The 72089-nt window shown below is 42.0% G+C and overlaps 1 protein-coding gene across 1 annotated transcript; it reads left to right on the top strand.

The window, feature by feature from the left end:
- The first annotated feature begins 43968 nt into the window (after window positions 1-43968).
- LOC139420695 (serine/threonine-protein kinase H1-like) lies at window positions 43969-65293 on the top strand. Its single transcript, XM_071170917.1, has 5 exons — window positions 43969-44252; window positions 44517-44616; window positions 44806-45141; window positions 45298-45567; window positions 64501-65293. The coding sequence occupies exons 1-5, from the start codon at window positions 43969-43971 to the stop codon at window positions 64951-64953; spliced, it is 1443 nt and encodes a 480-aa protein (XP_071027018.1). The 3' UTR covers window positions 64954-65293.
- Window positions 65294-72089: the final 6796 nt, after the last annotated feature.

Raw genomic sequence — 72089 nt, 5'->3', positions numbered from 1 at the left:
TTCACGAGGCTAATCATGCTGTGACTGATCTTAAGTTCTGTGCCATTGACCGTGTTTGCTCAAGCCGCAGATGCCGCAACACGAATGAGCGCCTTCTCCAGTGCGAAGCCCAATGGATATTCTACTTCAAAACTTTACACTCCCAAGGGCTTAATGAGGAATTGGACCTTGTACGTTTTTTTGTACTGTTGTGTACACTCACCATGCACCGGCCTTTCATTATAGCCTGAGCGCAAACCCTCATATTGGCTTTCTACATTAATCACAATCCACATAATAATTCACATTTCCTGTTGCTGCAGGATTATTATCCTGCTGTAGCAAACTGGCTCAAATTAAGATCCTACATATGTATGTAGGGAATAGGGTGTACTTTCAGACACAGACTTTTTAATTTGTTGCAGAGGATGAGGACCGCTCCCTGGAGAACAACCTGATTATTGGCCGGCAGCTGTCACAAGGAGACAGTGGTGGGGGGTGGAGATCTCATTAAAGAATCATTGAGTAATTTAGGAGGCTAATGTTTACCATGACAACAGCTTTAGACCTTCCTGCCTCCAGCGGTGTGTTTAAACAGCTCAGAAAATTAATATTTCTCGCCACCTGACGAGACTAACAGTAAATGGATGAGAGAACATCACAAACAATAAAAAGGCAGGCACTTAGTATGCTCTCTCTCTCTCTCTCTCTCTCTCTCTCTCTCTCATAACAGACTTGAATAGAATGGTGGGGGACTGTTTTCGACAATTAAATGGGCCACCGTGTTAATCTTACTACAGCTTAGCTTGATGATGTGTAGACAAGAGGCTGCATGTGGTGTGTAGGGCCGTTTAGGCTGGTTTGAAACCTATTGTCATGACACACCGGGCACATCATCAAGGTGATGGACAGACCATAGGTGATAATGCACATTATTTATTGTTGAGAATAAATCTCTCATTTGTATAAGCAATCCACTGATAGCAGAAAACCTGTCCTTGTTGAGAGAAATTAATAATATACCGCTCTACATTTCCTGCCTGTCTAAAACATTTTACTGAATGTATCCATTAAATTTCCTCACCCTTTTGAATCAATTTATTTTGTCGTGGTGGGTGCTCTGGCTCAATTATTTAACCAGCCGCACCTCCTGAACAGCAATAATGATATACAGTTGAAGTCGGAAGTTTACATACACTTAGGTTGGAGTCATTAAAACTCATTGTTCAACCACTCCACAAATGTCTTGTTAAGAAACTATAGTTCTGGCAAGTCGGTTAGGACACCTACTTTGTGCATGACACACATTCATCTGTACAAACAATCGTAGGCAAGTGTAAACCCCATGGGACCACAAAGCCGTCATACTGCTCAGGAAGAAGACTCGGATGGGGGGTGTCCTCGGTCCTCCGGGGGTGTCCTCGGATGGGGCCATAGTGTCTCTTGACTCATCCTGTCTCAGCCTCCAGTATTTATGCTGCAGTAGTTTGTGTCGGGGGGCTAGGGTCAGTTTGTTATGTCTGGAGTACTTCTCCTGTCCAATTCGGTGTCCTGTGTGAATTTAAGTGTGCTCTCTCTAATTCTCTCTTTCTTTCTTTCTCTCTCTCGGAGGACCTGAGCCCTAGGACCAAGCCTCAGGACTACCTGACATGATGACTCCTTGCTGTCTCCAGTCCACCTGGCCGTGCTGCTGCTCCAGTTTCAGCTGTTCTGCCTTATTATTATTTGACCATGCTGGTCATTTATGAACATTTGAACATCTTGGCCATGTTCTGTTATAATCTCCACCCGGCACTGCCAGAAGAGGACTGACCACCCCACATAGCCTGGTTCCTCTCTAGGTTTCTTCTTAGGTTTTGGCCTTTCTAGGGAGTTTTTCCTAGCCACCGTGCTTCTACACCTGCATTGCTTGCTGTTTGGTGTTTTAGGCTGGGTTTCTGTACAGCACTTTGAGATATCAGCTGATGTACGAAGGGCTATATAAATATATTTGATTTGATTTGATTTCGTTCTGTCTCCTAGAAATGAACGTACTTTGGTGCAAAAAGAGCAAATCAATCCCAGAACAACAGCAAATGACCTTGTGAAGATGCTGGAGGAAACCGGTACAAAAATATCTATATCCACCGTAAAACGAGTCCTATATCAACATAACCTGAAAGACCGCTCATCAAGGGAGAAGAAACTGCTCCAAAACCACCATAAAAAAGCCAGACTACGGTTTGCAACTGCACATGGGGACAAAGATCATACTTTTTGGAAAAGATTCCTCTGGTCTGATGAAACAAAAATAGAACTGTTTGGCCATAATGACCATCATTATGTTTGGAGGAAAAAGGGGGAGGCTTGCAAGCCGAAGAACACTATCCCAACTGTGAAGCACGAGGGTGGCAGCATCATGTTGTGGGGGTGCTTTGCTGCAGGAGGGACTGGTGTACTTCACAAAATAGATGGCATCATGAGGCAGGGAAATTATGTGGATATATTGAATCAACATCTCAAGACATCCGTCAGGAAGTTAAAGCTTGGTTGCAAATGGATCTTCCAAATGGACAATGACCCCAAGCATACTTCCAAAGTTGTGGCAAAATGGCTTAAGGACAACAAAGTCAAGGTATTGGAATGGCCATCAAAAAGCTCTGACCTCAATCCTAAAGAACATTTTGTGGGCAGAACTGAAATTGCATGTAGGCCAAGGAGGCCTACAAACCTGACTCAGTTACACCAGCTCTGTCAGGAGGAATGGGCCAAAATTCACCCATCTTATTGTGGGAAGCTTGTGGAAGGCTACCCGAAACGTTTGACCCAAGTTAAACAATTTAAAGGCAATGCTACCGAATACCATTTGAGTGTATGTAAACTTCAGACCCACTGGGAATGTGATGAAAGAAATCAAATCTGAAATAAATCATTCTCTCTACTATTATTCTGACATTTCACATTCTCAGAGAACATTAAGAAACAATGTTCTTCTGTTGGAATTTGAGTACTTCAACATAACGTATTCTGCTACAGGTGGATCTGTGAAGACCTCTAATTCACACCTCTAGACTTTTTCAACCTTTTGTTGTGTTACAAAGTGTGATTAAAATGGATTTAATTGTAATGAATTGTCAATGATCTACACAAAATACTCTAATGTCAAAGTGGAAGAAAAATTTGAACATATGTCAAAAATAAATAAGTCATAAAACAATAATATATCGTGATTAAATCTTGATTAGAATTACCTTTGGCAGCGATTACAGCTGTGAGTCTTTCTGGGTAAGTCTCTAAGATCTTTGCACACCTGGATTGTTCAATATTTGCAGATTATTCTTTTTAAAATTATTCAAGCTCTGTCAAGTTGGTTGTTGATCATTGCTAGACAGCCATTTTCAAGTTTTGCCATAGATTTTCATGTCGATTTAAGTCAAAACTGTAATTAGGCAACTCAGGAACATTCATTATTGTCTTGGTAAGCAACTCCAGTGTATATTTTGCCTTGTGTTTTCGAGTATTGTACTGCTGAAAGAGGAATTTGTCTCCCAGTGTAACGGTTTTCTTCCGCTGAAGGAGAGGAGGACCAAAATGCAGCGTGGCTAGTGTTCAACATCTTTAATATAGACGATAAACGATAGCACTACAAAATACAAAACAACAAATGTGAAAACCGAAACAGTCCTATCTGGTGCAATGACACAAAGACAGAAGACAACCACCCACAAAGTACCCACAGAATATGGCTGCCTAAATATGGTTCCCAATCAGAGACTACGATAGACAGCTGCCTCTAATTGAGAACCAATCTAGGCAACCATAGACATACAAAACTACCTACACAGGAAACCGCCCCATAAACATACAAAACCCCTAGACCAGACAAACACATAAATCCCCCATGTCACACCCTGACCTGGCGGCTCTGGCGCGGGACGTCGACCCCACTCCACCATAGTCTTTGTCCGCATTAGTATCTTCCTAGGAACGGCAACCCTCGCCGCCGACCTAGGATTGGCAACCCTACTAAAGGGCCCTACTGGACTAAACAAACTGCTCCGGACTGAGGGGCAGCTCCGGACTGAGGGGCGGCTCTGGCGGATCCTGGCTGACTGGCGGCTCTGGCGGATCCTGGCTGACTGGCGGCTCTGGCGGATCCTGGCTGACTGGCGGCTCCTTGCAGACTTGATTTTCCCATGATGTCAAGCAAAGAGGCTCTGAGTTTGAAGGTAGGCCTTGAAATACATCCACAGGAACACCTCCAATTGACTCAAATGATGTCAATTAGCCTATCAGAAGATTATAAAGCCATTACATAATTTTCTGGAATTTTCCAAGCTGTTTAAGGCACAGTCAACTGGAATTGTGATACAGTGAATTACAAATTAAATAATCTGTCTGTAAACAGTTGTTGGAAATGTATTGTGTCATGCACAAAGTAGGTGTCCTAACCGACTTGCCAAAACTATAGTTTGTTAACAAGAAATTTGTGGAGTGGTTGAAAAACGGGTTTTAATGACTCCAACCTATATCCCATAGAAACTCATTGAATAACAAATTAATTAATGGCAAAAAAGACAGTAGAAAAAAATGTATCATAAGGAATAAGGTTTTGAAGTGTCTGTCCTATATGTAGGATATAAAAGAAAGCTCTGGAAATATTGTATATACAGTGCCTTTGGAAAGTATTCAGACCCCTTGACCTTTTCCATGTTTTGTTAGGTTACAGGCTTATTCTAAAATATTTTAAATGTTTTTTTTCCCCTCATCAATCCACATACAATACCCCATAATGAAAAGGGAAAAACATGTTTTTCGAAATGTTTGCTAATTTATCATTAAAAAAACTGATATATGAAGTATTCAAACCCTTTACTCAGTACTTTGTTGAAGCACCTTTGGCCGAATTACAGCCTCGAGTCTTCTGGGTATGACGCTACAAGCTTGGTACACATGTATTTGAGGAGTTTCTCCCATTCTTCTCTGCAGATCCTCTCAAGCTCTAGCAGGTTGAATGGGGAGCATTGCTGCACAGCTATTTTCTGGTCTCTCCAAAGATGTTCGATCAGGTTTAAGTCCGGGCTCTGGCTGGGCCACTCAAAGACATTCAGAGACATGTCCCGAAGCCACTCCTGCGTTGTCTTGGCAGTGTGCTAAGCGTCGTTGTCAGGTGTGTGCCTTTCCAAATCATGTCCAATAAATTTAATTTACCACAAGTGGACTCCAATAAAGTTGTAGCAACATCTCAAGGATGATCAATGGAAACAGCATGCACCTGAGCTCAATTTCAAGTCTCATAGCAGGGTCTGAATATGGTATTTCTGTTTTTTATTTGTAATACATTTTCAAAAAAAATAACTCAACCTTTTTTCCTTTTGTCATTATGGGGTATTTTGTGTAGATTGCTAACGATTTTTTTAAAATGTAATCCATTTTAGAATAAGGCTGTAATGTAACAAAATGTGGATATGTCAAGGAGTCTGAATACTTTCCGAAGGCACTGTATATATTTGTTTTTTCACATATTTAACCCCTTATTTTTTGGGGCACAAAACTACCTCCATACTTCGATTCATTTGTATGGGTTACCTTCAAACGAGTCCCGTGGTCATAATAGTATGTGGGCCAAACTATTCGGATGTTACCGAAGTTTTCGTGAAAACACAAATTTTCGGGATGCCTTGTGGTGTGACAAACACCGCTGTAGTTCGGCCACCTTCCATCGGAGATGCGGAAGGCCGCCATAGTCGGATGCAGTGGATAGACATGCAGCCCATGCTGATACAGTATCTCTAGCTTAAATTGACGGATTTTGATGGGGATTTCTTTATTATGTTACTTAGATTGACGCAACGGTGAGTCAAAGGACTCTTAAGGAATAAACACTATTATTGCACAGACCATACAACTTATTATGTGACTTGTTAAGCAAATTTCTACTCCTGAACTAATTTAGGCTTGCCATAACAAAGGGGTTGCATAGTTATTGACTCAATACATATTTTTTAAACATAATTCCACTTTGAAATTATGAGATATTGTGTGTTGGCCTGTGGTACAAAATCAACAATGAATCCATTTTAAATTCAGGCTGTAACACAATTAAATGTGAATAGTTTTGAAGGAACTGTAGGTCATTGTCTCATATCCTTATAAAATAAATACATTTTTATTTTTAAAAATGCCTTCCTCACCATCTTAAATAAGCATGCCCCATTCAAGAAATTAAGACCAGGAACAGATATAGCCCTTGGTTCTCTCCAGACCTGACTGCCCTTAACCAACACAAAAACATCCTATGGCGTTTTGCATTAGCATCGAACAGCCCCCGTGATATGCAACTTTTCAGGGAAGCTAGAAACCAATATACACAGACAGTTAGAAAAGCCAAGGCTAGCTTTTTCAAGCAGACATTTGCTTCCTGCAACACAAACTCAAAAAAGTTCTGGGACACTGTAAAGTCCATGGAGAATAAGAACACCTCCTCCCAGCTGCCCACTGCACTGAGGATAGGAAACACTGTCACCACCAATAAATCCACTATAATCGAGAATTTCAATAAGCATTTTTCTACGGCTGGCCATGCTTTCCACCTGGCTACCCCTACCCCAGTCAACAGCACTGCACCCACCCACAGCAACTCCCCCAAGTCTTCCCCATTTCTCCTTCTCCCAAATACAGTCAGCTGATGTTCTGAAAGAGCTGTAAAATCTGGACTCCTACAAATCAGCCGGGCTAGACAATCTGGACCCTTTCTTTCTAAAATGATCTGCCGAAATTGTTGCAACCCCTATTACTAGCCTGTTCAACCTCTCTTTCGTGTCATCTGAGATTCCCAAAGACTGGAAAGCAGCTGCGGTCATCCCCCTCTTCAAAGGGGGGGGGATACTCTTGACCCAAACTGCTACAGACCGATATCTATCCTACCCTGCCTTTCTAAGGTCTTCGAAAGCCAAGTCAACAAACAGATTACCGACCATTTCGAATCCCACCATACCTTCTTCGCTATGCAATCTGGTTTCAGAGCTGGTCATGGGTGGACCTCAGCCACGCTCAAGGTCCTAAACGATATCTTAACCGCCATCGATAAGAAACAATACTGTGCATTCATTGACCTGGCCAAGGCTTTCGACTCTGTCAATCACCACATCCTCATCGGCAGACTCGATAGCCTTGGTTTCTCAAATGATTGCCTCGCCTGGTTCACCAACTACTTCTCTGATAGAGTTCAGTGTGCAAATCGGAGGGCCTGTTGTCCGGGCCTCTGGCAGTCTCTATGGGGGTGCAACAGGGTTCAATTCTTGGACAGACTCTCTTCTCTGTATACATCAATGATGTCGCTCTTGCTGCTGGTGAGTCTCTGATCCACCTCTACGCAGACGACACCATTCTGTATACTTCTGGCCCTTCTTTGGACACTGTGTTAACAACCCTCCAGACGAGATTCAATGCCATACAACTCTCCTTCCGTGGCCTCCAATTGCTCTTAAATACAAGTAAAACTAAATGCATGCTCTTCAACCGGTCACTGCCTGAACCTGCCCGCCCGTCCAACATCACTACTCTGGACGGTTCTGACTTAGAATACGTGGACAACTACAAATACCTAGGTTTCTGGTTAGACTGTAAACTCTCCAGCCAGACCCACATCAAATATCTCCAATCAAAAGTTAAATCTAGAATTTGCTTCCTATCGCACAACAAAGGATCCTTCACTCATGCTGCCAAACATACCCTTGTAAAACTGACCATCCTACCGATCCTCGACTTCGGCGATGTCATTTACAAAATGAGAATTGTTCTCAACTTGCCTACTTGGTGAAATAAAATAAATAAAAATAAAGACATGTACAGAAATTAATAGAGACCAGAGATCCTATAAATCCCTAGTTCTATATTTAATTCTATGAGACACACATTCAAACACCTTACTGTAAAAATATACTCACATGCATCGAAATGTCACCATTATCTTCCATGAAAACATGAACCGTAATGCCTAACTAAAGGATAAACACTTTCTATAGATCATAATGAATGGTTGAATAGCATATCATACATTAGGAACATACATACCTGCAATGTCTGTCGACAATGATAACCCACTTCTCTATAATTATTTGAGGTGCAGATGACAGTGGGAGGACTGGTGCAGCCATTAATTATTAATTGATTATTGCTGTTGGATCAAACTAAACCAGGAAGTAGACACTGTATGTGTCTCAAATGGCACCCTATTCACTATATAGTGCACTGGGCCCTGGTCAAAAGTAGTGCACTACATAGGGAATATGGTGCCACTTGGGACACAAGTAACCTCAGTGGTATAATACGATAAACCTACTTCTCCCACTTAGCCCGAGGTCAGAGAAATGTCTTCAGTTCCCTGGGATAAAAATGTCCTATTTTTTGCTGTCCGGGGCATTGCCTGAGTAGATGTAGGACACCTTCAATGCTAATCCAAGGCTCCAGTTGTCTTATCTCCCCATGTAAACCATTAATAAATTGATGGTAATCAGTATGGAGAATTAGTGTGTGCCTCCCTTTTCACATAATGAATTACCTAAGCTCAGGCACTTGGGGAGGTAACTTAATTAAATATGTACACTCTTAGTTTTAAATAGTTGTCTTACCCCAAGTGGTATTGTAAGTGTGTGTTTATGTACAAAACTGTCGGGGGGATAATAGGGGTGCTGTAGGAAGCAAAAGACTGCAGGTGAACTGGGTCCTCTATGGGGTAGTCTGTAAATATTTTTTTTCTCTTCAGCAAGGTGGATTCTATTGGCCTTTAGTGTCAACAATCCCACACTGGTTTTATATATTTCAACTGTGTAGGCCCCTGACATCTAGGTTGGTCATGTTCATGGCTCAGCTGACCCAAAGCCCAGCTGCCTTTAAAATGTATGTACAGTACCAGTCAAAAGTTTGGACACACCTACTCATTCAAGGATTTTTATTTTATTTGTACTATTGTCTAAATTGTAGAATAATAGTGAAGGCATCAAAACAATGAAATAACAAATATGGAATCATGTTCTTAAACAAATCAAAATATATTTTATATTTTCAATTCTAAAAAGTAGCACATTCTGCCTTGATGACAGCTTTGCACACACTTGACATTCTCTCAACCAGCTTCATGAGGAATGCTTTTCCAACTGCCGTGATGTGACTATCATTAATCTGATGACTGTTATTTATTTTATCAACTAACTATGTTTAATTTTTACTCGATTAAACAAATAATGTAACAATTAACTCACTAGGAATTTGGGGCACCAAGGGAAAAGTTGTTTAACGAGTTACTATCTCCAGACTTAAACTCGAAAGATATATTGATATCTCTTACATCAATAACAGTCAATTATTAATTATTACCTCATCAGTCTCATTCCGAATGTCGCATAATCCGCAACCCTAGCCCTTCGAATATTCAGTCCTACACAAATTGATTTAATAATGTATTTACTAATTAACTAAATAATAACACAGAATACACAAACACACTTACAGTTGAAGTCAGAAGTTTACATACACCTTTGCCAAATACATTTAAACTCAGTTTTTCACAATTCCTGACATTTAATCCAAGAAAAATTCCCTGTTTTAGGTCAGTTAGGATCACCACTTTATTTTAAGAATGTGAAATGTCAGAATAATAGTAGAACAGAGAATGATTTATTTCAGCTTTTATTTCTTTCATCACATTCCCAGTGGGGCAGAAGTTCACATACACTCAATTAGTATTTGGTAGCATTGCCTTTAAATTGTTTAACTTGGGCCAAATGTTTTGGGTAGCCTACCACAAGGTTCCCACAATAAATTGGGTGAATTTTGGCCCATTCCTCCTGACAGAGCTGGTGTAACTGAGTCAGGTTTGTAGGCATCCTTTGTCGGCCTCCTTGCTCGCACACGCTTTTTCAGTTTTCAATAGGGTTGAGGTCAGGGTTTTGTGATGGCCACTCCAATACCTTGACTTTGTTGTCCTTAAGCCATTTTGCCACAACTTTGGAAGCATGCTTGGGGTCATTGTCCATTTGGAAGACCCATTTGCGACCAAGCTTTAACTTCCTGACTGACGTCTTGAGATGTTGCTTCAATATATCTACCTAATTTTCCTCCTCATTGTAGTATCTGTGATATACATCTGTTTATATTAGTTACTATGTTGTTACTAAGCAGTAATGTATTACGGCAGTGTTACGTTAATACACCTAATATGAAATGCACATGCACACTATTGTGCCGGGGGCTGTAGAGCACGAGGGGTTTTTGACTAAACGAAACCTAACCTACTCCCCGTCTCCTGCCTGGTCATTTCTCCACAACACAAATATTACAGTGGCGACGAGGTGATTAAACTTCTTAAACGGACATTGCTTGAAGGGAAGAATGTTGTGTGAGTAATGAAACTCAAAATAATTATGTAATTCGTCAGTTATTTTTTATTTTCTTTCGCCAGTATGAAAGGCCAAGCACTGCTAGTAGGTACAGTGTTCAGGAGCTGCCAAGTAGCAAATTATTGGAGTCCAGAATAGCGACACTGCCCTCTGGTGGTAAAAAAAAAACAACAGTCATTGAACCCATTGAAATTAGGCGATCTCAGTGGAGAATTATTGTTTAAAAAAATGTAAAAAGGAAGAAACGTAACGTAACATTATTGAAACGTAACATTATTGTACATTATTACAAATGAGTGCAGTGAATGAAGTAATTGCAGAAACTTCTGAAATGAAGAAATTGAAGAATTAGATAAAAAATTCAGACAAATTAAGGAATACAAGGAATAAGGAAACTGAACAATTAACTGTGAAAATGGCAATCATTGGTCGAGTACCAGAGTTTGAGGCTACAAAAGAAGATTTTGATTCCTATTTAGAGCGTTTTGAGCGTTGGCTGGCAGCAAATGAAATCAAAGATGAAAAGAAAGCAGACATATTTCTCAGTGTTTTGGGTCCAACTGAGTATGGATTACTGAAATGTCTCATTGAACCAATAAAAGCAGTGGAGTTGGCCTATGCAAAACTGACTGAAACTCTTTCAAGGCATTTCAAGCCTAAGCAAAATCTCATTGCGGAATGTTTCAGATTTTACCAACGTCACCAGAGTCAAGGGGAAACCGTGGCTGACTACATCCTTGCTTTGAAAAGGCTGGCAAGTACATGTGAGTTTGCACAATTTCTTGATGATGCTCTTCGAGACAAGTTTGTATGTGGTCTCACAGGTGAAGCATATCACAGAAGGTTTCTGTCAGAGAAGGACCTGACCTTTAAGAAAGCCTGTGATATCGCACTTGGACTCGAGCTTGCCCACAGGGATACTATTGAGCTATCGGGACATGCAGAACGTCAGAAAGGTGTTCACAAGGTCAGTGATGCAAGTCGTGGAAAAGGCTCACAAAAGTCACACTTTTCTCAGTCCCGTCCTCAAGGATACACAAGAACAAAGCAGCCCACATCACAAAGGTCTATGCCAAGTTGCTACAGATGTGGGGGAGATAATCATCAGCACAGTGAATGTCGATTCCAAAATGAAAAGTGCCACAATTGTGGAAAGGTTGGACATCTACAGAGTGTGTAAAGCTCCAAAACGCATGGCAAGAGCACACAACGTGTCAGACGCAGCACAAGAAGAGGAAGGTACAACTGAAACAGTATTGGAACTGTTCACAGTGTACACAGCTCAACAACAAAAATATGTAATCTATCTCAGCATGGAGTTAGCGGGAGAATCAGTGAAAATGCAGCTGGACACCAGAACGTCTGTATCGCTTTTTCCAGAAAGACTCTACAAAGATTTTTGTTTTAAGTGCCATCTTCAGCCAGCGTCCATCCGCCTTTCTTCATACACTGGTGACACTATTCCTGTGTTAGGGCAGATCCAGGTACCAGTCCGGTATGAGGGGAAGGAGTGGACGCTACCGCTTGTCATTGTCAAAGGAGAAAAATCAGCCTTGCTAGGCAGAAACTGGCTACAAAAGATCAAGTTGAACTGGGGAGAAATCTTCAGTCTGAGAAATGACAAACCAGTGAGTCAGGCTACACTCACTAACATGCTGGAGAAGAACAAAGAACTTTTCAAAGATGGCTACGGCGAAATACAAGACTTCACAGCAAAAGTCAGAGTGCAAGAAGGAACCAAGCCTATCTTTCACAAACCACGTCCAGTTCCCTATGCTCTTAAGGAAGCATTAGAGAAGGAACTGGACTGCCTACAGAAGAATAACTTCATCACGAAAGTAGCGAGGAGCAACTGGGCCGCTCCGCTCGTTGTAGTGCCAAAGAAAGACAAGACCGTCAGAATGTGCGGAGACTACAAGGTCACAGTAAATCGCTGCATACTCCCAGAGTAATACCCACTACCAAACGCTGAAGATCTGTTTGCCACTCTAGCTGGTGGGAAGGTTTTCAGTAACCTGTCATTCGCTTATCAGCAACTGAAGCTGGATCCGGAGTCAGAACAGTATCTGACCATCAATTCACACAAGGGGCTATTCAGATTCAATCGCTTGGCCTATGGAATCACGACAGCTCCAGCGATATTCCAACACACAATGGATCAGATCTTGGACGGTATAGACAATGTTGTGTGCTTCATGGACAACATCCTCGTGTCAACATCAACCATTGGAGAGCACCTTATAGTGCTGGACAAAGTGATGTCAAGACTGGAGAAATACGGAGTGAGAATGAAACGAAGCATTCAAGTCTTGCAAACAGCGTATGCTAAAGAGCAAGTGGCTTGCCCACTACGACACAGAGATGAAGCTGAGACTCGCGTGTGATGCATCCACCTTACCATCCGGCATCAAACGGAGCAGCGTAGAGAGCCATGCAAACCATTAAGAAGGCCTGGACTAGACTCGAAGTTCAGTCTGTGCCCATCCACCAACGGCTTCCCCGGTTCCTGTTTACTTACCGTAACACACCACACACAGTAACGGAATGTACACCAGCTGAACTATTTCTGAAATGCCAACCACGTACCCACCTGACATTGTTGAAACCAGACTTGTCAAGCACTGTGGCAAAGCACCAGCTACAGCAGAAGAAAGCTCATGACAGACACTCAAAGACTGTCAGAGAATTCAAAGAGGGAGAGAGGGTGATAGTACGTGATTTCAGACACCCCAAGCACCTGTGGAACTCAGGTGTGATCTTGCAACGCAGAGAACCTTTGACTTACCAAGTCCAAATTAGTCATCACCATGTCAACGTTCATGTGGATCATCTGCTACGGTCCAACGCCCCAGCAGAGACATGCCGAGAGAACAAGAACAATAACGACCCCCAGGACTATTCTCATGACTGTGGACGTACGGGAGAGACAGAGCCTGACCTTCCACCCAAACCTGGCCCACCACCGGAAGCCCAGGAGGAGCGGAGCTATCCTATTCGACAGCAAAGAGCACCTCAAAAGCTTGACCTGTGAGTTGAGCTGGTTAAGGAGGTAACAGACAGTAAAACAAACAAACACTTTAATATGTCCTAGATAAAAGGAAAGAAACAGGACATTATCTGGGTTAGTTATTAGGACACAAACTCCATCTTCGGGGCAGAATAATCCCCTGGATTTGTGCTGGGTTCTGAAAAGTCTGCTTCAACCCAGTAGTTGAAAAATGTTTAAGAATGCATTGTTCAGATATTGCATTAGTAGTTCCCTAACTTATTTACCTTGTTCTCTGGGAGTTAAACACTATGGGGGAGGAGTGTAGTATCTGTGATCTACATCTGTTTATATTAGTTACTATGCTGTTACTAAGCAGTGATGTATTACGGCAGTGTTACGTTAATACACCTAATAGGAAATGCACATGCGCACTATTGTGCCGGGGGCTGTAGAGCACGAGCACGGTTTTTGACTAAACGAAACCTAATTGTACTCCCCGTCTCCTGCCTGGTCATTTCTCCACAACACAAATATTACACTCATGATGCCATCTATTTTGTGAAGTGCACCAGTCCCTCCTGCAGCAAAGCACCCCCACAACATGATGCACCCCCGTATTTCACGGTTGGGTTGGTGTTCTTCGGCTTGCAAGCCTCCCCCATCTCCCTCCAAACATAATGATGGTCATTATGGCCAAACAGTTCTATTTTTGTTTCATCAGACCAGAGGATATTTCTCCTAAAATTACAATCTTTGTCCCCATGTGCAGTTGCAAACTGTAGTCTGGCTTTTTTTATGGCGGATTTGGGGCAGTGGCTTCTTCCTTTCTGAGCGGCCCTTCAGGCCGATATAGGACTTGTTTTACTGTGGATATAGATACTGTCCCTTTGTACCTGTTTCCTCCAGCATCTTCACAAGGTCCTTTGCTGTTGTTCTGGGATTGATCTGCACTTTTCAACACCAAAGTACGTATATCTCTAGGAGACAGAATGCATCTCCTTCCTGTGCGGTATGATGGCTGCGTGGTCCCATGGTGTTTAAACTTGTGTACTATTGTTTGTACAGATGAACGTGGTACCTTCAGGCGTTTGGAAATTGCTCCCAAGGATGAACCAGAGTTGTGGAGGTCTACAATTATTTTCTGAGGTCTTGGCTGATTTCTTTTGATTTTCCCATGTCAAGCAAAGAGGCACTGAGTTTGAAGGTAGGCCTTGAAATACATCCACAGGTACACCTCCAATTGACTCAAATTATGTAAATTAGCCTATCAGAAGCTTCTAAAGCCATGACATAATGTTCTGGAATTTTCCAAGCTGTTTAAAGGCACAGTCAACTTAGTGTATGTAAACTTCTGACCCACTGGAATTGTGATACAGTGAATTCTAAGTGAAATAATCTGTCTGTAAACAATTGTTGGAAAAATTACTTGTGTCATACACAAATTAGATGTCCTAATCGACTTGCCAAAACCATAGTTTGTTAGCAAGAAATTTGTGGAGTGGTTGAAAAACGAGTTTTAATGACTCGAACCTAAGTGTATGTAAACTTCCGACTTCAACTGAACATGAGATAAAAGTCCCTAGTGGACTGACAAGATATGATGGCTTGTTACACATATGGAGAGGGAGGGTAGGTAAAGAGAGGGATACATTTGGAAGCTACGCTCAAGGAAATATTAATACTTAGCATCCTAACGACCGCTCATTCGGATTAGAAATGCAATTTGTATATTTACCCATAGCTGTCCTTGATCATCGTTACATCTCTATTTAAGTTGATGACTCATTTGGTGAAGAGTTCAGCTCCCGACCACTTTGCACGCCAGTAGTAACCCGGCAATGTACGGGTCTCACCATTTTCAGCCGTATAGCAACCGGTCCACGCTGTCTGGTCTTGTAGTTTTAACCATTTGTAACGTTCAGCTTGCGCTGTACATTGGCTGGTCTGATATGTTAATTCTTAGCGAGTCCTTTTAAGCAATCTGGCCAAATGGGGCGTTCTGTCATGCTGACATGAACTCTGAGCTCACTTGGGTGTGGCTACTGACTGTGCATATGTTATATGAAAAACAATGATCTCATTATTAAACTAAAATAAAAAAATTATCTTTTCAAAATACTCTCATACTTAATCATTTATTTTATACAACATCTAGATGTGAACTTGACAGATAAAATGTTTCCTTCCTAAGTTACCGTTACACCATCCTTAATGACATCACAAAATAATTAACAATATGACAGGATTAATCTTTAGATCCCCTGGACCATTCTTAACATTCCTATCTTATGAATATTGTTCCAAAGTTCATTCTCTTGGAGAAAAAGGTTTTGGCGGCAAAATATATTTATTTCCCAATATTAGAGAACCAGAGGGAGAGTTTCTGCAAACTATTTATGACAGGCTGTTAAGTCATAAAACCGGCCAAACTCCCCCCTCTCCTCTCCTGTGGGGGAGAGGGCAGGTCTGGCTATCTGAAAGCCATTGCCAGCTGATCTGGCACCTTTGATCCAAGTGCCCCTCTGGTGGGTTCAACCTTGGAAGGATTCTGCAAGTTGAAACCCACCATTAAAAATGACCATGGGATGTCCTGGTTGTGGATCATCGTTGGGGTCCCCCTCTGGTGGTTTACCCTGGTAGGATTTCTGAAAGCTGCAGACGATCACAAGAATGGCCAGGAGATGTCCGGGTTGGGGATCACCGTTGCAGTCCCCCTCTGGTGGTTTACCCTGGTAGGATTTCTGCAAGCTGCAGACCACCACAAGAATGACCAGGGGATGTCCTGGTTGGGGATTGCTGTTTCGGACCAGTTGTACGGTTGTCCAGGCTGGTAGAGCTAGGCAGTAACGTAGGCAGATGTTAACAACGCACAACACTCACAAAATACATAATTATATTTTTTACCCAAATGAGTGGCTTTGTGGCACTAACTAATGGTTGTATGGGGAACTTATTTATGGCTCTAAGTGTCAAAGAAAATGAAATAAAATGAATAAAAGCTTAAACAAAAGATATACAAAATAAATTACCACACCTTTATCCTCTTATTGGATTACGTCCACGGTCTTGGCTAAATGACCCTATCATTGCATTGTGTCTAATGTCATGTCTAGGGCATTCCTACGTAGCGTTGTGTTGCTTGGGGCACTATCCTAAGTTGATAACTACATGATAAGTCTTCAGCTTCGGATAGTCTACAGGGATGACCTATGGACCGCTAGGGAGAAACTGGTGAGGACTGTAGCTGTAGAGTCAAAGGCCTCAGGGTACTTTACCAAGGCTGGTATATTGTTCGGACCCCTAAGTGATCCTGGATAGGGTCTCGAGTGAGAGCAGGAGTAATTTGTTTGTTAACGTCCTTGCTAAAGGTGTTAATTCTGGCGGACCTATTGTCCGACAATCTAGTCATAGTGACTTAACTTTTCCCTTTTCTCAAATTGTCCTTGCTTTAGTACTTCTCATAGTAGAATGCCTACAGAGCATCGGTCTACGTTTTGATCGTTGTTGAACCCTTTGTTACCCTTTATGTAGGTTGGGTGCAGGAACGTAGCGATCAAGCTTTTTTCCATCTACGTAACATTGCAAAAATCAGAAACTTTCTGTCCAAAAATGATGCAGAAAAATTAATCCATGCTTTTGTCACTTCTAGGTTAGACTACTGCAATGCTCTACTTTCCGGCTACCCGGATAAAGCACTAAATAAACTTCAGTTAGTGCTAAATACGGCTGCTAGAATCCTGACTAGAACCAAAAAATGGATCATATTACTCCAGTGCTAGCCTCTCTACATTGGCTTCCTGTCAAAGCAAGGGCTGATTTCAAGGTTTTACTGCTAACCTACAAAGCATTACATGGGCTTGCTCCTACCTATCTCTCTGATTTGGTCCTGCCGTACATACCTACACGTACGCTACGGTCACAAGACGCAGGCCTCCTAATTGTCCCTAGAATTTCTAAGCAAACAGCTGGAGGCAGGGCTTTCTCCTATAGAGCTCCACTTTTATGGAACGGTCTGCCTACCCATGTCAGAGACGCAAACTCGGTCTCAACCTTTAAGTCTCTACTGAAGACTCATCTCTTCAGTGGGTCATATGATTGAGTGTAGTCTGGCCCAGGAGTGGGAGGGTGAACGGAAAGGCTCTGGAGCAACGAACCGCCCTTGCTGTCTCTGCCTGGCCGGTTCCCCTCTTTCCACTGGGATTCTCTGCCTCTAACCCTATTACAGGGGCTGAGTCACTGGCTTACTGGGGCTCTCTCATGCCGTCCCTGGAGGGGGTGCGTCACCTGAGTGGGTTGAGTCACTGATGTGGTCATCCTGTCTGGGTTGTATAATCTCCACCCGGCACAGCCAGAAGAGGACTGGCCACCCCACATAGCCTGGTTCCTCTCTAGGTTTCTTCCTAGGTTTTGGCCTTTCTAGGGAGTTTTTCCTAGCCACCGTGCTTCTACACCTGCATTGCTTGCTGTTTGGGGTTTTAGGCTGGGTTTCTGTACAGCACTTTGAGATATCAGCTGATGTACGAAGGGCTATATAAATACATTTGATTTGATTTGATTTGATCGGGCCGATGTGTGAGTCGTTTCGACGGCGACGTACTTTACAGTTATTTCAACCTCGGTGGGTATTGGTCTCGTGGTTTCGTGGTAGAATCAGTTGTTGAGAGTTGTCTCTCAACACTCCAATGGAGTGAGTGCTCCTGGTCAAATTTCAAAACCGAGATGTCAGGGTAGTCAGCGCTGTGCACTTTTGATGCCTCAAAAGCTGTGTTCGCAAGCTCTCTGAGTTCTGAGATTGGCAAACCAACATGGGCTGTAAGGCCCAAGTAGGTAATGAAGTTGGGATACATGTTTGACAGAAACATTTGTTTGAATGGTAACAGCTCTTCCATTCCTGTTTCAATGAGTAAAAGTAAGCTGAACAAAGCCTATGAGAGTAAGCTTGTGGGTGTTCATGCCGAGCTTGTTTGACACTGTTAGTCAGTGAACTGTTGTGTTTACAAGTCGCAGAACCACTGAATTCTATTTTCAAAGCCATGGCAAGTATAGCGTAGTCGTTTTGCTGCATAGCAGAGTCAACCTGGGCGCTTAGAGTACTTATTTTAGGCACGTGAGTGTCGCACTTGCTCCATACTTATCTGTACTTATCTGTCATGGTTGGCCGTACTTGAGTACGAAGCGAGAGATTCAGTGATGAGATTTAGTCCGCTTGCTTAGAAATCAATATTTCCATCTTCATCACCTGAATTCTCTCATCATTCATTTGGTAAGTGACTTCAATGAGTTCCGCTGATTTGTCATCCAACTTGGTCAGTGTGTTCATTAATTGATCGTCTTTGGTCTGCAGCATTTGGACAAGAACATTATTACTTTGAGTAACATTCATCAAAACGGCATGCATGTTATCAAGTTGCGCGCTCCTGTTTGTAGATAACTCGTCAGATTTATCTAGTTTCGCGTGAACTTCGTCGTATTTAGTATTGGCTAAATCAAGTTGATTTTGTTGAAGAGTTTGTGCTCGTTCATTGTCATACGTTTTTGCAATTACTATTAATTGTTCAGTTTTCAAAAGCAGTTCCTCGGCTAGCAGAATGTCTTCCTTTTCTGATTTTGTCATTAGATGCCCAGTTCCACTGCGGTACTGGACCGATGCCAATCTCTGATGGCGATACATCAGGGCTAAACTGGAGAGAACCTTTACAAGGCCTGCACCCGATAGTTGATTTTGGAGATTGTTTGTCACAATTTCTGTTTTTTTTCTGCTAATGGCATAGTTAGTGTTTATATCGGTGCTGGGGTCAGTGATCAACCTTTTATGAGTGAGGGTTCACTAATTGCGGGGGAATGGAGACCACCCCCTCTGATAGCTTGAGCATTATTTATTTGATTTTCTTTTTTTAAAGTTTGGGTTGTGAGTCGTTGGAAGCTGCAAAAACGATTGAAATCTATTTATAGAAGTTAATGAACCATCAATACTGGATCAGTAATGTGGGAGTTGGACGAGAATGAATTTGCAAAAGCAAACTTAATTGATTAATCAATGTTAATGATTAATCATACCTGTATGGGCTATCTGGACAGTAAACTTGAATTCACCTGAAAGCGTCGCTGTATCTAGGTTCATGTGGAAAAGTTTAAAATGTCTCATTGGTTGAAACAAATCCATTTGGACCTTATCCAAAACATCAACCTAAAAAAGGTTTATTAGGCAATTGAACTACCTTATTAAATTGAACGAGACAACGATATCCAATCAGTTGAGATTGGCTGGATATCAGAAGAGTAACCACTTGTTACAAATGTGAGACGACGTTGGGCCTCAATGGAATATATATTTTTTTTCTCCAAAACAATTTAACATATTGCCGATTCTTTCCCATCACCACTTAGTCTCCCTGAAAGCTGAACTCACAAGGGATTCCAGCAGAGGCGGGACTTCTGTCGCCCAAGGTACAGCATGTCGCCCTGAAAGCTGAACTCACAAGGGATTCCAGCAGAGGCGGGACTTCTGTCGCCCAAGGTACAGCATGTCGCCCTGAAAGCTGAACTCACAAGGGATTCCAGCAGAGGCGGGACTTCTGTCGCCCAAGGTACAGCATGTCGCCCTGAAAGCTGAACTCACAAGGGATTCCAGCAGAGGCGGGACTTCTGTCGCCCAAGGTACAGCATGTCGCCCTGAAAGCTGAAATCACATGGGATTCCCGCGAAGGCGGGACATCCGTCAATACTGGATTAGTACTGTGGGAGTTGGAATCAATGAGCTTGCAAAAGCAAATTTAACTGATTAATCAATGTTAATGATTAATCATGCCTGTATGGGATACCTGGGAATTTAAACCTGAAGCGTCGCTGTATCTAGGTTCACGTGGAAAAGTTCAAAATGTCTCATTGGTTGAAACAAATCAATTCGGACCTAATCCAAATTATCAACCTGAAAAGGTTTGTTTGGCAACTTCCTTATTCAGTTGAATGAGACAACGATATCCAATCAGTTGAGATTGGCTGGATATCAGACAGTGTACCCATAGTTACAACATGTAAAAACACGTTTTGCTCTCACATAGAAATGTTCTGTTATCTCAAGTTGTAAATTCCTGGTGGAGACTCTCTCCCCCTTCTCATGCAGTATGGAGAGAGAGCGTTTTACAGTAGAACAAATGAACTCCTGCCAAATTCTACTACATTCACGAATTTGAGAATGGAACAATATCCATATTTTGTACAATGTGTAAACAGTCGGTGGAGAAGCCAGCTACGACCCGGTCCGTTTTGTTTCATGTTTGTGACCTCATGAAAGACAATACAGCCCCATATGTAACTATATCTCTGAATGTGTACATTTCTCAATTATGGGGTTTAAATCTAATTCTTATATAAAATGAATGAGTAAAGATGAAACTATTTGTGAAATGATGTAATGTGATGTTAAACCTTTAATGTGAGAGAATTGTATTCCCTTTAAAGTAGAATTAAGTCATTGGCCCACCCCTGTGAGCACAGATATGATCAGGCGTCATAGAACCGCCTTTTCTACTGTTACGAATAAAAGCCTCTCCTGAGAAAATCCTCTTCAGACCACACGTACCTCGGTGTAAACTGAGGTGGCACACATTTGAGTACCAAGACTAAGCAAACCCACAGCGTGAGCTGTGATTGCGAATAGTTATTGAATTCCTAACCATACCACATGGAACATTGGCTACACAGCTGAAAATGGTTCAACTCTGAGACTATCGATCCCTACAGAATAATAGATACTAATTACTAGTCTGCAGCTAGAAATCACGTACCTGGGATGCGAAGACCGACAATCGCCGAAACATCTATCTACGAGAACATTTCTGAATGGTACTCTAAAGTATTCATTCTAACCACAAAATACTTTGATCTTTGGGGAAACAGAGAGAGAGACTCAGATGAACTCTCCAACAGACGGATTGACGAGTCCAACAGAGATCACGATGACACATGGGCGTAAATATATATTGATTGCAATTATTCCCAAATGAGTGCGCGTTCAAGTGCAAAGGATTAGCATTTCAAGTAATATAATTAGCAACTGTGTGTAGTGATCCCTTTTGTCTTTCCCGCTCTCTCTCAGTCCATGCCCACTTCCCTTTGTCCATCAAGCTGTCATATCGGCTTAGCCCACTAGGGAATCTTCCCTATCATTTTGTTAGAAAAAGATTTACTGTTTGTTTGTTTATGCATTTCTGTGATTATTTATTTAGTTAGTAAATAAATGATTAAGCCAATTGGTGTATGGATGATTCATAGTAAAGGCTGGGTTCGTGCAGATAACCAACAATTTACGATGTTTGGAATGAGACTGACGTGAGGTAAATAATAATTCATTAATAAGAAGACAAATTGATCAGATATTAAAAATTATAACATTGTAATCTGAAGACTTTCCTTGGTGCCCTGACTTCCTAGTTAATTACATTTACATGATTAGTATAATCACGTAACAATAATTAGAGAATTGATTTGATAAAATAACAGTCTTCACTTTTAATGATGCCAAAGACACAACACTGCGGCAACAAAGAAATACACTGTGATGTACTTACGCTACTGAAATGCGAGAGATGGAGAGATAATTATTCACTTCGGTCAAGCTAATAGATCTACTCAAATCTCTATAATCAGCTGGCCCATATGTCCTCGCTCAAGAAATTAATAATGACCGAGTCTACTTGACAGAAATAGTACTACGTTTTGGCTCAGCAAGTCTATTTCTCAGAATACCTCAATCGTCTGGCCCATATGTCCTGGCTTATAGCATTCAGTAATTTACCCTACACACTGACTCCGTCAGAGAAACAACACCGGAGGCAACCTCTAGTATCTTGTTCAAATGGAAACACACACACACACCCAAACCAAATCTTGCTACGGCTCTAATCTGATTTTTTTCAGATGTCCAGGAGGAACAAGAGAACAATGATTTAGAAGTGAAGGAGGTATCTGAAGAAGAAGATGGGGAAGAATACAACCCAGAGCACGACGCATCATCTTCAGATGAAGAAGAAATCCCCCAAGCTGAATGAGAGACATTTTTGTCATTGAACAGCAAAACATCATGGTCCTTGTCACCATATGACAACCAGGGCAGGATGGCATCACACGATGTCATAAGGATGACCCCAGGGCCCACAAGACATGCAGTTGCTCATGCCCAGGACATCGCCTCAACATTCTACATATTCATCACACACTCCATCGAAAAAATCATCCTGCAGTTGACAAATTTGGAGGGTTTCCGTAAATATGGAGACAACTGGAAAATGATGGATGAGATTGACCTGCGTGCCTACATTGGGCTGATAATCTTAGCAGGTGTGTATTGGTCCCGAGGCGAGGCTACATAGAGTCTCTGGGATGCAGAGAGTGGAAGGGCGATTTTCCGTGACACGATGCCACCGAAAGTGTTTCACAAGTTTTCAAGAATGCCACGATTTGATAACCGTGAGTCAAGACCTGCAAGATGTGTGAGAGACGGCGGCCATAAGAGAGGTCTGGGAGAAGTGGGTGGAGCCTTACCTCTTACAAGCCTGGGCCTGAAGTAACAGTGGATGAGCAACTGGTACATTTTTATTTTCAAATCTGTAATGTAAGTGATTTTCACTGTTTATTTTATTATGTATTGCTGTAATATTATTGATTTATGTGATTGTTTTCTGTGACACTAATTACTGATAGTAATCTATTTTGTCAAAAGGTTGCTGTCCTTTCCGGCAGTATATGCCCAGCAAGCCAGCAAAGTATGGCATCAAGATATGGGTGGCCTTTGACGCACAATCCAGCTACGCTTGGAAGCTGCAAGTCTACACAGGGAAGCTGACCAGTGGAGGCCCGGAGAAGAACCAGGGGACGCGGGTTGTGCTTGATGTGACAGATGGACTGTGGGGACAATGTCACATATGACAATTTCTTCACCTCTTATGAACTCGGCCAGCAGCTCCTGAAGAGGAAGATCACCATGGTTGGCACAGTTAGAAATAACAAGCCTGAGCTCTCTGCACTCCTCGCAACAAGTGAGAGAGAGGCCTTCTCATCAAAGTTTGCCTTCACCCCCACCACCACTCTAGTTTCTTACCTCCCAAAGAGGAAAAATAATGTGGTCCTCCTGAGCACACTGCACAAAACGGCTGAGATCAGTGATCGTGAGGACAGGAAGCCAGTCATCATCCTGAACTACAACCACAACAAAGGAGGCGTGGACAACCTGGACAAGGTGATTGGAACTTACAGCTACAGGACTATGACTGCCCGTTGGCCCCTGGTCATCTTTGAAAACATAATTGAAGTGTCCTCATACAATGCCTTCGTGATATGGAACAAGATCAACCCTACCTGGATGCCTGATCAGCGGAACAAGAGGAGGGTGAATCTTGCTCTGATCCACCTGAGGCTGCAGCTGAGGCAGGAAAGAGGAGATGCCAATTCTGCCCCCCAAAGAAGGACTGTAAAACAAATACTATGTGCTGCACATAGTTGAGAACTTGTTCTACCTGGTTAAATAAAGGTGAAATGTGAGGAATATATCTGCAAAGTCCATGTACACACACTTGCATATAGTCCTACATGTGCTAATTAGAGTTGATTGATTTATGTTCTTCATGTTTTTTGTTTTGTATCTATTATTTTATTTTATTCTTATTTATTGTTGTTGTTTATACACCTTGTGGGTGGGGGCAAAAAATAAATAAATGGGAGGATACTAGTATTGTGTAGTTATATTCCTCATTGTACAGTATATAAGAATATATCACTATGTTGCCAAAAAAGTTCAAGATTTTTATTGTTTCCCTTCAATAAAATGCATTCAAAACTATTTTATGCACATTTCTGCTACTTTCATAGGCTATACAAGTGCTATCTCTTGCAAAAAAAAATGTGTTTACACCTATGCAGTACCTTTAGCAATAATAATATTAATAAACCTCTACTTTAGTAAAGAAAAACAATTATGACAGGTGTGTTGTAATAAAAACGAGTGGTGTCCACTGATTAAATGCAGTCTTTCTGCATTGTGAAGAGGGAAAACCCAGATATTCACAAAGTTTGTGATGAACGACAGGTTGTTTCTTCATGCAAAATAGATTTGGGGTTTAAAATTCTATTCAGCTGCTTTATTTTAGGGGTTTAGTGAAGGTAGGTCATTTTTTACCCTTAGGACAAGGGGAGTATACAGAATGTTAAGACTACACAAGTGTTAAACTCTAAAGATATATAGATATCTCTTACATCAATAACAGTCAATTATTAATTATTACCTCATCAGTCTCATTTTGAACATCGCATAATCCTATAATCCCCACAGACAACCGTTGGTACATCTGAAGTATCTGTCTAATAAACACTCCACCACCAGAGAAGCTCTACAAAGGACATTGTGACCTCTGGTGGATAAACCAGAGCCTTAGATACATCTGCAACTTCACCATAGGAGTCATCAAGGACAGCTACGCGTAAATATATTTATTGCATTTCTAATCCGAATAAGCAGTGGTTAGGGTGCTAAGTATTCATATTTTCATGAGCGTAGCTTCCAAATGTATCCACTTGTTGTCTCTCTTTGTCTCTCCCTCTCTATATCTACCCCTCCCTCTCCATATGTGTAACAAGCGTCATATCTTGTCAGTCCACTAGGGACTTTTATCTCATGTAAATCTGCATGTGTATTCTGTGTTATTATTTAGTTAGTTAGTAAATAAATTATTAAATCAATTTGTGTAGTACTGGAAATTCAGAAGGGCTAGGGTTTTTGTGGATCGAAGGATAATGCGATGTTCAGAATGAGACTGATGAGGTAATAATTGATAATTGACTGTTATTGATGTAAGAGATATCAATATATCTTTAGAATTTAAGTCAAGAGATAGTAACTCGTTAAACAACTTTTCCAATGGTGCCCAAAATTCCTAATGAGTTCATTGTTACATGATTAATTTAATTGAGTTACAATTAAACGTAGTTAGTTGATCAAATAAATAACAGTCATCAGATTAATGATAGACACGTCACAACACAACAGTCTTGAAGGAGTTCCCACATATGCTGAGCACTTGTTGGCTGCTTTTCCTTCACTCCGCGGTCCAACTCATCCCAAACCATCTCAATTGGGTTGAGGTTGGGGGATTGCGGAGGCCAGGTCATCTGATGCCACACTCCATCACTTTCCACTTGGTAAAATAGCCCTTACACAGCCTGGAGGTGTGTTTTGGGTCACTGTATTGTTGAAAAACAAATGATAGTCCCACTATTCGCAAACCAGATGGGATGGCGTATCCCTGCAGAATGCTGTGGTAGCCATGCTGATTAAGTGTGCCTTGAATTCTAAATAAATCACTGAAAGTGTAACCAGCAAAGCACCTCCACACATCACACCTCCTCCTCCATGCGTCACGGAGGGAAACACACATGCAGAGAACATCCGTTCACCTACTCTGTGTCATACAAAGACACAGTGGTTGGAAACAAAAATCTCAAATTTGGACTCATCAGACCAAAGGTCTAATGTCCATTGCTTGTGCTTCTTGGCCCAAGCAAATCCCTTCTTCTTATTGGTGTCCATTAGCGGTCCATTAGTGGTTTCTTTGCAGTATCCACTGAACAGTTGATGTTGAGATGTGTCTGTTACTTGAACTCTGTGAAGTATTTATTTGGGCTGCAATCTGAGGTGCAGTTAACTCTAATGAACTTATCCTCTGCAGCAGAGGTAACTCTGGGTCTTCCTTTCTTGTGGCGGTCCTCATGAGAGCCAGTTTTATCATAGTGCTTGATGTTTTTTTGCGACTGTACTTGACCAAACGCTCAAAGTTCTTGTTATGGATTTACTGACCATGTCTTAAAGTAATGATGGACTGTCGTTTCTCTTTGCTTATTTGAGCTGTTCTTGACATAATATGGATTTGGTCTTTTACCAAATAGGGCTATCTTCTGTACACCAACCTTACCTTGTCACAACACAACTGATTGTTTCAAACACATTAAGAAGGAAAGAAATTCCACAAATGAAGTTTTAACAAGGCACACCTGTTAATTGAAATGCATTCCAGGTGACTACCACATGAAGCTGGTTGAGAGAATGTCAAGAGTGTGCAAAGTTGTCATCAAGGCAAAGGGTGGCCACTTTGAAGATTCTTAAATATAAAATGTGTTTCTATTGGTTTCACCCTTTTTTGGTTACTACATGATACTACTATATGTGTTATTGCATAGTTTTGATGTCTTCACTATTATTCTATAATGTAGAAAATAGTAAAAATAGAGAAAACCCTTGAAATGTGGGTCCAAACTTTTGAATGGTACTGCATGTGTATAGGAAATAGTTTGAGGATGCGACATTGTGGCATTTCCCATGTAGGCTAACCTCTGTCTGTTCCTGCAGTGCCTGACTCTGTCTAACTCCTCCTATGTAGACTAGAGACCCCAGCCACATTCTCTCTCTCTTTCCCTCTCTCTCCTCTCCCTCTCCATCTCTGCCCCCTCTCTCTCCTACATACAGTATCTCTCCCTGCTATCTGTCACAGCGCTGAAGCTCTCTTCTCTTCCACTTCTATTAGTGTAATCACACTCTATTGAGCCGCACTTGTCATTCTGATACGAAACTAATCAAGACTAATGCATTCATTTAACTGATGATAATAATGTTATTAAAATGCAAATTCTTAATTTCTGTTAATTGCTCTACATCAAATTTAATCAATCACAACAACTTTTATCATGGCATCAAATCTTCTACACTCCTACTATATCAAAGATTCCTGTTTTTCCCATTTCTTATTAAATTAATGTTACGGTCCGGTTGAGATGATCTGTTAGGTGAGTCACTCACATTCCTTCTTCTTAATCTTGTTTTTCATACACACCACTGATTGTGAAAGAATTGGGAACCGTATCTTAATTGGAAATTACAAGTACAATTGATCAGTTGGATGAGGAACACAGTCTGAAGTTTACATACACCTTAGCCAAATACATTTAAACTCAGTTTTCCACAATTCCTGACATTTAATCCATTTAAACATTCCCTGTTTTAGGTCAGTTAGGATCACCACTTTATTTATAGAATGTGAAATGTCAGAATAATAGTAGAGAGAATGATTTATTTCAGATTTGATTTCTTTCATCACATTCCCAGTGGGTCAGAAGTTTACATACACTCATTTAGTATTTGGTAGCATTGCCTTTAAATTGTTTAACTTGGGTCAAACCTTTCGTGTAGCCTTCCACAAGCTTCCCACAATAAGTTGGGTGAATTTTGGCCCATTCCTCCTGACAGAGCTGGTGTAGGCCTCCTTGCTTGCGCACACTTGTTCAGTTCTACCCACAAATTTTCTATAGGATTGAGGTCAGAGCTTTGTGATGGCCACTCCAATATCTTGACTTTGTTGTCCTTAAGCCATTTTGTCACAACTTTGGAAGAATGCTTGGGGTCATTGTCCATTTGGAAGACTATTTGCGACCAAGACTGATGTCTTGAGATTTTGCTTCAATATATCCACATAATTTTAATTCCTCAAGATGCCATTTACTTTATGAAGTGCATCAGTGCATTCTGCATCAAAACACTCCTACAACATGATGCTGTCACCCTCGTGCTTCATGGTTGGGATGTTGTTCTTCGGCTTGCAAGCCTCCCCTTTTTCCTCCAAACATAACAATGGTCATTATGGCCAAACAGTTTCATTAGACCAGAGAACATTTCTCCAAAAAGTATGATCTTTGTCCCCATGTGCAGAGACTTCTTCCTTGCTGAGCGGCCTTTCAGGTTATGTCAATATAGGACTCGTTTTACCGTGGATATAAATAGTTTTGTGCCTGTTTCCTCCAGCATCTTCACAAGGTCCTTTGTTGTTCTGGGATTGATTTGCACTTCTCGCACCAAAGTACGTTCATCTCTAGGAGACAGAATGCGTCTCCTTCCTGAGTGGCATGACAGCTGTGTGGTCCCATGGTAGTATTACTTGCATACTATTGTTTGTACAGATGAACGTGGAACCTTCAGTATTTGGAAATTGCTCCCAAGGATCAACCAGACTTGTGAAGGTCTACAAATTTTTCTTGTAGACCTTGGCTGATTTCTTTTGATTTTCCTATGATGTCAGGCAAAGAGGCACTGAGTTTGAAGGTAGGCTATGAAATACATCCAGCGGTACACCTCCAATTGACTCAAATTATGTCAATTAGCCTATCAGAAGCTTCTAAAGCCATGACATCATTTTCTGGAATTGTCCAAGCTGTTTAAAGGCACAGTCAACTTAGTGTATGTAAACTTCTGACCCACTGGAATTGTGATACAGTGAATTACAAGTGAAATAATCTGTCTGTAAACAATTGTTGGAAAAATTACATGTGTCATGCACAAAACTATAGTTTGTTAACAAGAAATTTGTGGAGTGGTTGAAAAACAAGTTTTAATTACTCCAACCTAAGTGTATGTAATCTTCCGACTTCAACTGTATGTGAGTGTTAGCTATCTACAGTATCCATACTGTACAAGATCTTAATTTGCTTGGCAATTTCTCGCATGGAATAGCCTTAATTTCTCAGAACAAGAATAGACTGACGAGTTTCAGAAGAAAGTTCTTTGTTTCTGGTCAAAATATGCCTTTTCACCTTTCATTCAGAACCTAAAATCTTTCAGACACCTTTTCATAGTAATTTTGCTTACTGGGATCTCTTGTGGCCAAAAGCATGTTTTGCACATACAATACAATACTGTCTTCATATGGTCCCTGTTGATAGTAGTAACCCTTGATAGTTCAGCACTGCAGCATCCATCCATTTATTCACACCCACAGGGTAGATTGATGTTGACCTAAAGAGATAAACTCCCACAATATTCTCTGTTGTAGCCTGCAGGGATGAGTTGGCTTGCCCTGTTGGGCACGCCCCAAATAGCACCCTATTCCCTATATAGAGCACTACTTTTGACCAGGGACCATAGGCCTCTGGGTGCCATAGGGTGCAATTTGGGACACAGCCATTGTCTCTGACTCTAACCCGAGGCCATGGCAAGAGATGATCCTCTATCTATGCCATGATTCCCCCTATGGTCCTGTCATTGTGAAAGGTTAGCATTCACACTTTGACACATGGAACCACAGATCAAATTACTTTTGCTGTGGCTTTAGAAAGGTCTTGGCATCTGTTGGTGCAGTGCAAAGGGGATATCATTGTGTGCGTGTGGGAGGGTTTGTGTGTGTGTGTGTGTGTGTGTGTGTGCGTGTGTGTGTGTGTGCCCGCGCGTGTGTTTCTATAGACTCAGACAAGTCTGGAAGACATTTTTTAAATCTCTCTGTCATGTCACTCTCCTGTCGTGTACCACGAATATCAATGTCAGCTGTGATGTCAGAAAAAAATACTATAGTAATCATTTCATTAACTTGACAAACTCAATCATGGAATGATTAAACAACTGCCAATTAATTATCTATAAATTAGTAAATTATTGAACGGAAGAGTCTAACAAGATGTGTGGCTGGCTTTCTGCTTGACAGTGTGGATACATGCACAGTAAAACTCAGTAACGGTATCTTAGTCAGACTGAATAACACAGTGAGATAGTAGAGAGAATGAATAGTAGAGAGAAGATGAGCAACTCCAGGCTATATGGTGATGGTATTCTAATGCTTCCATGAACACTAGACTAACAGAGACAGAGCCATCCACCACCGCAGTGTCCATAGTCATGTCTCAGTGCCATCGTATCATCATATTCCCCCTGGACTGATCATCCTTGACCCTGACTGCATCCCAACTGGTACCCTATTGTCACGCCCTGACCTTATAGCTTTTTATATGTCTCTATTTTGGTTTGGTCAGGGTGTGATTTGGGTGGGCATTCTATGTTCCTTTTTCTATGATTTTGTATTTCTTTGTTTTGGCCGGGTATGGTTCTCAATCAGAGACAGCTGTCCATCGTTGTCTCTGATGGGGAACCATACTTAGGTAGCTTTTTCCCACAGGGTTTTTGTGGGTAGTTATTTTCTGTTTAGTGTTTGCACCTTACAGGACTGTTTCGGTTTTATTTATTATCTTGTTCCTGGCTGGAAGGGATCGCCTCCCATGGGAACAGGTGGAGGCAGCAGGAGAAGGGAACCAGCGATATGATGTGTGTATCCCGTGTTTGTGTGTTCGTGTGTCCCGCGTTTGTGTGTGCGTGTGTCCGGGATCCTAATCCCTTCCTGGAAGCATGACTCTCCAAGATTGTATTGCCTTGAGCATCAGGAGAAACTGACGATCTTGCTATGGTCATTTCCATGTAAAAGAACCCATGAGCACTAATAAGTGAAGATCATAAGAACATGTCAAATGAAAGCCAAGAGCCTCATTTATTTATTTTAATTGAGGCATATATTTAATTTTTCTCCCATTTTCTATCCAAAACAATGTGGAATAAGCAAAGTCTTTGATTTCTTCTTAAAGTCTTAAAGGTATTAGAAATACATCAAAACACAATCATGTTGAAGTAGACCCCTGCCATCTAATATCAACACATATTTAGTTTAGAACAATTTATTCTGCTTTCTGTAAGTTTAAGAAAATATTGCCTTGTGCCTTGAAATTCCGTTACTAAAAACCCACGTATCTTCAAGATATCTTCTAATTTCTCTCCCTTATGAGGGAGAAGTTCACAGAAGTAACAAGTAAAGGTAGACACATCAATTAGTTGTAGTGTTTTTACTGATATCAATTTTGCTTATGAATTATATATTGTTTAAAACTTGAAATGTTGTTACCAAGTCGATAACAGAATTTCAGAGAATCTGTCACAGGAATTTCTGCAATTGAATTGGCTACAATGGGAAATCCTAGTAGCTGCAAACCACAGTTGGGTCACCTGCTACTAAACTCCCTTCCACTGGCAGACGATGTTCAGCTGATGGTCAAAGCAAGAGTGTGAAAAGTCTGGACAACCCTTCCATGTCTCTCTCCCTCTCTCTTTCCAATTAATGTCACCTCTTCCAGCTCTTACTGACACTTACCCATGAGCCCCCTCTTTTTCCATTTACTGTAACAAGCTAACAAGCATCCTCACCCACTGAGCAGCGACCGAGACCAGACGCCCACAGACATCATTTTTTGGTCCGATCCAGACCGGCCTTGATTTCTACGTCCACAGACATATGGACCGGCCTTCACTTGGCCCAAACATAGACATCCATGATTGGTTCGGACCAAATCTGAACCAGTCAGACGTCTATGTTTCACAAATTTGAACACCACAGTGCAGTATAGCACATTACAATACAGTAGAGCACAGTGGAGTACAGTACAGAAAAGTATAATTCAGTAAAGTACAGTGGAATAGAGTTCAGTACAGAAAAGTATAGTTCAGTAAAGTACAGTGGAATAGAGTTCAGTACAGAAAAGTATAGTTCAGTAAAGTACAGTGGAATATAGAGTTCAGTACAGAAAAGTATAGTTCAGTAAAGTACAGTGGAATAGAGTTCAGTACAGCGCACAGTAGAGTACGCTAGAGTTGCGTACACTATAATGTACTGTAATGAACTATACTCTACTTTACTGTACTCAACTTTACTATACTTGACTGTACTCTACTGTACTCCACTGAGCTCTACTGTGCTATACTTTGATGTCCAAACTTCAAACAAATATGTTCACCATGGATCCCTTGATCTGTACTACAGAAAAAGTATATAATTATGGATGTGAACGCCATTCTCTTCATGGGGATGTGTCCTAAATAGGTACACAAAGGTAGAAATATGCAATATCCTCCTTTGCATATTTGGGAATTATTCTAAACACTGGCTATTATTTTAATGAGCTTCACCACAAAATAAGCCCAAATTTGGTTGGTCAGGACCGGACACAAATCCATAATTATGGCGAAACTGGCTCTCATGAGGACCGCCACAGAGAAGGAAGACCCAGAGTTACCTCTACTACAGAGGATAAGATCATTACAGTTAACTGCACCTCGGATTGCAGCCCGAATAAATGCTTCACAGAGTTCAAGTAACAGACACATCTCAACATCAACTGTTCAGAGGAGACTGCGTGAATCAGGCCTTCATTGTCGAATTGCTGCAAAGAAACCACTACTAAAGGACACCAATAATAAGAAGAGACTTGCTTGGGCCAAGAAACACGAGCAATGGACATTAGACCGGTGGAAATCTGTCATTTGGTCTGATGAGTCCAAATGTGAGATTTTTGGTTCCAGCCACTGTGTCTTTGTGAGTAGGTGAATGGATGATCTCTGCATATGTCGTTCCCACCGTGAATGATGGAGGAGGAGGTGTGATGGTGTGGGGGTGCTTTGCTGGTGACACTGTCAGTGGTCTATTTAGAATTCAAAGGACATTCTGCAGCGATACGCCATCCCATCTGGTTTGCGCTTAGTGGGACTATCATAATTGTCTCCATCAGGACAGTGACCCAAAACTCACCTCCAGGCTGTGTAAGGGCTATTTGACCAAGAAGGAGAGTGATGGAGTGCTGCATCAGGTGACCTGGCCTCCACAATCACCCAACCTCAACCCAATTGAGATGGTTTGGATGAGTTGGACTGCAGAGTGAAGGAAAAGCAGCCAACAAGTGCTCAGCATATGTGGGAACTCCTTCATGTAAAAGCACCTGTGTGTAGCTTGTGTAGAGAGTCAGGCACAGACAGCAGATATGAGTAATCAATGTACTTTACTCAAAAAGACAAATTTACAAAGTAACAATCACGAGCCCACAAAGACGGACCAAATTACAGTAAACATTCACTCACAAACACAACATTCACTCACAAACACAACAAGTAATTGGTTGAAGCCAGGTGTGATAAGACAAAGACAGAACAAATGGAAAATGAAAAATGGATCGGTGGTGGCTAGAAAGCCGGTGACGTCGACCGCCGAACGCTGCCCGAACAAGGAGAGGAACCGACTTCGGCGGAAGTGTTCCTTGAACTCACTTCAAGACTGTTGGAAAAGCATTCCTCATGAAGCTGGTTGAGAGAGTGCCAAGAGTGTGCAAAGCTGTCATCAAGGTAAAGGGTGGCTACTTTGAAGAATCTAAAATATATTTAGATTTGTTTAACACTTTTTTGGTTACTACATGATTCCATGTGTTATTTCATTGTTTTGATGTCTTCACTATTATTCTACAATGGGGAAAATAGTAAAAATAAAGAAAAACGCTTGAATGAGTAGGTGTGTCCGAACTTTTGACTGGTACTGAAAATGCCAGTATATTTCAAACGGCACAAGTAAAAGTTAAAATCAAATCAAATCACATTTGCCGAATTCAGGAGTCTTATGGCTTGGTGGTAGAAGCTGTTTAGAAGCCTCTTGGACCTAGACTTTGTGCTCCGGTACCGCTTTCCGTGCGGTAGCAGAGAGAACAGTCTATGACTAGGGTGGCAATTTTTAGGGTCTTCCTCTGACACCGCCTGGTATAGAAGTCCTGGATGGCAGGAAGCTTGGCCCCAGTGATGTACTGGGCCGAACGCACTGCCCTCTGTAGTGCCTTGTGGTCGGAGGCCGAGCAGTTGCTATACCAGGCAGTGATGCTCTCGATGGTGCAGCTGTAGAACCTTTTGATGATCTGAGGACCCATGCGAAATATTTTCAGTCTCCTGAAGGGGAATAGATTTTGTTGTGCCCTCTTCACAACTGTCTTGGTGTGCTTGGACCATGTTAGTTTGTTGGTGATGTGGACACCAAGGAACTTGAAGCTCCCAACCTGCTCCACTACAGCCCTGTCGATGAGAATGAGGGCATGCTCGGTCCTCTTTTTCCTGTAGTCCACAATCATCTCATTTGTCTTGATCACGTTGAGGGAGAGGTTGTTGTCCTGGCACCACACGGCCAGGTCTCTGACCTCCTCCCTATAGGCTGTCTCGTCGTTGTCGGTGATCAGCCCAAACCACTTTTGTGTCATCGGCAAACTTAATGATGGTGTTGGAGTCATGCCTGGCAGTGCAGTCATGAGTGAACAGGGAGTACAGGAGGGGACTGAGCACGCACCACTGATGGGCCTCCATGTTGAGGATCAGTGTGGCGGATGTGTTGTTACCTACCCTTACCACCTGGGGGCAGCCCGTCAGGAAGTCCAGGATCCAGTTGCAGAGGGAGGTGTTTGGTCCCAGGGTCCTTAGCTTATTCATGAGCTTTGAGGGCACTATGGTATTGAACGCTGAGCTGTAGTCAATGAATAGCATTCTCACATAGGTGTTCATTTTGTCCAGGTGGGAAAGGGCAGTGTGGAGTGTAATAGAGATTGCATCCTCTGTGGATCTGTTAGGGCGGTATGCAAATTGGAGTAGGTCTAGGGTTTCTGTGATAATGGTGTTGATGTGAGCCATGACCAGCCTTTCAAAGCACGTCATGGCTACAGACCTGAGTGTTACGGGTCGATAGTAATTTAGGCAGGTTACCTTAGTGTTCTTGGGCACAGGGACTATGGTGGTCTGCTTAAAACATGTTGGTATTACAGACTCGGACAGGGAGAGGTTGAAAATGTCAGTGAAGACACTTGCCAGTTGGTCAGCGCATGCTCACAGTACACGTCCTGTTAATCCAACTGTGGATTGTGAATGTTGACCTGTTTACAGGTCTCACTCACATCGGCTGCGGAGAACGTGACCACACAGTCTTCCAGATCAGTTAGTTTTCTCATGCATGTTTCAGTGTTATTTGCCTCGAAGGGAGCGTAGAAGTAGTTTAGCTCGTCTGGTAGACTCCTGTAACTGGGCAGCTCTCGGCTGTGCTTCCCTTTTTGTACTCTGTAATGGTTTGCAAGCACTGCCACATCCAACAAGCATCAGAGCCGGTGTAGTACGATTAGATTTTTGTCCTGTATTGACACTTTGCCTGTTTGATGGTTCGTTGGAGGGCACAGCAGGATTTCTTGTAAGCTTCCGGGTCCCGCACCTTGAAAGCAGCAGCTCTACCCTTTAGCTCAGTGCGGATGTTGCCTGTAATCCATGGCTTCTGGTTGGGGAATATACGTACTGTCACTGTGGGGACTACGTCATCGATGCACTTATTGATGAAGCCAATGACTGATGTGATGTAATCTTTAATGTCATCGGAGGAATCCCGGAACATTTTCCAGTCTGTGCTAGCAAAACAGTCATGTAGCTTAGCATCGGCTTCATCTGACCACTTTTTTATTGATCGAGTCACTGGTGCTTCCTGCTTTAATTTTTGTTGGTAAGCAGGAAACAGGAGGATAGAATTATGGTCAGATTTGCAAAATGGAGGGCGAGGGAGAGCTTTGTATGCGTCTCTGTGTGTGGAGTAAAGGTGGTCCAGAGTTCTTTTACCTCTGGTTGCACATTTAACATGCTGATAGAAATTTGGCAAGACGGATTTAAGTTTCCCTGCATTAAAGTCCCCGGCTACTAGGAGCGCCGCCTCTGGGTGAGCTTTTTCCTGTTTGCTTATGGCAGGATACAGCTCATTCAGTGCGGTCTTAGTGCCAGCATCAGTCTGTGGTGGTATGTAGACAGCTACAAAGAATACAGATGAAAACTCTAGGTAAATAGTGTGGTCTACAGCTTATCATGAGATACTCTACCTCAGGTGAGAAAAACCTTGAGACTTCTTTAGATAAGATATTACAGTTTTGAATGTCCCGTTGGTAGGTTAATCTTCCGCGTAGGTCATCGATTTTATTTTCCAAATATTGCACATTTGCTAGCAGAATGGAAGGAAGTGGGGGTTTATTCGATCGCCTATGAATTCTCAGAAGGCAGCCCGCCCTCTGGCCCCTTTTTCTCCGCCTACCTCGTCACGCAAATGACGGGGATCTGGGCCTGTTCCTTGGAAAGCAGTATATCATTCACGTCGGACTCGTTAAAGAAAAAAAGGATTCTGCCAGTCCGTGGTGAGTAATCGCAGTTCTGATGTCCAAAAGTTATTTTCGGTCATAAGAGACGGTAGCAGCAACATTATGTATAAAATAAATAAATAAATAAATTACAAAGAAACAAACAAAAAAGCACAATTGGTTAGGAATACGTACAATGTCAGCCTTGTTCTCTGGCGCCATCTTGTCAGGTTGTTCACCTGTTGTGATTAAAGAGCTAAATTTAAAAAAACACCTGACATCAAGTTCTCTTTTCATGACTTGTCCCATAAATATGGCCTCCATGATCATTTTATCTGTCATTTAGAGATGATTCAGGGCACAGCAACTTAATGAGTAATTCAACAGGCTCCAATTTCAAATTAAACATGGTATTTTTAAGAAGTGGAATGTCCAGATCCTTCAGAAAAAAAACATAGTTTAAATAAGTTTGTCACTGGCTTGATGGATGTGTGATACAGACATTAGACTAGCAGGAGTTCAATCACCAGGCACTCTATCACTTACCGTATTCAAATTGAATATTCTCAGCAGACTATTTTGTGGCATAAAATTGGAAGATAGAGCTCGATTAATGCCAGCCTCCTTCCTTGATTTACTTTGCAACGTCTTGATAATGTTTAGATTATGTGGAGCATGGCTCTACAGTATATGTTGTTGGGCTATGGGAATAAATGTGGACAAATTCGTGTCTTTTTTAAACAACTAGATATCTTGTGTTTTCAGTGTGAGCACTATAATTGTGCAGGTAACATATAAGAATAGAACTTATTTGCAGAGAGAATAGCAAGGAAATGTGACCAACTATGTTTTTCAGCAGCTGTGCATGTTTTGCACTGTTGTAATGGTAGAGTTTAGTCTGATATTTCCATCTGAGCCCACACACTAAAGGTCAGGTTCTAAACAGAGCAGTTTAATGGCAGAATAAGAAAGGGGAACATCAAATTATTCACATAGATGGATCTTTTGAGGGTCAAATGTTTTCTGAGGTGATTCATTTTGGGACGCCTTTCAGAGTCAACCATTATCCAACATTGTTTTAACAGGAATATAGTAATGATCTCTTCACATATATTTCAAATTCATAATCTGAGTAATTATCCAATCTAATTACTGACCTTACACCATCACTTGCTATTAACTCTAGCCTGATGTAAAAGCAATTAAGAAACCATGTTCATTATGCGAATCTATAGACTGACAGATGGACTGGACATAGCCTAACCTGAACATGGCGAACCAATGACCGAATCCGTCACCAGAATCCAATTTTGCCAACTTGCACAGTGTCCATGATTTGTTCAATCAAGACATCACAACCAATTTATCTGCTGTCCTTTCTACTCCGCTTTGGCTGGGACAGTAGTAGCAGTAGGCAGTGTGTGTGTGTGTGTGCATGGGTGCGTGTGTGTGTGTGCGTGTGGGGGCACTAGTCTAAAGAAAATTGGAGTATCCGTCAGCCGTCCCGTAGGATCCTGCCTTTAGAAGACACAATATGCATCCCAAATGACACCCTATTCCCTTTATAGTGCACTAGTTTTGACCAGGACACATAGTACACTATATACAATAGGGCTCTGGTCAAAAGTATTGCGCTATATAGGGAATAGGGTGCCATTTGGGATGCAAACACAGCATCCTCCTCCTCCACTCTGCCTCTGACAAACCCAGCGCTCGCCTCACTAGTCAATGTAATTAGTTTTGTTTCTCTGCTATTGTGTTCATCCCAAATGGCACCATATTCCCTATATAGCGCAATACTTTTGACCAGAGCCCTATTTGCTTTGGTGAAATGTAGTGCACTATGAAGGGAATAGGGTGCCATTTGGGACGCATCCATTGTGTTTCTCCACAGCACCTTCTTTATTGTTCCCTGCATAGCTTCTGGAATGGCGATGGAAGTGTACCATTACACCATTACACCATTCCCCAGGATTGTATTAAAGGTTTTTGATCAAGTTTCACTAGTGTGAAAAATAAATGTTATCCAAAACATTGATCTCTTCCTCTCTTCCTTCTTTTCTCTGAACGGCTCATAATAGGCAAACATGCTCTGTGTATACGTCCCGGCTCTCTTGCCGCTAACTTCTTTGCTGCAAAACATCAATTACAGAGTGGTGTTCCAGTGATTAATCAAGGACAGGTTTAATTAATCAGCGAGATAATACAACTAAACTGCAAATGGTTAGTTATTGATGAAGGGGGTTATGAGGGGCTTGACTCGCCACGGATGATAGAACAAATCTAAGAGATTGATAAACACAATTTTATTTTATCTGCCCAACTGTGGACCTCTCGGAAAATACCTCTTATCTAATGTGAACAGGAGGCTGCTGTGTTTAGGGAGTAGAAAAAGACTGAAAATGTGTGTGTGTGTGTGTGTGTGTGTGTGTGTGTGTGTGTGTGTGTGTGTGTGTGTGTGTGTGTGTGTGTGTGTGTGTGTGTGTGTGTGTGTGTGTGTGGTGTGTGTGTGTGTGACAAGGGCACAACAGCGGGCTCTGAATGTGGGTTCTGCAGTCGCATGGAGTGCATTGTGGACACTGTACATACTGATATGAAATACCATTAACTTCTTATCACAAACCAGGGCTTCTTTTGACTTTATTCTATACCTTTTGTTTTCTTTTATGAAATTCACACTTGGGAAGTTTGTATGATTTATTTCAGTCAGTTGAAAGTGGTACTACTCTAACAGCCTCAACAGCCTTTTAAACTAAAATATTGCCATGTACAGTGCATTCTGAAAGTATTCAGACCCCTTGACTTTTTTCCACATTTTGTTACGTAAACGCCTTATTCTAAAATTGATTAAATCGTTTTTTTCCCTCACCAATCTACACACAATACCCCACAAAAACAGTTTTTTTTTAAATATAACATTTACATAAGTATTCAGATCCTTTACTCAGTACTTTGTTGAAGCACCTTTGGCAGTGATTACATCCTCGAGTCTTCTTGGGTATTGTCACGCCCTGGCCATAGAGAGGCTTTTTATTCTCTATTTTGGTTAGGTCAGGGTGTGACTAGGGTGGGCATTCTATGTTCTTTTTTCTATGTTTTTGTATTTCTTTGTTTTTGGCCGGGTATGTTTCTCAATCAGGGACAGCTGTCTGTCGTTGTCTCTGATGGAGTACCATACTCTTGCCCACATGGGTTTTGTGGGTAGTTGTTTTCCGTGTCAGTGTTTGCACCATACGGGACTGTTTCGGTTTTCATTTATTCTCTTGTTCTTTTGTATTTAGTGTTCAGTTAATTAAAGGAATTATGAACACGTACCACGCTGCGCTTTGGTCTACTCCTTCTTCCTCAGACAAACATTGCTACAGAACTACCCACCACCAACGGACCAAGCAGCGTGGTAAAAAGGAGGAATGGACATGGGAGGACATCCTGAACGGCAAGGGATCCTACACATGGGAGGAGATCCTGGCTGGAAGGGATCGCCTCCCATGGGAACAGGTGGAGGCAGCCGGGAGAGCGGAGGCAGCAGGCCTGTGTGCTCGGTGCCAGCGTCCCGCATTTTCCGGGTGGAAGCTGGCATCCAGCCAGAACGGGACGGGGGGGGTGGGGCGACGGCTATGCGGTCGAGACCGCCAGTGCGCCTCCACAGCCCTGTGTATCCAGTGCCTCGGCCAAGGAAGAGGCCGCCTGTATGTCTCCCCAGCCTGGTGAGTCCTGTCTTCAATCCGGGGCCCGCTGCGAGCGTCCCCGCTCCAGAGGCGCCACCTAAGCGGGTCAAGACCCGAGCCGCCGCCGCCGTAAAGAAGGCCCACCCGGACCCTCCCCTTTAGAGTCAGGTTTTGCAGCCATGGTCTGCACCTTTGGGGGGGGAAATGTGGTTGGATGGGGAATGTTGCTACACAGCTATTTTCAGGTCTCTCCAGGGATGTTTGATCGGGTTTAAGACCTCATGGCTTGGTTTTTGCTCTGACATGCACTGTCAACTGTGGGACCTTACATAGACAGGTGTGCCTTTCCAAATCATGTCCAATCAATTGAATTTACCACAGGTGGACTCCACTCAAGTTGTAGAACATCTCACGCATGATCAATGGACAAAGGACGCACCAGAGCTCAATGTCGAGTCTCAGCAAAGAGTCAGAATACTTATGTAAATAAGTTATTTATGTTTTTTTTTTTTTTTTTAAATGTACAAAGAATTCTAAAAACCTGTTTTTGCTTTGTCATTATGGGGTATTATGTATAGATTGCTGAGGGGGAAAAAGTATTTAATTTATTTTAGAATAAGGCTGTAACGTAACAAAATGTGGAAAAAGTCAAGGGGTCTGAATACTTTCCGAAGGCACTGTATCTCCATAGCTTGCATTGCCTCAAGCTTCAATCAATGTACTGAGCGCCCTCTTCTGGGGGTGTAGTTATATATCAAGCTTACTTACTTTTCAATCAATGTCAAACTGAACGCATTTCATTTTCAAAGCAAAAATCACAAATGTCATGATTTTGAATACGTTCACAAATCAATTCCCTATTGTCACAAAATTATCTCTGTGCACTTTCCAGAAGGTGTGTTGTGTCTATTACTGTGCATTCTGAGAGTGATTGCTACTGAGAGCTGAGCAAAAAAACAATTTCCTTTACAAGATGGACAAACAAATTACTATTCAATTCTACATCATCCAACCATAATAAGAGCAATGAAGGGACTTGCTGAACTGAATGCAGAACAAAAGTGCTCTTACCACTACTCCTCTCCACTAATGATTCCCATCCCACCAGTCCATAATGTGTGTGAGTGTACGCGTGTGTGTATACGTGTGTGTGTTTCCCATCCCATCTATTCTATAATGACTTTACTCTCCCAAGGACTCAACGGCATGCGGCAGGCAGGAAGCAGACATGCGGCAGGCAGTGAACAGCATTACCAACACACACACACACACAGCCAACTGCATTAACAACACCACACACACGTTGTGGTTCATCTGTAACTGGGGACAGCCTTTTAGTAATCAGATAGTGGTTCGATAAGACTGAACTGCTGACTCCCTGAAGAGGCCTTCTGAAGGACGATTTACCGCCTCGCTGCTGATCTGATGTATATCCTCTGTTGGCTTGAGACTACACTCTGTGTCTGTGTGTGTGTGTGTGACACAAAAGAAACACTGAAACAAACCTCTATTTTTGTCACCTCCTCAAAGGTTCCAATGCCATGTAGAGCAGCAGTCGTTGCAGATTTGCAGTTGTTGCCATATCCGTCTTCAGGTTGTGAAACTTTTTATCTGAAAAAAAGAGTAAAGAGAATGGCATAAATGGGTTTGATCATCAGCTGTGCACCTGAAGGCAGTTTAACGGGTATACTAGTTAAAGAAACTGTCATAAATCTTGACACTAGTGACACTAGAATGGGGGAATGCATCAATTGCAACTCAATAATCACTACTCCTGAATTATTACTCCGTTGTTATTATAATTCAGAATATACACTGACTGAATGAGTCTGAAACAGCAGGTTGGAGGAAGGAAAGCTCGCACAAGGAATAACATCACAACCTGGTGTCTGAATTTGGAAACAGAAATGGTGATGACGTTGCAGTCATATCTGTCTATGTAAGGGTTCCCCAACTGGCAGCCCGCGGCCATTTTATTTGGACCCCCAATTTTCCTGAGCAAAAAACATTTGAATTGTTTGACATAAGACTGTAAAAAGGCCAGAAAATCAGCTCCAAGTGATTTTAATTTTGAAAATCTGTTCCAATGTATTACCATGCATAATAAAGAGATATATGTGATTGTTTACAAATGTAAGCAAGGTTTGAAGTGATATTGTTTTAGGCATCTGTTTGGGCTTCTTGCAGTTTATTTGCAGTCTATACATTTCTTGTAAATATGTTCCGGTCCCCAGACCATCCGCTCAAGAAAAAAATAATCCCGCAGCTGAATCTAGTTGATGGTCCCTGGTCTATGTGCTATGGACGTGCCAGACAGACAGAGAGTGGCGTGTATTTATGGATGCCAAGGGAAGCCAGGCTTCCCCAAAACATTTACCAAGAAAATAGAAAAAAATGTATATTAAATAATTTATCTTTCATCTCTCTGTGTTTTCATAATTTTCCTTCAATTCGCAAGAGGCTGAATGTACTGAATCTCACCAGAGAAAGCATCCGAGTGAGCAAAACAGCGCCCTCTGTCTCTGTATGTGTAGGCCATTTATTTGAAGCTGTCTGGTCATAAAGAGTATGACATTGTTGCCGCCCGTAGCGTTGAATGGAAGGGAAGCCAGCGAGCATTTGGACTCCCTTGATAAAAAAATGGTATACTAGCCAATCAGCGTTGAGCAAACTGAGTGAGCGCAACTATGAATGGTGCTTGTGCACCAAAAAAAAGTGTCAAGGGAAGTCCGTTTGGATTTGGCTTCAGTTCCTATCACAGAGAAATATGTAATTGACAGTAACAACTTGAATTGCTGCATCTGGTTGTGTTGTTGTTCTGTGGTGGCTAGCTAGCTAGCTAAAATTGTCCCTTTCCTAAATTAGCCATGGATGGGGATAGGGATTTGGAGTTGTGGTTTTACTTAATTCTCCTTACTGGCCAATGATTATAATAGCGATTCTGATCCAACCATAAAATACATTGTGCCCCTGGAATGAGAGGATGGAAGTTCAATATGTAGCTAGATGTAGAAGGTTAACTAGCTAACATTTCCCATGAAAGGAAGCTAGACTAGCTAGAAAGCATTTTAGCCAGGTAGCCTAGGACAACAAAAAATAAAAGCATATACTGTATGACAGTCATGTAGAACTTGTCAACATGAAAGAGAGGAGGTTGGTATTGGCATTTCTAGGGTGAATCAACATGATTTTACTACTTGCATGAACGCACGCACACACACTCACACGCACACAAATCAGAACCATAGACAGCCACATCATATTTAGCTTATGTTGATTGGACTAAATTGCAGTTGCTCTCTGTGTTTCTAAATCAATAGTTGTTTAGCAGTGTCAGAAACATTAACTTGCTAGACCATACTGTAGGCCATGTAACTGTTTGTTACATGCAATATGCTTTGTGGACTTCACGGGACAGAGGTTGCTCTCCGGTTTTGTGATGAAACAAAGGTGTGGTTGAATTTATTCTGCCACTGTGCCTTCTTATTGTCTCAGCCTTTGGTATATATCAGGGTCACAATGCATATGAACTAACAGGTTATAGAGAAAACAACGCAATTACACATAGGTAGCATTTTTTTCTGGCTTTGCTTCCCCAGTCATATTGCCCACACACCGCTACTGCAGACAGACACCACACAATGACAATTATAGAAGATGAAAGCTATAATAGGCCTATGGTAGGTTACTCTGTCATCAACCAGCATCACGGGCCAGGGTGGGTGGCAATACTACCAGAAATAGCCTAGTTCTAGAGGATAGCCCAGTTCGGAGATGATTATACTTTAACGAGCTCAGTGAAAGAATGTCAAAAGCTTCAAAACAACTCACACTGACGTGTTATCTTTGGCAACTGACTGATGTGGAAGAGCATCCGCACCTTATGCACCTGCGTGACAGAATGTCGAGAAAATCCTTTTCAGTGAATCCATCCATTCACACAATCTAAGCGTTGCCTGCACCTGCTCACTCACTCCTCCAGACGTCTCTTCACCAATTTAGCCGTGTATGTGTATTGTAGTATAGGTTCAAGTTGGCATTGCTGCTGATCGAGTCTGTTAAGATTGTGTACGTTTTTCTTAGCGCACGCAATTACGCAAGCAGCAACTGCCCCTTTTCTCTTCATGCCTTCGTTAGTTGCGCTTTAGTAATGGGCTGCGGAAGCACCAAGGTGCTGCCTGAAAGCTCGGTTAAAAACGGTTACGTGAGCTTCGTGAAGTCGGTAGTGGGCTACAGTCACAAAAGAAAAGAGTTAGACGATGAGCTACAGAAGTGTAAAGGGACGCAGAAATACTTTTGGAGTGTTGTTCAGAGCAGTGGAGTTACGGGTACACAGGCGCCGTCACGCGTTCTACTGCCGACGGGCCAGGATGGGCAGAGGCACAACAAAGTGGCCAAGTACAAGGCGAAGTTTGACCCCAGAGTCACAGCAAGGTAACTGTATAAAAATCGTTAACGTTTGAAGAACAGTAGTAGCAATATAAATCAGTGCCGATTCATTGTAGGTACTTAGACTAATTAATTTGCTAATGTTGTTGATGATAATGATGGTGATGATGATGACTCCATATTCTATGATATTTAATATTTATCTCCCATAGAAGACCTCACCTCACTAGAGTTGAATACAGTAAAACAGAACACTATTCTACTTCCCACTCACCCTTTTCTCTTCTCCCTCCTGCCCTCTCTGTCCAGGTATGATATCAAGGCCCTGATCGGTAGGGGGAGCTTCAGCCGGGTGGTACGTGTCGAGCACAGAGCCACCCGCCAACCCTTCGCCATCAAGATGATGGAGGTCTGTAAACTTATTTCTTCCAGTAGACCTAGGGAAGAGGTAGGGGGACAGCGAATGTTCATGAGGGGAGAAACAGAAGGAGAAGGAAGTGTGCAACATTAGTAAGGGCAATTACACCAACAAATTAAAAAGGCAGTAATATCAGGATTGTGTGTCGTTTTCTAAAATGAAATTCAACACCTGTTGCAGGTGGAGGCCAGGGAAGGGCGAGAGGTGTGTGACTCGGAGCTGGGGGTGCTACGCAGGGTCAGCCACCTCAATGTGGTACAGCTGGTGGAGGTGTTCCAGTCGCCCCAGAGGGTCTACATGGTTCTGGAACTGGCCACGGGCGGGGAGCTGTTCGACCGTGTCATCGCTAAGGGCCACTTCACTGAGCGTGATGCCACCAGAGCCCTGCAGATGACTTTAGCCGCGGTGGGGTATCTTCATTCTCTGGGCATCACACACAGGGACCTGAAACCTGAGAATCTGTTGTACTACCACCCTGGAGCCGATTCACGCCTGCTGGTGACTGACTTTGGACTGGCCAGCTTTGGGAACAGGGACCCTGGAGGGGGTAAGGATGGAGGTGGGGATGGAGTGGGCAGTGGAAGTGGAGATAGTGGAGTTGGAAGAGGCAGTGGAAGGGGTGGAAGTCTGGGTGGAGTTCCAGGTGGTAAGGTAGCAAATAGGGATGGTAAGGAAAGCTGTGATAGAAGGGATGGAAGAGATGGAAGAGGGGATGGAGGAGGTGGCGGTAGAAGAGACTGGTCCATGACGACCACTTGTGGGACACCAGAGTACATGGCCCCAGAGGTGGTCTTGAGGTTGCCCTACTCCTGCCAGGTGGACATGTGGGCCCTAGGGGTCATAGCCTACATCCTACTCAGTGGCTCCATGCCTTTCGAGGACGACAGCCGGCCCAGACTCTACAGAGCCATCCTCAAGGGAAGGTACAGTTTCCACGGAGAGGTGAGTTGTTGTTGAGTTCCATCATGCGTTTCTTAAAGGGGCAATCTGGGATTCAAACAGCAGAGGGATAGGGCTGGAGCAATGTAACCACTCTCAATTCATAGACTGAGTTATCGGTGCAAGGACTGACCATCCGTGAGATCCAAATCCTAGATTTCTTTCTTTAAATGTTTTTTTTTGCTTTGAATGATCCATCTGTCTTTTTGGTTGTTTGGCTATGTTGTCCCATCGTGCACAGCAGGACAATGATCTGAGTGAAGTCCTTCTACATCCACTGCTTGCCACGCATCACACACTTTCAAACACAGTCTTTCACTCATGCAGAAGACACACACGCACACACTGTCACACACTCTCACACAATTTCTCTCAACAAGGAAACATAACCATACAGTTACACACATCATATCCCCATCATTATTTCACCAGATAATTTCTAATAGTCTGAATCACTGAACTGAATGTCTCACTGAACATCTCAGAACCATCATGTGAAGTTTTTCTCCATTGATCCCCTTCAGCAGATCAGCATGGTAACACACTTGAATGGACACGTATGTTTGATTTAGCTCTTTGAAAACGCTTAGAGGGTAAATAGGGCCTTGTCGTTCATGTCCTCTCTGCTCCTTTCTGCTCCGTGCTGTAACTGAACTGGATATTTTAACAGTTTTGTTAGAGCGCTCTCTCTTTCTCTCTCTCACACACACACACACACACACACACACACACACACACACAAGCTCAGTCTCTGTGGTGGTGTGTTTGTGGGGAGGTTTGGGTCCGTTCTTTCACGCTGATTACACCCCAGCCTGGGATTATTCAGTGGGCTTTAAAGCATGGCCCCATTCTGTTGTATGCAGCGGCTTGACATTTCAGTCTGCTCTATTATTCCAATGTTTACTGCAGCTACACTGACCAGACAGACCACCAAAGGAATAATGGATATGGCTGAAACTCTGGGTGGGATTTACAAAAAATATATATATATTTCACATATTTATGGCTTTATAGAAATATTTCTTATCTAAAACTGAGAAAATATATTTGTGTTTTGGCTGTATAATAACCTTGTCTGCAACGGTTACGAAATGAATAACTAGTCTACTGATTTTGCTGCACTATTTATGTCTAGGGGTCTTAGACCTAGCTACGTGGTCTGTAACCTGATTTGATGTGTGCATAAATGTAAGAAGTAAGCGTGTGCGACTAGGTGTTGAATGTACACAACCTGCAATTTAAATAGATTTGTATTTGAATTTCATGTAATGTGAACACACACAAAATAGTCCAAATTGGTGAAATGAAATGAAAAAAAATGACTTGTTTAAAAAAAAAAAACATTTTAAACGGAAAAGGGGTGCGTGCATATGTATTCACCCCCTTTGCTATGAAGCCCCTAAATAAGATCTGGTGCAACCAATTACCTTCAGAAGTCACATAATTAGTTAGATTGCACACAGGTGGACTTTATTTAAGTGTCACATGATCTGTCACATGATCTGATCTCATTATATATACACCTGTTCTGAAAGGCCCCAGAGTCTGCAATGCCACTAAGCAAGGGGCACCACCAAGCGAGCGGCACCATGAAGACCAAGGAGCTCTCCAAACAGGTCAGGGACAAAGTTGTGGAGAAGTACAGATCAGGGTTGGGTTATAAAAACATATCAGAAACTTTGAACATCCCACGGAGCACCATTAAATCCATTATTAAAAATGGAAAGAATATGGCACCACAACAAACCTGCCAAGAGAGTGCTGCCCACAAACTCATGGACCAGGCAAGGAGGGCAAAGAGACCAAGGATAACCCTGAAGGAGCTGCAAAAATCCACAGTTGAGATTGGAGTATCTGTCCATAGGACCACTTTAAGCCATACACTCCACAGAGCTGGGCTTTACGGAAGAGTGGCCAGAAAAAGCCATTGCTTAAAGAAAAAAATAAGCAAATCTGTTTGGTGTTCGCCAAAAAGCATGTGGGAGACTCCCCAAACATATGGAAGAAGATACTCTGGTCAGATGAGACTAAAATGTAGTTTTTTGGCCATCAAGAAAAATACTATGTCTGGCACAAACCCAACATCTTTCATCACCCCGAGAACACCATCAACACAGTGAAGCATGACGGTGGCAGCATCATGCTGTGGAGATGTTTTTCATCGGCAGGGACTGGAAAACTGGTCAGAATTGAAGGAATGATGGATGAGCTAAATACAGGGAAAATCTTGAGGGAAACCTATTTCAGTCTTCCAGAGATTTGAGACGGGGACGGATGTTCACCTTCCAGCAGGACAATGACCCTAAGCATACTGCTAATGCAACACTTGAGTGGTTTAAGGGGAAACATGTACATGTCTTAGAATGGCCTAGTCAATGCAAAGACCTCAGTCCAATTGAGAATCTGTGGTATGACTTAAAGATTGCTCTACACCAGCGGAACCCATCCAACTTGAAGGAGGTGGAGCAGTTTTGCCTTGAATAATGGGCAAAAATCCCAGTGGCTAGATGTGCCATACTTATAGAGACATGACCCAGAGACTTGCAGCTGTAATTGCTGCTAAAGGTGGATCTACAAAGTATTGACTTTGGGGTGGGGGAATAGTTATGCACGCTCAAGTTCTGTTTTTTTTGTCTTATTTCTTGCTTGTTTCACCAACAAAAATATTTAACATATTCAAAGTGGTAGGCATGTTGTGTAAATCAAATGATACAAACCCCCAAAAATCAATTTTAATTCTAGGTTGTAAGGCAACAAAATAGGAAAAATGCCAAGGGGGTGAATACTTTCGCAAGCCACTGTAGATCCATGAACACACACACACACACAAACAGACGTGCATACTAGTGATGCGCAGGTCAGCAGTTTGTTAAACCACACGCCTGCAATAGCTAATAACCCATCTGTGATAATGTGGAAATTTGAGGCCCCCACCTGACCGTAACTCGCAAATAGGCCGATAGAAAATTTGCTGTTACACAGGTGCACCTTGTGTTGGACACAATAAAAGACCACTCCAAAATGTGCAGTTTTGTCACAAAACACAATGCCGCAGATGTTTCACTTTTACAGGAGCTTGCAATTGGCATGTGGACTTCAGGAATGTCCGCCAGAGCTGTTTCCAGATCATTTTGTGTTAATTTCTCTACCATAAGCCACCTCCAACGTCGTTTTAGAGAATTGGCAGTACGTCCAACCGGCCTCACAAACGCAGACCATGTCATGTGTATGGGCTCGATTGGGCGAGCTGTTTGCTGATGTTAACATTGTGAACAGAGTGCCCCCTGGTGGTGGTGGGGTTATGGTATGGACAGGCATAAGCTACGGACAACAAACACAATTTTATTTTATCTATGGCAATTTGGATGCACAGAGATACCCGTGATGAAATCTTGAGGACCACTGTCATGCCATTCATCCGCCGCCATCACCTCATGTTTCAGCATGATAATGACCCCATGTCGCAAGGATCTGTAAACAATTCCTGAAAGGCTTGCATACTTACCAGACATGTCACCAATTGAGCATGTTTGGTGTGCTCTATATCGACATGTGTTTACCAGTTTCCGCCAATATCCAGCAACTTCATACAGCTTTTGAAGAGAAGTGGGACAATATTCCACAGGCCACAATCAACAGCCTGATCAACTCTATGCAAAAGAGATGTGTCGCGCTGCATGAGGCAAATGGTGGTCACCCCAGTGACTCACTGGTTTTCTGATCCACGCCCCTACTTTTTTTAAGGTATCTGTGACCAACAGATGCATATCTGTATTCCCAGTCATGTGAAATCCATAGATGAATGGGCCTAATGAATTTATTTCAATTGACTGATTTCCTTATATGAACTGTAACTAAGTAGAATCTTTGAAATTGTTGCATATTGCATTTATATTTTTGTTCAATATAGTTGACATCAGTAAAGTTCTCTTTCATCTCTGCTTCTCTCGTGCAACAGACATTTAAGGGCCGGGGAGAAAATGCAATAACTTAAAAAAAATGTGAAAGATTTTTCGTGCAAAATGTTCAAATGATATCAGTTTGGCCGGTTTTAAGGAAATTAAAAGCAGTGAAAAATACCCAACATGTTTCTGATAAGATTTTAGTACTGCTTGGATGCATATTATGGGATCCTGAGTGGCACAGTCAGCTAAGTCGTCACTACAGACCCGGGTTCGATCAAGGGCTCTATCACAACTGGCCGTGAACGGGAGTCCCATAGGGCGGCGCACAATTGGCCCAGCATCGTCCGGGTTAGGGGAGGGTTTGCCCTGGGTAGGCCATCATTGTAAATAAGAATGTGTTCTTAACTAACTTGCCTAGTTAAATATAGGTTAAATAAAAAATAAATACAAATATTTTATATTGTTGAAATACTATCAGCTTTTATGAATCTGATAGAGATAGCGCCTTTACAGACAGTCCCTAACTACGCATTCATTCTCTCAAGATGCTGAAAGAAAAAAATCATATTTCTCCACTCCTGTTCCCGAGTCAAAATGTACATTTGGTGTATCATTTTACTGCAAGATATGCTTAATTCTGCAGGAGTTTGTATTATATTGGTCATGTGAGAGGTTGTAGACCTACACGCAGTGTCCAGATTTCAGTTAGGCTTTTATCAATTTAACCCATCTAAACAGTAGGCTATAGTTCCCTTGACTTGCCATATTTGAAGTCCCCCGTCTTGTAACTCTCGAATGTGTGTAGCGCCTCACAATAATCACACTGCACACTTTTACCACTTCACAAAATCACTCCCAAACATTACTTTTATGGCCCTCCTTTCTCTTTATTTTAAACTCTCCTTTTCTCTCATTGAATTCAACTTCGACATTGTCCTTTTTGCCAGAGTGGATCGCCATTAACTTTTTCTGTCCATGTTCCCAAAAAGCATTTGGCCATTGGCGAATATTTGGCGCATACAGTTAGGCCATAAAGCTTTGGCTCACATACTCCCCTCAAAGCGTTAAAGGAGCCCTACAGTACAGTAAATTGTGAGGAGCCAGCCAGAGATGGAGAGAGATAGGAAGATAGAGAGGGAGACAGTGAAAGAGAGATAAATGGAGACAGAGCGAGAAAGAGAATGGGAGAGAGACAGAGCGAGAGAAAGACGGAGAGAGAGAAGGAGAGCGACGGAGAGGAGAGCAAAAGAGTGGGGGAGGAAATGGAGGAGGAATGATAGCCCAGGTGTCATCCAAACTTCTTCCATTTAAGAATGATGGAGGACACTGTGTTCTTGGGGACCTTCAATGCTGCAGAATTGTTTTGGTACCCTTCCCCAGATATGTGCCTTGACACAGTCCTGTCTCGGAGCTCTACGGAAAATTCCTTTGACCTCATGGCTTGGTTTTTGCTCTGACATGCACTGTCAACTGTGGGACCTTATATAGACAGGTGTGTGCCTTTCGAAATGTCCAATCAATTGAATTTACCACAGGTGGACAGTTGAAGAAACATCTCAAGGATGATCAATGGCAACAGGATGCACCTGAGCTACATTTTGAGCCTCATAGCAAAGGGTCTGAATACTTATATAAATAAGGTGTTTTTTTATTTATTTCTAATGCATTTGCTAGAAATTCTGTTTTCGCTTTGTCGTTATGGGCTATTGTGTGTAGACTGATGAGACATTTTTTTTTATTTAATCCATTTTAGAATAAGGCTGTAATGTAACAAAATGTGGAAAAAGTCAAGGCGTCTGAATAATTTCTTAATGAACTGTATGTGCCGGACCTCATTTTGGGTGCCGGTACCTTTTTCTATTTAGTTGCAGTGACTTGTGAATAATTTTGAGCTAACATTCTATAGGAGCTGTCTGTATCCTTTTGACTGGTGTTTTTTTTTAACCAAACTAAATATGCTTCTCTGCATCTCTGCTAAATCTGGGTAAAGGATTGAAAGGAATGTGAGTGTTGTTCAGTACATTTAGTAATTGCTTGCTTTTCTACCAACCTTGCCAGCAGGCATGCCAGCTAACATAGTTAGACAAGCGAGCTACTCTAGCTTGATTGATAGGCTAAAATGGCTTCTTGGTGGCTAGTTATGAGGTTAGGAGATTGGGAACCTATCTGGGCTGAAGACAACTTTATAAAAGTGCTAGGTGGCTAGTAGTATTACAGAGAAACAACAACAACAAAAATGTAACAAAAATGTTTTAACGGGACAAATCTGAGGGGCACGTGCCCCCTATGGGCATGACGCCACGCATGCACACACACACACACACCACTTCTCCTTCCCCCACTGCAGTACAGCATCACAGGTGTCACAACCCTGGCTTCAGGCTGTGTGGTAGAAACCCTGAACTGTAGAGGTGAAGGAGGAGGGATGGGGGATGGGGGATAGAGGGTGGGGAGGAAGTTGCCTCTGGGCTATTTGAGCCTTATCGCTCAACCTGTTCACTGCAAGCATGAGTTCATTGTGAACTTGCCTTAGCATGGTGATTTTTCTGCATTTGAACAACAAATTACAAAAGCCACACAATATTGACCTAAGCATCTGCATGGTAGATTTAGCAGCAAGAGCTATGCATGATTCTAATAGTTAGCCCAGTCTGCCACCTAGTGAGGGGACTGTGAATGAACTCAGCAGTCCATATGGAAAAACAATCTCCTCTTCATATTCCACTTGAGTCATGACATTTACATTTGTTTACCACCTGGATTTGATATTTAGACTTTGAATGGTCATTTATGTTTGGTATTACAATATACATGCAGGCCAGTTATTTGTTTGATTTAAAACACCTGGCTACATTCTTCCATTGGCCTTAATAGCTGTGCTATTATAGTGGTATATACTGTATGTACTAATGTTATATAAGGTTGTCTTTGTTGCTATGGAAAATCCCTGCTTGGGTTCCACTTCCCATAACAGCAGCTAATAAATCTTTAGCAGTGACTGTCTGAGAGGCTTGCGTGCAGTTTTACATTATTCAGAGTGCATTATCCACACAATCACATTAGAGCTGTTATCCTAGCCTCTAGCGTTTTCTTTATTTGTTGTAATTATATGTTTGTCAGGTGAGGATGGATCCTGGCGCTAAAAGAGCCGGAGCGAAGCGACTCACTGACGCCTCACATCTTCCTGTCTCTCTAACAGCTAACGGCATGTTGCTCAATAAACCAGGCCCTGTAGTGTTTTCTCTTCTAAGGTTACATCCCCAAATGGCACTCTATTCCCTACATAGTGCACTACTTCTGACCATGGCCCTATTAGTAGTGAGCGATGTAGGCAGGGAATAGGGTGCCATTTGGGACGTAGTGTTATTCTCCTTCTTCCTCTGCCCAATACCTTTCCCTTTCTCTCCTAATCTGACTTTCTCCTCAGCAATGATATATGGTTCAGGCTCTTGTCCCTTTCCACCAAACCTAATAAAGCCACAGTTTTTTTATGGGAAAATTTTACAAAATAAAACAAGAAAATATACTTGTATTTCAGGTCGTTGGTGCACTACCACAGACAGAGTTGCCACAACTCTTCCCTCTTCTTCAGTGTATTGATATAGAAGAATACTTGGGGAAAGTATGAAGATCCTTCATATTATTGTAGTGGAGGCTGCTGGGGGGAGGACGGTTCATAAGGACAGCCGTGATTGGGAGTCCCATAGGGCGGTGCACAATTGGCCCAGCGTCGTCAGGTTAGGGTTTGGCCGGGGCAGGCCGTCATTGTAAATAACAATTTGTTCTTAATTGACTTTTTATTTTTATTTTTTTATTTTACCTTTATTTTACTAGGCAAGTCAGTTAAGAACAAATTCTTATTTTCAATGACGGCCTAGGAACATTGGGTTAACTGCCTGTTCAGGGGCAGAACGACAGATTTTGTACCTTGTCAGCTCGTCATGCTCTAACCACTAGGCTACTAGGCTACCCTGCCGCCCCTTGCCTAGTTAAATAAAGGTTCAATAAAAAAATGGATTGGTATCAAATAGTTGTGAAAAACTGTCGTACTTGAGTAAAAGTAAAGATATCTTAATAGAAAATGACTCAAAAGTGAAAGTCACCCAGGAAAATCCTACTCTTATTAAAAGTCTTAAAGTATTTGTTTTTTATGCTTAAGTATCAAAAGTAAATGTTATTGCTAAAATATACTTAAAACTATAAATAATTTCAAATTCCTTATATTAAGCAAACAACACTCAGGCATCATTGACAAACAAAGCATGTGTTTAGTGTGTCCGCCAGATTAGAGGCAGTCGGGATGACCAGGGATGTTCTCTTGATAAGTGTGTGAATTAGAACATTTTCCTGTCCTGCTAAGCAGTCAAAATGTACTTTTGGGTGTCAGGGAAAATGTATGGAGGAAAAAGTACATAATATTCTTTAGGAATGTATTGAAGTAAAAGTAAAAGTTGTCAAAAATATAAAAAGTAAAGTACAGATACCCCCAAAAACTACTTAAGCAGTACTTTCAAGTATTTCTACTTAAGTACTTCACACCACTGGTATCAAACACATTTTGTTTGGTTTTCATGTGTTTGATACCATTCCATTATATCCAGACAGCTGATGTTCTGAAAGAGCTGCAAAATCTGGATCCCTACAAATCAGCTTAGGTAGACAATCTGGACCCTCTCTACCTAAAATTATCCGCCGCCATTGTTGCAACCCCTATTACTAGACAACCTCTCTTTCGTATCGTCTGAGATTCCTAAAGATTGGAAAGCAGTCGCGGTCATCCCGCTCTTCAAAGGAGGGGACACTCTAGACCCAAACTGTTACAGACCTATATTCATCCTGCCCTGCCTTTCTAAAGTCTTCGGAAAGCCAAGTGAACAAACAGATCACCGACCATTTCGAATCCCACCCATTCTCTGCTATGCAATTTCGTTTCCGAGCTGGTCACGGGTGCACCTCAGCCACACTCAAGGTCCTAAACGATATCATAACCGCCATCGATAAAAGACAGTACTGTGCAGCCGTCTTCATCGACCTGGCCAGGGCTTTTGACTGTGTCAATCACCATATTATTATCGGCAGACTCAAATGCCTTGGTTTCTCTAATGACTGCATCGCCTGGTTCACTAACTACTTCTCAGATAGAGTTCAGTGTTTCAAATCAGAGGGCCTGTTGTCCGGACCTCTGGCAGTCTCTATGGGGGTGGCACAGGGTTAAATTCTCGGGCAGACTCTTTTCTCTGTATATATCAATGATGTCACTCTTGCTGCGGGTGATTATTTGATCCACCTCTACGCCGACGACACCATTCTGTATACTTCTGGCCCTTCTTTGGACACTGTGTTAACAAACCTCCAAACAAGCTTCAATGCCATACAACTCTCCTTCCGTGGCCTCCAACTGCTCTTAAATGCTAGTAAAACGAAATTCATGCTCTTCAACCGATTGCTGCCCGCCCCCGCCAGCCCAACTAGCATCACTACTCTGGACTTCTGACTTAGAATATGTGGACAACTATAAATACCTAGGTGTCTGGCTAGACTGTAAACTCACCTTCCAGACTCACATTAAGCATCTCCAATCCAAAGTTAAATCTAGAATCGGCTTCCTATTTCGCAACAAAGCCTCCTTTACTCATGCCGCCAAACCTACCCTTGTAAAACTGACAAACCTACCGATCCTTGACTTCGGCGATGTCATTTACAAATTTTCCTTCAACACTCTACTCAGCAAATTAGATGCAATCTATCACAGTGCCACTCGTTTTGTCACCAAAGCCCCATATACTACCCACCACTGCGACCTGTATGCTCTCGTTGGCTGGTCCTCGCTACGTATTCGTACCAACTGGCTCCAGGTCATCTATAAGTCTTTGCTAGGTATCGCTCCGCCTTATCTCAGCTCACTGGTCACCATAGCAATACCCACCCGTAGCACGCGCTCCAGCAGGTATATTTCACTGGTCATCCCCAAAGCCAACGCCTACTTTGGCCGCCTTTCCTTTCAGTTCTCTGCAGCCAATGACTGGAACAAATTGCAAATATCACTGAAGCTGGAGACTTATATCTCCCTCACTAACTTTAAGTGTCAGCTGTCAGAGCAGCTTATCGATCGCTGCAGCTGTACACAGCCCATATGTAAATAGCCCATCCAACCAACTACCTACCTCATCCCCATATTTGTTTTTGTTTTTCTGCTCTTTTGCACACCAGTATTCCTACTTGCACATCCTCATCTGCACAAATCACTCCAGTGTAAATTGCTCAATTGTAATTACTTCGCTACTATGGCCTATTTATTGCCTTACCCCCTTACTTCATTTGCACACACTGTATACAGATTTGTCTATTGTGTTATTGACTGTACGTTTGTTTATCCCATGTGTAACTCTATGTCATTGTTTTTGTCGCACTGCTTTGCTTTATCTTGGCCAGGTCGCAGTTGTAAATGAGAACCTGTTCTCAACTGGCCTACCCGGTTAAATAAAGGTGAATTAAAAAATAAAAATAAGAACACAATTATCTGTAAGGTCCCTCAGTAGAGCAGTGAATTTATAACACACATTAAACAACAACGACCAGGGAGGTTTTTCCAATGTCTTGCAAAGAAGATAGATGGTTAAAAAAAGAAGCAGATATTGAATAATAATGGCAAAATTATTAAATTGGATGGTGTATCAATGCACCCAGTCACTACAAAGATGCAGGCGTCAGTTGCCGGAGAGGAAGGAAACCACTCAGTAATTTCACCATGAGGCTAATGGTGACTTTAAAACAGTAACAGAGTTTAATGGCTGTGATGGATCAACAACATTGTAGTTATTCCACAATACTAACCTAATTGACAGAGTGAAAAGAAGGAAGTTTGTACAGAATATAAAATATTCCAAAACATCCATCCTTTTTGCAACAAGGCACGAAAGTAATACTGCAAAAAATGTGGCAAGGCAATTAACTCTTTGTCCTGAATACAAAGTGTTATGTTTGGGAAAAAAACAATACAACATTACTGAGTACCACTCTCCATATTTTCAAGCATCATGGTGGCTGCATCATGTTATCAAATCAAACCAAACTTTATTTATATGCGCCGAATACAACAAGTGTAGACTTTACTGTGAAATGCTTACTTACAAGCCCTTAACCAACAGTGCAGTTCAAGAAGAATAACATATTTACCAAGTAGACTAAGATAAAAAGTAATATTAAAAAGTAACACAATAAGACTAACAATAACGAGGCTATATACAGGGGGCACCGGTACCGAGTCAGTGTACGAGGGTACAGGCTAGTTGAGGTAATCTGTACATGTAGGTGGGGTCGAAGTGACTATGCATAGGTAACAAACAACCAGCGAGTAGCAGCAGTGTACAAAAGGGAGGGGGGTCAATGTAAATTGCCCGGTGGCGAATTGTTCAGCAGTCTTATGGCTTGGGGGTAGCAGCTGTTGAGGAGCCTTTTGGTCCTAGACTTGGCACTCCGGTACAAGTACAGTGCCTTGCAAAAGTATTCATCGCCGTGGTGTTTTTCCTATTTTGCTGCATAACAACCTGTAATTTAAATTGATTTTTATTTGGATTTCATGTAATGGACATACACAAAATAGTCCAAATTGGTGAAATTAAAAGAAAAAAAATAACATGTTTCAAAAAATTATAAACAATAAAAAAAAACGGAAAAGTGGTCCTTGCATATGTATTCACCCCCTAAACAAGATCTGGTGCAACCAATTACCTTCAGAAGTCACAAAATTAGTTTTAAAAAGTCTAAATGGGTGCAATCTAAGTGTCACATGGTCTGTCACATGATCTCAGTACATATACACCTGTTCTGAAAGGCCCCAAATTCTGCAACGCCACTAAGCAAGGCGCACCAACAAGCAAGCGGCACCATGAAGACCAAGGAGCTCTCCAAACAGGTTAGGGACAAAGTTGTGGAAAAGTACAGATCAGGGTTGGGTTATAAAAAAATACCTGAAACTTTGAACATCCCATGGAGCACCATTAAATCCATTATTTAAAAATGGAAAGAATATGGCACCAGAACAAACCTGCCAAGACAGGGCCGCCCACCAAAACTCACGGACCAGGCAAGGAGGGCATTAATCAGAGAGGCAACAAAGGGACCAAAGATAACCCTGAAGGAGCTGCAAAGCTCCACAGTGGAGATTGGAGTATCTGTCCACTTTAAGCCGTACACTCCACAGAGCTGGGCTTTATGGAAGAGTGGCCAGAAAAAAAGCCATGCTTAAAGAAAAAAATAAACAAACACATTTGGTGTTCGCCGAAAGGCATGGGTAAGACTCCCCAAACATATGGAAGAAGGTCATCTGGTCAGATGAGACTAAAATTAAGCTTTTTGGCACAAGTCCAACACCTGTCATCACCCCGAGAACACCATCCCCACAGTGAAGCATTGTGGTGGCAGCATCATGCAGTGGGAATGTTTTTCATTGGCAGGGACTGGGAAACTGGTCAGAATTGAAGGAATGATGGATGGCACTAAATACAGGGAAATTCTTCAAGGAAACCTGTTTAGACTGGGACGGATGTTCACCATCCAGCAGGACAATGACCCTAAGCATACTGCTAAAGCAACACTTGAGGGGTTTAAGGGGAAACATGTACATGTCTTAGAATGGCCTAGTCAAAGCCCAGACCTCAGTCCATTTGAGAATATGTGGTATGACTTAAAGATTGCTGTACAGCAACGGAACCCATCCAACTTGGAAGGAGCTGGAGCAGTTTTGCCTTGAATAATGGGCAAACATCCCAGTGGCTAGATGTGTCAAGCTTATAGAGACATGCAAGAGACTTGCAGCTGTAATTGCTGCAAAAGGTGGCTCGACAATGTATTGACTTTGGGGGGGTGAATAGTTATGCACGCTCAAGTTCTGTTTTTTTGGCTTGTTTATTTTTTGTTTCACCAACAAATTATTTAGCACCTTCAAAGTGGTAGGCATGTTGTGTAAATAAAATGATACAACCCCCCAAAAAACTATTTTAATTCCAGGTTGTAAGGCAACAAAATATGAAAAATGCGAAGGTGGATGAATACTTACGCAAGCCACTGTATGCTTGTAGTCGCTAAGGACTGGGGAGTTTTTCAGTATAAAAAAACAAACAGAATGGAGTTAAGCACAGGCAAAATCTTAGAGGAAAACCTGGTTCAGTCTGATTTCCACCAGACACTGCAAGATTATTTCGCATTTCACACAAGGCCAAATCTACACTGGATTTGCTTACCAAGAAGACAGTGAATGAGTTAAAGTTTTGCCTTAAATCTACCTGAAAATGGTTGTCTAGCAATTATCAACAACGAATATGACAGAGCTTGAAGTATTTTGAAAATAATAAATTGCTAAATGTTGCACTATCCAGTTGTGGAAAGCTCTTAGAGACATAACCAGAAACACTCACAGCTGTTATCGTTGCCAAAGGTGCTTCTACAAAGTATTGACTCGGGGGTGTGAATACTTATGTAAATTAGATATTTCTGTGTTTCATTTTCAATAAATGTGCAACAATGTATAAAAACCTGTTTTCATTTTGTCATTATGGGGTATTATGTGTAGATGAGTAAGAGAGAAATCAATTTAATCAATTTTAAATTCAGGCTGTAACACAGCAAAATGTGTAATAAGTTAAGGGGTATGAATGCTTTCTGAAGGCACTGTAAGCAATCATCAGTCAGAAAATTATGATTCTGAAGGACAGACAAACACCGGCATGTGGTGTGGGAGCTCAATCAAAAACTGCTTCTCTCAGGTGTGAAATAACACAATGAAGGGAGTCTGTGAGGAGCATGTTTATGGTGCTTTGTGTGCAGTACTTTCTGCTCAGTTACAGACAGACAGTTGACTTCTCCCTCTTTCTCTTCATCTCTCTCAGCTCTCTCTAGTGTAGTACACTGTGTCTATGAGTGAGACCTGCTTCTCTTTAAATTCATCTCCCTGGCAACAGTTTTGCAATTGTCAATTTCATGGTTGATTAATTGTCATTACTGGGTGAGAGACACAAAAGGAGAAATGCATTTCTGGACTAAAATAGAGAGGAGCGAGACCTTCCCCGAAGAGCGAGGTTTATCTGCTTTTGCGAGGTTGAATTAAGAATAAGAGAGAAACATTAATTCATCCACTGTTTTCCTTGGGTTGTTGTTGTGGCCCTTATTGTACAGAATAACATTTTAAAGTGAGATGTTTGATATATTTTAATTGAAGGTATCATGCTCTACTTAGCAGTAAAGTGAGAAAAGCGTATCATGCATTGCATTGTGCATTGACAGTAATAATACAAGTAAATGGCACTTAGCCTGAGGTAACAAATGATTACACTATTTCAAATAATCAAAGCCTCAAAAGTATTTATAGAGAGAGCTTAGTGTGAAGGAAATTAGTCATTATTTTGGGGTTTATGACATTATTTTCCTTGTTGAATGACATTGATGAGTTTGAGTCTTGGTTGTTTAGGCAACAGGTAGATTTGGTAGATTTTGTTCTTGAGCTATTATGGTATTAAAGTATTATAATCAATATACAGTACCAGTCAACCGTTTCGACACACCTACTCATTCAAGGGTTGTTCTTTATTTTGACTATTTTCTACATTGTAGAGTAATAGTGAAGACATCAAAACTATGAAATAACACATATGGAATCATGTAGTAACCAAAAAAGTGTTGAACAAATCAAAATATATTTTATATTTGAGATTCTTCAAAGTAGCCACCCTTTGCCTTGATGACATCTTTGCACACTCTTGACATTATATCAACCAACTTCACCTGGAATGCTTTTCCAACAGTCTTGAGGAAGTTCACACAAATGCTGAGCACTTGTTGGCTGCTTTTCCTTCACTCTGCGGTCCAACTCATCCCAAACTATCTCAATTCGGTTGAGGTTGGGTGATTGTGGAGGCCAGGTCATCTGATGCAGCACTCCATCACTCTCCTTCTTGGTCAAATAGCTCTTACACAGCCTGGAGGTGTGTCGGATTATTGTCCTGTTGAAAAACAAATTATTGTCCCACTAAGCGCAAACCAGATGGGATGGCGTATCGCTGCAAAATGCTGTGGTAGCCATGCTGGTTAATTACGGATAGCCCCCTTTTTTTCAATTTTCGCCAAAAATGACATACTCAAATCTAACTGCCTGTAGCTCAGGCCCTGAAGCAAGTATATGCATATTCTTGGTACCATTTGAAAGGAAACACTTTGAAGTTTGTGGAAATGTAGGAGAATATATCACAATAGATCTGGTAGAAGAAAATACTAAGAAAAAAAAAATGTTAAAAAAAATGTTTTACCACCATCTTTGAAATGCAACAGAAAGGTCCCACATCTAGCCATCACTCTGGTTGTAATTCTGATGGTAGCCGTGTGTGTGCCAACGGATAACTTTAAGTATTAGCAAACTACATGACATTTAGTGTGAAGTCACCCAGGTACATTTGGGCAAATCGTGAAGAAGACATGTTTTATTTATTTAACCAGGGAAGTCAGTTAAGAACAAATTCTTATTTACAATGACGGCCTAGGAACAGTGTGTTACCTGCCTTGTTCAGGGGCAGAACGACAAATGTTTTACCTTGTCAGCTCAGGGATTTGATCTAGCATCCTTTCGGTTACTTGTCCAACGCTCTAACCACTAGACTACCTGCCGCCCTATTTCATTTTTCTGCAAGAATATCGTCAAATCAGAATACATGAACTTTTATTTAGCTTTTCCAGTATTAGTAGCCATATTATAAGTTCAACATTTGCAAAACACCCAGTTTTCATAACTTCACAACTCTCCATATTCTAATCATTTTGACCAAAAGGAAAAGTCTTGCAGTCGCACATCTACATTTTGCAACAAATACGGGGTTTCCGAATACTCCCGTAAAGCCCAGTTCATTGGCTATCTAGCTAGCTTTGTTTGACCCCGATTGGTGCTTATTTGACAAAGTTACAGTCAATCAAGTGAATACTTCCCACGTCATTGGCGTGCCATGAAGGTCTCGCTCTCTGACCAAATTTGGTGTCCTATAGGATGTACTACACCCCTAATGATATAGTGAAGTCTGGTTACTTTCTAGGATCTCTGGGGAATAAATACGAACGTGATTTGACTGGTTGAAACAACATTTAGGGTTAGATTTTCACAGATTCCTTTCTTTGCAAATTGAACGAGTGGAAATACAAAATCGATCATGCATGCTTATATGGACTTTTTTCTGATATGATAAAGGATTTTATCTAACAAAACTACACTTAATGTTATCTCTGGGACCATTTTGATGATAAATCAGAGCAAGATTTCAGAATGTAAGTACAGATTTCACCTTCAGAGGTGAATTTACCAACCCTATCATGGTGGAAAAGGTGTTTTAAATTGGACAGTGCAGTTATATTAACAAGAATTTAAGCTTTCAGCCGATATAAGACACTTATATGTACCGGACATTTGTTGTTTCTCTAAAATCTGCGATCGTGACACAAGGCGCTGCATGAAGAAGTTTAAGTGTCCCTTGAGTTCTAAAATAATCACATACAGTGTCACAAGCAAAGCACCCCTACACCATCACAGCTCCTCCTCCATGCTTCACGGTGGGAATCACACATGCAGAGATCATCTGTTCACCTACTCCGCGTCTCACAAAGACACAACGGTTGGAACCAAACATCTCAAATAGGGACTCATCAGACGAAGGGACAGATTTCCACCGGTCTAATGTCCATTGCTCGTTTTCTTGGCCCAAGTAAGTCTCTTCTTCTTATTGGTGTCCTTTTAGTAGTGGCTCCTTTGCAGCAATTCGACCATGAAGGACTGATTCACGCAGTCTCCTCTGAACAGTTGATGTTGAGATGTGTATGTTACTTGAACTCTGTGAAACATTTATTTGTGCTGCAATTTCTGAGGCTGGTAACTCTAATGAACTTATCCTCTGCAGTAGAGGTAACTCTGGGTCTTCCTTTCCTGTGGCTTTTGCGATTGATGTTTTTTGCGATTGACTTAAAGAAATGCTCAAAGTTCTTGAAATGTTCCGTATTGACTGACCTTCATGTCTTAAAGTAATGATGGAATGTCGTTTCTCTTTGCTGATTTGAACTGTTCTTGCCATAATATATACTTGGTATTTTACCAAATAGGGGTATCTTCTGTATACCACCCCTACCATGTCACAACACAACTGATTGGCTCAAACGCATTAAGGAAAGAAATTCCACAAATTAACTTTTAACAAAAGTGAAATGCATTCCAGGTGACTACCTCATGAAGCTGGTTGAGAGAATGCCAAGAGTGTGCAAAGCTGTCATCAAGGCAAAGGGTGGCTACTTTGAGGAATCTCACATGTAAAATATATTTTGATTTGTTTAGCACTTTTTTGCTTACTACATGATTCCATATGTGTTATTTCGTTGTTTTGATGTCTTCGCTATTATTCTATAATGTAGAAAATAGTAAAAATAAAGAAGAACCCTTGAATGAGTAGGTGTGTCCAAACTTTTGACTGGTACTATATGTATTATTAATATTGATTTCACCTGTCACTGTTGTCAACGCCAATGCTAATTATGCTATACTTTCTAATTGTCACGCCCTGACCTTAGAGATCCTTTTATGTCTCTATTTTGGTTTGGTCAGGGCGTGAGTTGGGGTGGGCATTCTATGTTGTGGGTTCTATGTTTTCTCGTTCTGTGTGTTTGGCCGGGTGTGGTTCTCAATCATTGTCTCTAATTGAGAACCATACTTAGGTAACCTTTTCCCACCTGTGTGGTGTGGGTAGTTATTTTCTGTTTTGTGTGTCTGCACCAGACAGAACGGTTTATTTCGTGCTCTTCGTTGTTTTTTTGTTAATCAGTGTTCAGTTCAAATAATAAAGATGAACACGTACCACGCTGCACCTTGGTCCTCTACTCCTTCCAACAGCCGTTACACTAATACCAAAACAATTGCATTATTGCCAGCTGCACCTGTGAATGTGGAGAGGTGACACAAAGGTCACTAAGTCACAGTGCACTTCAGGCTTTTTTAGCACAATTTGGGTTACTGTTAAGAACAACTTGATTATGAGGATCATTGTCTCTATGACATAATGCCAAAAGGATTCTGATTTATTAAACGGATTATATATTCTTTATTGAAAAGACACTGCACGTTGATGACGATCTACTCATGAGTGTCATTTTAATCATTACAAAGGGGGATAATTTGATATTTGAATTAACAATGAACTGAAAGACCCCATAGATGTGGTGTGAAGCAGGGTTGTTTTGTGAAGCTAGTGTAAATAAAATAATTATCCTAGGACCCATTCCCACATAGACCTAAATCCAGTTTTGTCATATTCAGGTTTCAAAGTAATTCAGCCAAGACCGGTCCATTTACCCAGTGACGTTTAGCTGTGCTTTTGTATTTCTCATCCTGACTGTTGGACAGCAGAGGTCAGGGAACACACTCGTAGAGACCTATTTAATCTAATCATGTTCTGTGTGTCCAATATGTAGTACACTATAAAGGGAATAAGGTGCAGTATGGGATGTATACCTGGAAGTTGGTGTCAATTTTGATTGAACGGGACTTTGAATACGTCCTGTCGTCGTCCAATCAAGTATTTAGAAACTAGATTCACTGAATCAAGGGGCTGTTACACTTGAAGGGTATCTAGGGAATAGTGAGAATGGACTCTGCTATTTTAGAAATGCAGTATAATCTGCAGTATAGACCATCTGGTATTTTATTAGGATCCCCATTAGCTGTTGCGAAAGCAGCAGCTACTCTTCCTGGGGTCCACACAAAACATAAAACATGACATAATACAGAACAGTAAAAGACATGAACAGCTCAAGGACAGAACTACATCAATGTATGTGAGCAGTGGAGTCTAAAGTAAATTAGTTGAGGTAAGTCCTACTAGGACAGATAGCTGTTATTATGAAAGTTGACCTTTAATTTCTAGTCTTTATAACAGGTCTAAGTCTGTATTGTAAGTCGTATTACTGTATACATAGTGTGAATGATTGTTTCTCTCCTCTCCCCTTCCCATCATAGCCCTGGCCCTCTGTTTCCAACCTGGCTAAGGACTTCATTGAGCGCCTCCTAGGGGTGGACCCTTCATCTCGCCTCACCGCCATCCAGGCCCTCCACCACCCCTGGGTGGTCACCATGTCAGCAAGCTCCTCATCCATGACCAACCTGCATCGCTCCATCTCCCAGAACCTCCGGCGGCGGGCATCTCGGGCATCCGTACCCTCCTCCTCGTCATCCTCCCGATGCCCCAGCAGCACAGGGTCCGGGGCCAGCCACAGTCGATCTAAACACCAGTGGGAGAAAGATCGGCTGGAGAAGAAACAAACCCAGAGACCCACCACCCAGAACCAGAGACGACAGCCAGGGAACCAGACTACGACCCAGTCTCTAAGACCCACCTCCCAGCCCAACAAGCCCCCTGAGCAGGTTCAGCCAGCGGGCTCCACCACCACCACCCAGCCAGGGTCGCCCTGACAAAAACCCAGTCACAGTCAGGCTAACATCAGCAGCACAACAGCTGTTCAGGCTAAGTCTGCTGTCTTACTGCTGCAGACATCGGTGTGTCTCCCAAATGGCACCCTATCCCCTATTTAGTGCATTACTTTTGACCAGTGGTGTCTGTGGATCAGGCTGAAAGCTTTAGCCTGTTCTGTTGCTGCCACTCTGTCTTAGTTACAGACCCATGCTCAGCTATACACTCTGATCCCGCTCAGGCTACCTCAACACTTGGTTGCTCACAAACACGCCACACAGACTGAGGCTTTTCCTAAGACAGTACCATCTCCAACCCCAGCAGAGATGATCAGACTTTGCCTTAAAGAATAGGCAAAACATCAGATAATTTTTAAGGTGTCGTATAACTGAAACTCTAGTACAGGCCCTATTTTCTTTCAGGAAAGTAAAGGGTTAAGTAAATAGGTATGAGTGAAACTCTGCGAGATGAGGCTTGACAGGCAGGGGTACGCTACCTCTTGAAACACCCAGCTCTGTAATAGTGTAATAAACTATCATCAATATTTAAATTGAGTACCTGAAAACTTTATTTCAAATCCAAAACGTTCTAGGAAAAGGCTATGCGGAGAGGAAAACAAAAATAAAATCAAAGTTTGAAAGTGCATCAAAATGCAAATAGGATGGGAAGAATAATTGCTCCATTTCATCTGGCATTATCACAAATTATATTCATGATTTTTTTGTGTTTTGTATTAATCTTGGTGATTCATGTTCTCAGTTGAAGATGACTTGGGGTATGTGCTTAATGGCACTCTATTCCCTATATTGTGCACTACTTTTGACCAGAGCCCTATGGTTCCAGTGCACTATAAAGGGAATAGGGTGCCATGAGGGATTCAGACTTGCTGTCTGACTTACTTGGCTAGTTTCCACTTTGGAGAGGAGAGGAGACAGTAAAACTTATAGAGGACAATGGGTCCTTATCACTGATGCTGGTTCAATGATGGAGTCAGATGTAACATATAGCCTATTTGTGTGGAAAGGCCTCACTACACCACCTCTTTACGCCAGTGAATGGTTGTAAATATAAATATGAAATCTAATCTGCCTGTCACCTGCATGTTTGTTTTCTTAGTGTCTGCATCCTTTTTCTCATTTTGACGTAAGGTGAAATAAACTGTATATTACTCCAACAAGTTAATGTTTTGATGATATATAATGATCTGTATTATTTGTCCACAAGGTGAGCACCCTGTGGCATGGCTGAATGAATGCATCCTTAATGGAAATGATGAGAGGCACTAATGTGTGTTCTTCCCATTGTCCCTTGGTGTTGAATTATATTTCCCATCACAGGCTCAAGGGCCTAAGAGTGAGTAGACTTCTTGAGTTGGTTAAATCACGTCCATCATTTATACTTTGGATTGACAAGAGATGTGATGGCACTCTTGTAGATTGGCTTCTCACCCTGTAATGGTATAGAGGAACACTATCGGTACGCATATGATCCCCAAGGATTTCTCCCTCCACAATCCTCATTCACACTCAGACGGTGAAGACAAAACAGCTAATGTACTGTATATTCTTGTGAGTCTGGTGAAACACTTTCCCTGATACGTCTGACCTGTAGCTTCCATGGTGTCTACAGCCACACCAGGGCAAGCCAGACACTGAGAATAGGCCTACGTCCCAAATGACACCCTATTCTCTATATAGTGCTAGGGGGGCCTGGCCAAAAGTAGTGCACTATATAGGGAATAGGGTGCCATTTGGAACGGAGCCTGGGCCTGCGGTCAGAGGGTATAGCAGGGCGGGCAGAACTCGCAATTAGCCAGGTCATCCCTCCCAGGTCTTTGTGGAAGCGGGCGAACTCTCAATGGTCGTGGATGGAGGTGAGTCGTTACCAGAGCAGTACAGAGAAAACTTTACAAATCCAAAACGTTCTAGGAAAAGGCTTTGCGGAGAGGAAAACAAAAATAAAATCAAAGTTTGGACCCAGACACCACTGCAGTCAGCTGAACTACATCAGCACCTGACAGGCAGAAAATAATATCAAACATTAAAGACACAACCTCCCATTTCAATAACCTCACTTTGCCACTTTGAAGAAGCAATTGGTGTGTCATTAATTCAAATTACCTTCGAACAGCAGGAATTATGACAGAGTGTGGCTTTAAATCTGGGATTTAAACAGCAACAAACTGGTCACCCAGCACTTTTTTGGTGAACAACTGAGGTATGGGGCTGGAGAAATTAACCACAATCAAATGTGTGAACATTCATGAGTGCAAAACGATTATTATCTTTGACAATATAGGTTTTAGTACCTCTCTTTAGGGCTGCGTGAATGTGGGCAAAGCCCTGTCTCTGTCTGGCCAGATACAAGAAGAGAACCAAGCACCCGTCCGTGTCCCTCTCCTTACATCTGTGGAAACTGTTGGAGGGGTGGTGGTGCTCAGAGGCAAGGGGAAGCTGACCAGGTTGCTTCCCACCAGGGTAAGGTTCAGGTGGGCACATCTCCTCTGACAGACCCTGGTAAAAGGCCAGACACAGGATGCAATCCCTGTGGAGGGAGGAAAGTAGGATCGATGCAAAGTTGAAAAGCACGATGGTTGACCTGACTGAGGAACTATTTCACTTACGTTTTCTCTTTCTGTATTGCTATGTGATTATATGTATAACGTTTGATGTGTCTCTCTTTCATGAATACTTGTATGTAAACATTTAACATTTTTGTCATTTAGGAGACGCTCTTATCCTGAGCGACTTACAGTTAGTGCATTCATCTTATGATAGCCAGGTGAGACAACCAAATAACCTAGCCATAAGCTAGGTTTCCATCCAAACTTTTCATGCTAGTAAAGTACATGTCGGATAAAAATGTCACAACAGGCCTGATGGAAACAGAACATTTGTTGGTAAACTTTCCAAATGTCGACAAAACAAAATAAGCTAGACAAGGTGGGTTCTTTTCGTGTCGGTAAAATGAATTATGCGAGAAATGTCTGTGCGCAAATATTGATATAATAACCATCATAACAAAGTCAACTTGGAGTCACGCGATGACATGTTGTGTGGTCCATGTTGTGTGGAAAGCATGCAGTTTATTAGGCTACAGATGAAATAAATGATGATGAATTTCACAGGGTGGTGTCACACCTGCTCCCGCTCTTCCCCCCCAGGCTTGCCCTGCATTACGCACTCCTGCCATCATCAATTACGCACACCTGCCTACCCTCATCACACGCATCAGCGATTTTGGACTCACTCACATCACCTGTTTATTCCCTCCCCTATATTTGTCAGTTCCCTAGCTCTGTTCCCGGCTGCTGCCGTGATTGTTATTTGTCTGTGTTAAACGGTGTGTTACACTGTTCCTGTCTCGTTCTATGTCCGTTCCATATTAAATGTTTGACTCCCTGTACCTGCTTCACCTCTCCAGCGTCATCCCTTGACAGGTGGTGAAAGTGCAAGGTGATGCTCCTTTCCAATAAATGTCCATGGGCTTATTCTGGTGACATGGTCATCTATGCTTGGCTGCGGTTTGGCAAGTAAAAATAATCTCGCTCTTTAGTCCATAATGATCTCATCGTGTAGGCTATACCCGTGCTGTATCTGCAAGCTGTTGGCTAGAGTGCCCGTGCCAATACCAGAGTGGGCACACTCGCTATGTGACGCAACCGTTTTTGTGAGAAAACCATCAGTTGAGTTGAAAATGTGATGGAACCCCAACCTCAACTTTTTATTCAGTACAGGGGAATTGAACCACAACATTTGTATGTGCACTATGTCATCACGCACAGCCTTTTATTTCCACAAGTCAATGTGATGGAAACACATCTCTGGTGGGGAAATGCCCATATTGTTTTTATGAGGATTTTATAATATTCACATTAAAATCTGTCGCCAATTGGATGGAAACCTAGCTATTGTAAGTAACATTTTCCTCAATAAAGTAGCTATCAGCAATGTCAGTGCTTGTAGGAAAAAGTCAAGTCTGAGTGTAGAGCTCTCCTTGCAGTCAAATTCCAATGTATGCACTTGTTCTTACAAATGTTAGATATAAATGTTCACTTGGCTGCCACTCCGTACCTGTGTGCGGTGCATGCGCTGGGGCAGAGGTCACAGGCAGGGCCCTTGGTAACGTCCGTCCTGGCAAAGACAGGCACCACAGCTGCAGACGCCCCTCCCTGCACAGACTGCTATGGGACAAACAGTGGGCACTCAGCACGGAATCACAGAGACGAGACGAACGTGCACACACACACTGACGATTACAAAGACAACTTTACAGTTGACCTGCCTATGTAAAGCAGTAGAAAACAACTGTATGTCAGATGTGAGAGAGAGCACACACCTACCTCCACATGGTAAGCCCCGGTACTGGTCACAGCGGAAGTAACTGCACTCACAGAACTGCACATAGTAAGCATGAAATGTGGGATTTCTGTGTCTTTTATGGCACAAACACTTTCCACAAACATACTCCCCATACCCACTGCACTCTTCTGAGGCATTGTCATGGCAACACAGGTGTCTCCCATGATCTCCTTTGCCCGGCTTTACTTTCTCACACAACGTTCCGACACACCCCTCCCTACAAGTGTAAGAGACATGATGACCTCGTCATTCATATTCAATGGGGTAGGATTTGCAACTAGCACAATATACGGAATATGATGCCATTTGGGACACAGATTCTTACCTGCACACTCCACACTCGAGGGCACTGTTACCATGGCTACAGGCTGGGCAGTGTGGAACACTGTCCCTCTGACATGGACGGTCACATATGGGCTTCAGCAAAATCTCCAGCTCCTCACTATACCCCTGGGGCTTGATGACCCCACACAACTGTCCCATACTGGTACCAGACAGACATGGAGGGGCAGTGGTTCCATTAAACTTCACCTAGACGGGAGATGTGAATATAGCCTGAATATACTGTAACACCATATTCCAAAACGTCAATAGGGTGAGTCTCTGCACTGTCTCGTCTACTGAAACGCAATAGAATTAGGATGAAGCAGCTGTACAGAGTCCTTTCCGAAAGAAACTCAGAACAGGTAACACAAATGAGATATGAATATGTGCAGGTAAGCTGTACTATCCAATCATTGATACTGGATCTGGAAGGGCTTGGTGCTACATGATATTGACTGATCCCTGTCTTTTTGTACTGTGCTACATTGTTTTGTATTGTCTCTTTCAGAGAGTCATAGAGCTCGAAGCAGATGCAGTGCATCATGAGCTAATATATGTGGACGAGACAAAATGAGGGAAAAAAATCCAGAAAATCACATTGTAGGATTTTTTATTTATTTATTTGCAAATTATGGTGGAAAATAAGTATTTGGTCAATAACAAAAGTTTATCTCAATACTTTGTTATATACCCTTAGTTGGCAATGACAGAGGTCAAACGTTTTCTGTAAGTCTTCACGAGGTTTTCACACACTGTTGCTGGTATTTTGGCCCATTCCTCCATGCAGATCTCCTCTAGAGCAGTGATGTTTTGGGGCTGTTGCTGGGCAACACGGACGTTCAACTCCCTCCAAAGATTTTCTATGGGGTTGAGATCTGGAGACTGGCTAGGCCACTCCAGGACCTTGAAATGCTTCTTACGAAGCCACTCCTTCGTTGCCCGGGCGGTGTGTTTGGGATCATTGTCATGCTGAAAGACCCAGCAACGTTTCATCTTCAATGCCTTTGCTAATTGAAGGAGGTTTTCACTCAAAATCTCATGATACATGGTCCCATTCATTCTTTCCTTCACACGGATCAGTCGTCCTGGTCCCTTTGCAGAAAAACAGCCCCAAAGCATGATGTTTCCACCCCCATGCTTCACAGTAGGTATGGTGTTCTTTGGATGCAACTCAGCATTCTTTGTCCTCCAAACACGACGAGTTGAGTTTTTACCAAAAAGTTCGATTTTGGTTTCATCTGACCATATGACATTCTCCCAATCTTCTTCTGGATCATCCAAATGCTCTCTAGCAAACTTCAGACGGGCCTGGACATGTACTGGCTTAAGCAGGGGGACACGTCTGGCACTACAGGATTTGAGTCCCTGGCGGCGTAGTGTGTTACTGATGGTAGGCTTTGTTACTTTGGTCCCAGCTCTCTGCAGGTCATTCACTAGGTCCCCCCGTGTGGTTCTGGGATTTTTGCTCACCGTTCTTGTGACAATTTTGACCCCACGGGGTGAGATCTTGCGTGGAGCCCCAGATCGAGGGAGATTATCAGTGGTTTTGAAGGTCTTCCATTTCCTAATAATTGCTCCCACAGTTGATTTCTTCAAACCAAGCTGCTTACCTATTGCAGATTCAGTCTTCCCAGCCTGGTGCAGGTCTACAATTTTGTTTCTGGTGTCCTTTGACAGCTCTTTGGTCTTGGCCATAGTGGAGTTTGGAGTGTGACTGTTTGAGGTTGTGGACAGGTGTCTTTTATACTGATAACAAGTTCAAACAGGTGCCATTAATACAGGTAACGAGTGGAGGACAGAGGAGCCTCCTAAAGAAGAAGTTACAGATCTGTGAGAGCCAGAAATCTTGCTTGTTTGTAGGTGACCAAATACTTATTTTCCACCATAATTTGCAAATAAATTCATAAAAAATCCTACAATGTGATTTTCTGGATTTTTTTATTCTCATTTTGTCTGTCATAGTTGAAGTGTACCTATGATGAAAATTACAGGCCTCTCTCATCTTTTTAAGTTTTAAGTGGGAGAACTTGCACAATTGGTGGCTGACTAAATACTTTTTTTCCCCACTATAGTTATGTAGCCCTGAAATACAAAGTCAGAAGTTTACATACACTTACATTGGAGTCATTAAAACTTGTTTTACAACCACTCCACAAATTTCTTGTTAACAAACTATCGTTTTGGCAAGTCGGTTAGGACATCTACTTTGTTCATGACACAAGTAATTTTTCCAACAATTGTGTACAGACAGATTATTTCACTTAAAATTCACTGTATCACAATTCCAGTGGGTCAGAAGTTTACATACACTAAGTTGACTGTGCGTTTAAACAGCTTGGGAAATTCCAGAAAATGATGTCATGGCTTTAGAAGCTTCTGATAGGCTAATTGACATAATTTGAGTCAATTGGAGGTGTACCTGTGAATGTATTTCAAGACCTACCTATCTCAGT

Source organism: Oncorhynchus clarkii, chromosome 11 (genome assembly GCF_045791955.1).
Source record: "Oncorhynchus clarkii lewisi isolate Uvic-CL-2024 chromosome 11, UVic_Ocla_1.0, whole genome shotgun sequence".
Lineage (NCBI taxonomy): Eukaryota > Metazoa > Chordata > Actinopteri > Salmoniformes > Salmonidae > Oncorhynchus > Oncorhynchus clarkii.
Note: the sequence above shows the minus strand (reverse complement) of the source record. Positions and strands in the feature narration are given on the sequence as shown.

Bases quoted from the DNA above. Each gene is read 5' to 3' on its own strand.
- LOC139420695 (XM_071170917.1), top strand. From the start codon at position 43,969: ATGGGCTGCGGAAGCACCAAGGTGCTGCCTGAAAGCTCGGTTAAAAAC. The intron at 45,142-45,297 runs GCCAGCTTTGGG...AGGGATGGTAAG, and splicing joins TGGTGACTGACTTTGGACTG to GAAAGCTGTGATAGAAGGGA. The intron at 45,568-64,500 runs GTGAGTTGTTGT...TTCCCATCATAG, and splicing joins GGTACAGTTTCCACGGAGAG to CCCTGGCCCTCTGTTTCCAA.